Source organism: Schistocerca americana, chromosome 1 (genome assembly GCF_021461395.2).
Source record: "Schistocerca americana isolate TAMUIC-IGC-003095 chromosome 1, iqSchAmer2.1, whole genome shotgun sequence".
In the NCBI taxonomy this organism is placed as follows: domain Eukaryota; kingdom Metazoa; phylum Arthropoda; class Insecta; order Orthoptera; family Acrididae; genus Schistocerca; species Schistocerca americana.
The window spans coordinates 876,315,854-876,384,491 of record NC_060119.1 but is presented as its reverse complement, the minus strand read 5'-3'; the positions used below and the strand labels follow the sequence as shown (position 1 = coordinate 876,384,491).

The following is a 68,638-nucleotide window of genomic DNA, read 5'->3' as shown; positions in this document are numbered from 1 at the left end:
ACTGGGTTTCCATCTGAGCTCTTGATATTCATACAAGTGGTTCTCTTTTCTCCAAAGGTCTCTTTGATTTTCCTGTAGGCAGTATCTATCTTACCCCTAGTGAGATAAGCCTTTACATCCTTACATTTGTCCTCTAGCCATCCCTGCTTAGCCATTTTGCACTTCCTGTCGATCTCATTTTTGAGACAATTGTATTCCTTTTTGCCTGCTTCATTTACTGCATTTTTATATTTTCTCCTTTCATCAATTAAATTCAATATTTCTTCTGTTACCCAAGGATTTCTACTAGCCCTCGACTTTTTCCCTACTTGATCCTCTTCTGCCTTCACTACTTCATCCCTCAAAGCTGCCCATTCTTCTTCTACTGTATATCTTTCCCCCATTCCTGCCATTTGTTCCCTTACGCTCCCCCTGAACCTCTGTACAACCTCTGGTTTAGTCAGTTTATCCAGGTCCCATCTCCTCAAATTCCCACCTTTTTGCAGTTCCTTCAGTTTTAGTCTACAGTTCATAACCAATAGATTGTGGTCAGAGTCCACATCCGCCCCTGGAAATGTCTTACAATTTAAAACCTGGTTCCTAAATCTCTGTCTTACCATTATATAATCTATCTGAAATCTGTCAGTATCTCCAGGCTTCTTCCATGTATACAGCCTTCTTTTATGATTCTTGAACCAAGTGTTAGCTATGATTAAGTTGCGCTCTGTGCAAAATTCTACCACACAGCTTCCTCTTTCATTTCTTAGCCCCAATCCATATTCACCTACTAAGTTTCCTTCTCTCCCTTTCCTACTACTGAATTCCAGTCACCCATGGCTATTAAATTTTCGTCTCCCTTCACTATCTGAATAATTCCTTTTATTTCATCATACATTTCTTCAATTTCTTCGTCATCTGCAGAGCTAGTTGGCATATAAACTTTTACTACTGTAGTAGGTGTGGACTTTGGGTCTATCTTGGCCACAATAATGTGTTCACTATGCTGTTTGTAGTAGCTTACCCGCATTCCTATTTTTTTTTATTCATTATTAAACCTACTCCTGTATTACCCCTAGTTGACTTTGTATTTATAACCTTGTATTCGCCTGACCAAAAGTCTTGTTCCTCCTGCCACCGAACTTCACTAATTCCCACTATATCTAACTTTAACCTATCTATTTCCCTTTTTAAATTTTCTAACCTACCTGCCCGATTAAGGGATCTGACATTTCACGCTCCGATCCATAGAATGCCAGTTTTCTTTCTCCTGATAACGACATCCTCTTGAGTAGTCCCCGCCCGGAGATCCGAATGGGGGACTATTTTACCTCCGGAATATTTTACCCAAGAGGACGCCATCATCATTAACCATACAGTAAAGCTGCATGCCCTCAGGAAAAATTACGGCTGTAGTTTCCCCTTGCTTTCAACTGTTCGCAGTACCAGCACAGCAAGGCCGTTTTGGTTAGTGTTACAAGGCCAGATCAGTCAATCATCCAGACTGTTGCCCCTGCAACTACTGAAAAGGCTGCTGCCCCTCTTCAGGAACCACACGTTTGTCTGGCCTCTCAACAGATATCCCTCCGTTGTGGTTGCACCTACGGTACGGCTATCTGTATCACTGAGGCACGCAAGCCTCTCCACCAACGGCAAGGTCCATGGTTCAGATTAGCTGTATAAATGCTATAATTATCTATAAATACTTTTGATCGCTTTATCTGAAATTTAGCAGTTGGGTATATGTTTACATATGAACAATGATAATGAAGTTTTATATTACTGATATTTTGCAGTTAGCACAATTTGTACATAAACTAATCTTACCAACAGATTCAGTTTCAGATTAACCAGCCTGAGCTGCTAGAGTTGCAGTAATATGTGCTTGCTTGTGTCTCTGAATATGTGTGTTTCTCTTTTATTGATTAAGGCTGCAGCTGAAAGCTTTATGTAGGTGTCTTTGTCACACCTGTCCGTAACTTAATGTGTCTTCTTTATAGTAAGAGGCAATCCATCTTTTCCTACATTGTTAAATGAATGTACTGGATAACAAAGTCATGTTGGCTAAGCCCCAAGTTAATATTTGAGATTTTTGATATTGTGTACATTGTCATAAAAAATGACACTATTGAAAATATTTTGCAAAAAGAAAAAGAAAAATTTTGGGGAAAGAAAACTGTAACAGGGGGAAAATCCACCTGCTTTGTTACAAGCTGGATGATAGTCACATAAGAAAGAAAATTAGGATGGCACGTTTCAATGAGATCTGCAGCTAAATCTTTGGGGAGGTCACAATTAACAATAATTCATAAAAATGTGTAAACTATAAAAATTAAAGAACTGGAATGCAAAGTTGAACTTCAGCCATCACATAGCACAATAGCATAAAATGACACTATTTCATATACTTGTCATCCATTGTTGGCATACAGTGCCACTGATGGTAATATTGCTCACTTGCTTATTAGTGCCGGAAGTACCTCACATGCTAAATAACAGAGTTCATTCTTGTTAATAGCATTTCAGTTATTTAAAGTTCTACAAATACACTAGAGTACAGCATACACATGGCAGAACTGTATGAGCAGCACTCACTGCCCATTACTCATTTCGCATGCACTTTGGAAGCTCGCGGCTGGTGTTTCTGTACCTGGTACCATGCGGTGCACACTTACTAAGTGGCCCTGCCACATGGCTAAGGAAACATACACTCTAATACAGTTTCATCACAAGATGTCAGCACTAATGGGCCCAGCAAGCATTGGAATGCCTTAGAATTAGAATTTCCTTGTAGCTGTCAATTTTCCATGCTTCCTACAGAGGAAGTGTATGCTGTATATCTAAGATCCATCAAATACAACCACAGCGACTGAGTATTATTATATATAACGAAATTAAAGACACAATCAAATACTGAATGTTATTGAAGGTAATTTCTGGCAGCTGTGGAACTGTAAATTTTTGTTGATGGTTAATGAATAGCTGTTAAAATAATGCTTGCAGCTAAAATTACTCTGACACAGACATATTTTGGACAGAAAAATGAGAAATATTTATGCTGAGAAGTGTCACAACTTATTATGATTGTCAACTTTGTTTATAACAATAATAAAAAAAACTTCAATCGAGGTACACTGTAGGTTGCACCTCATGAGTAAATCTTGAAAATGAGGTAACAGGACTCATTACACTTAATAATGTTAACTGCACTGAAGAAAAAGAGGAAGAAAGTACAAAATTTAATGGTAAGCAGGGGTGGATATTACTGGTATTTCTGCTAGATAATTATTCAAATAAGTAGATCATTCAAATACATTTCTTCAGAAATAAATTATTCATAACTTAAATGAAGAATAATGTAGAATGTCACTATAATTTATTTGTTCACTTCAGAAGTCTAGAACTAGTGCTTGTTTCCTTTGCTAGTGAAGTGTCTGTCTGATAAATTACTTATCAATGATTTGATCAGAAAAACGTTGATGGCTCAATGCTTAAGTTCCAGACTACAGTTATGAAGGTTAGTTAGTGATCACTTCTGCCATCTGCAACAATGAGAATACAGCGTAGTGTGCCAGTCAGTCAGGCCCCAATTTTCACCTGGTACAAGCCTGCAGTATGGTAAGTTATGTATTTAGATTTCACTGTTTTCTTAGTAATTTATTTCTTAATTTTTTGCATGTTTTTCTGTTTAAGTGGTATAATTTTGTATTTTGTAATTGTAAGTGTGAATTCAGGCCGTCTTAAATAGAGCACTAGTTATTCATTTGGCTGTTCTGAACAGCCAGGGACCATTCATTTCAACCTAGTAAGCCAATCAGTCAGACACCAACTCTTGCCTGGTACATGCCTGTGGAGCAGCAAATTAAGTATTTAGCTTTTATTGTGTTTTCTAGCTAGCATATTTCTTAAATTCTGTGCATGTTTTCCTATTTAAGATGTGTAATCTTGTGTTTTTGTAAGTGCCAGTCAGTAACACAGTTGCCCAGCTACACAGATCATAAGACGTCACCCTCCATTACTGACATGCCAGGAGGGAAGCAAGCTGCATATCTAGGATTCTGTCTGTGCTTTCATAGTAAATCCTTAAGTTAGTAATACTAGGATGGGCAGGACGTGAGCATGCTGTGTGTGGACTCTGGAGGAGCTGTCTATCTGCCAACACCTGAATGTGCTTTTGGCTATGGTCTGTCACCTTCAGGCTGCTGCCTTGGGGTGTAGCAGTGGCAGAGCATCTTGTGCATCGCATGGGGCACCTTACGTGTTGCTTGTTTCACCCATGGTCTCTGCTGCTGAGGCACTTCCTATTGTATCTACTATCACAACAGGATGAGTGGCAGGTGGTAATGCATTCATGTGGCTCAAGGCACAGGGCTAATTTGAAGACTGTCTGTTCTGGCAATTCTCATCTGCCCTGTGAGTGGACAGGTGGCTGTTTCTACACCAAGGCCCGAGCAGGTACATGGGGGTAGGGGTTTGTTAGGTATTGGGAGCTCCAACATTAGCTGTGTTATGGAGCCCCTTTGGAATAGAGGGTAGAGCCAGAAAGAAAGCCAGTGTGCATTTGGTATGTCTGCCAGGGGGTCTCATCTGAGATGTGGAGGAGGCCTTGCCTGTGGCTGTTGAGCATGCAAGGTGCAGTCATCAGAAAGTTGTGGCTCATGTTGGCAACAATGATGCCTGTTGCTTGGGTTCTGAGGCCTTCCCTAGTCCCTACACGAGCCTGGCAGAAATGGTGAAGGCTGCTGGCTTTGCACGCAGGGTGCGGGCAGAGCTCACAATTTGCAGCATTGTTCCCAGAGTTCATTGGTGTCTGTGGTTTGGAGATACATGGAGGAGCTCAACCAAAGGATTCACCGATGCTGTGACCGTCTTTGCTGCAGATTTGTGGACCTGCGCAATTGAATGGGGAATTGTAGGACTCCCTTGATAGGTCTTGGGTACACTACACAAAGAAAGCAGTTACTCGTGTAGCAGAGCACTTGTGAAGTGCCCATGGGGGTCTTTCAGGCTAGGCAGTAGTTTGAGGTACTCCGATAAACACTTGCCAGATAACACTAAGATAGTGAAACTAGACCATGTTCAGAGTAATGACACTTTCACTGCCAAAATTTTATCAGTAAATTGTTGAAGTATTTGTAATAAAATTCCCAAATTTACTGTCCTCCAGGAAAGATCTTGCACTCAGACTGTGCTTGGAATTGAGAGCTGGCAGAGATCCAAAGTAGAAAGTTCTGAGATATTTAGTGATCTATGGAACGTATATCACAAAGATACCATAAGAGTGGGAGTGTTCATTGCAGTTGACAAAAATATTGTTATTATTGAGGTTGGAGTTGAGCCTGACAGTGACATTATCTGGTCATGTAACAGGTCTAGGTTTTACCAGCCATCCGATTCTGCTGTGACAGTTTTAGAGTCATTCAAAGAAAGTCTGTGATCACTATCATGGAAATACCCAGATAATCCAATATTAGTTGGAGGCGACTTTAACCTAATTAGTATAGACTGGGATAATTATAGATTCAGTACAGGGGGTACAAACAGACAGCCTTGTAAATTACTTTTGAACATGTTTTCTGAAAACTGTCTTGAGGAGCTAGTTAGACAGCCCACACACAATGGAAATATTTTACACAGCCCACGCACAATGGAAATATTTTACATCTTGTAACTATAAACAGGCCTGACCTTATTAGCAGCATCAGAATAGAGACAGGCATTAGTGACCAAGATGTCATCATAGGGACGATGGTTATGAAAGCTAATAAATAAATCAAGAAAGCAAGGAGGGAATTTCTGCTAGAAAGAGCAGATAAGCAGCTGTTAGCATTCTACTTAGACAATGAATTGACATCATTTAATTCCAGTATGATGGAACATAGAAGAATTATAGGCAAAGTTTAAACAGATTGTAAATCATGCTCAGGAGAAGCTGCGCTGAGTAAACAAATTAAGGATGGGAAAGAACAATCATGGTTTAACAATGAAATTTGGAAAATTCTGAGGAACCATAAGAGAATGTACATATGATGACAGGCAAAAGTTACTAGAAATTTGGATGGTTGTAAAAGGATCAATGCGATAAGCATACAACAAATACCACGGTCATAACTTAGCAAAATATCTCGTTGAGAATCCGAAAAAATTCTGATCCCATGTAAAATCACTAAGTGGGTCTAAGGCTTCTATCCAGTCACTTGTTGGCCAGTTTGGTGTTGCTGTAGAAGATAGCAAAAGGAAAGCCAAAGTTTTAAATTTTGCTTTTAAGAAATCACTCACACAGGAATATCAACCAAGTATACTGTCGTTTGATCATTGTAAAGACTCCCTTATGGAGGACAAAGTAATAAGCATCTCTGGTGTAGAGGAACAGCTGAAAGAATTGAAAGCAAATAAGTAGCCAGGCCCAGATGGAATCCCAGTTCAGTTGTACAGAGAGTACACTGTGGCATTAGCCCCTTATTTACCTTGCTTTTATCGCGAATCTCTCAGCCAGTGCTAAGTCACAAGCAACCGGAAAAAAGCACAGGTGACTCCTGTATATAAGAAAGGAAAAAAAGAATTGATTCACAAAAATTACAAGCCAATATCCTTAAAATCAGTTTGCTGCAGACACTTGAACATATCACCAGTTCAGGTATAATAAATTTCCTTTGAGATGGAAAAGTTTCTGCCCACAAATCAGCAATGTTTCAGAAAGCATTGCTCAGGTGAAACTCAGCTTTCCCTTTTCTCAAAGAATATCTTGCAAACTATTAATCAAGGGGGCAACAGCAAATTCCATATCCCTAGATCTCCACTTCAGATCGTTAACAAAGTTATGAGCAAACAAAATAGGTTCTCAGATATGCGAGTGATTTGAGAATGTCTTAATTAACAAAACCCAGTATGTTGTTCTCGGTGGCAAGTGTTCATCAGAGACAAAGGTATCGTCAGGAGTGCCCCAGGGAAGTGTGGTAGGACCGCTGTTATTTTCTATGTATGTAAATGATCTATTGGACAGGGTCAGCAATAATCTGCAGCTGTTTGCTGATCATGGTGTGGTGTAGGGGAAGGTGTAGTCATTGAGTGACTGAAGGAGGATACAAGGTGACTCAGATAAAATTTATTGTTTGTGTGATGAATGACAGCTAGCTCTGAATATATAAAATGTAATTTAACACCGATGCATAGGAAAAACAAACCCATAATGTTTGAAATACAGCATTGGTAGTGTGCTGCTTGATAGTCATGTCAATTAAATATCTAGGCATAACATTGCAAAGTGATATGAAATGAGGAAGGAGCAAGTAAGGACCGTAGTAGTGAAGACGAATCATCAGCTTCAATTTATTGAGAGGATTTTAGGAAAGTGTGTTTCATCTGTGAAGGAGACTGCATATGAGTCCTGCTTGAGTTTTATGGCTCCAAACCAGGTCAGATTGAAGGAAGACATTGCAGAAATTCAGAGGCTGGTTGCTAGATTTGTTACTGGTAGGCAAACACAAGTACTACGGACATGCTTCAGAAACTCAAACAGGAATCCCTGGAGGGAAGGCAACATTCCTTTTGAGGAACTCTACCGAGAACATTTAGAGAACCAGCATTTGAAGTTGACTGCAGAGTGATTTTACTTACATCGGTGCACATTTTTCTGATGGACCACACAAATAAAAAAAAAATTAGTACTCATATGGAGGCATAGAGGCAGTTGTTTTCCTCTTGCTCTATTTGCGGGTGCAACAGGAAAGGCAGTGACTAGTAATGGTAAGGGTACCCTCTGTCAGGCACTGTATGGTGGCTTGTGGAGTATGCAGGTAGATGTAAAAGTCCAGTTGCACCATGTTTTGGACTACATATTGAACTGTAGGTCCCACTCTAACTGGCTGTCCAGGTCGGTTGAGGGGTGGGAAGAAGTCAAGAGCACACCACCATGCCTAGTAATGCAATACAGTGTTCAGACCAATGTGAAGGTTGCTCTACGGCATAACAAATGCAGCATAAAAGTGCTTCAATGGCAGGTGGCCTTAGCAGTTAAGCTCCTGACACAGCCCAATTTAACTGACTCTGCACTTGCCAGTACTCCCCATTGTATGACTAAGTTCCATTGCAACAGAAGAATTGTACTCTTACTGAGACACAAGTTCATAAACTAACAAATAACTAAAAAAATTAGTATTACTGTCCCTGTCCGAAAACACTCTACTGTATGATGTGATGTCCACACTACTCTAGTAACAATACTCTTTGCAGCCAAAGATGTAAGAAAATTGTATTGTCACCACAGTGACTGAAAGATATGCCACTACATCTCAATAGTATACATCACAGATTACAGCTGGACCTGGTGATAAAGTGTGCACTTGGAAAGATTGTGGGATCTAGCCCTGATTGGACCAAAGATTTTTCTGTCTGTCTTTTAACCTAGCATTCATCTCCCAATGATGCGATAAATAAATAAATATTCCAAAAATGACACATGCTTCAGGTTCCAATTTAAACTGTAGACCCCCTTGCTGCAGTGGAATAATGGGGGTAGGTTAACTGAAAGACATGCACCAGCAATTGAGCCACATGAAATTATCATCATCATCATCATCATCATCATCACCACCACGATCATCATGATGTATTACTGGTCTTGGCATATAGAAATCCACATGTCATGTAATACACATTTAGCTGTACAACTTCAATAAACAGTGGCAGATCATGTATTTGTGTCAGAAAAGGATGATCGCTTTAAGCCATACTTTACTTTCTTACAGTTAATGATGATAGATACCATGAAATGCCAAAAAACTAACTAACATAGTTTGACACTGGGACAAAATCAATCACATTGTATGTGTACTGATCAACTAAGAGTAGAGGAGGATCCTCTTTAAACTAATAAATGATCTGTACAAAATCTCGTCCTCCAAAATCAACAAAATTTCATGTGGAGGCAAATACACATAAAATATAGATGAAACAGCAGCACAATCTTAAACATACTGCATAGCTTTGGCATGTTGGTCAACACAACACAGTGCAACAAGGATAATAAATCACACACAAAACGGCTACAAATATGACAGGAACAACCACCGTGTTTCAGCAAAATACCTTTGTGCCTCACATCATTGTGACACAAATTAAAGTAAAAAAGCTTGTTTGGAAAGATTTGCTACACTGGAGTCATGTTTTTATTTTATTATTGCATTGAAGTCCAGATTTTTCAAAGGGTGTAAGGAAATGAAAGTAAGGATAAAGCGTGCATTGACAAAAAATCATACACAGCAATTTTTCTAAGCTCTCTTAACTGTTGAACCTACTTTTCTAGAAGGTGTGTCAAGAGTACACACTCTATTAGTGATGTCCAATGAAAGCAAGTCAATAACTGCAGGTAAGAAAAGCTCTCAAATATCTTAGTTTCATAGTGAATCGAAGTCCCTAAAAAATTTATCATTTACAAAAATATATGCTTTTTGCAAAAGTAAATGTGTGACTACATATAAAAATAAAACAATTAACAACATAGTGATACACAATTCTGAAAACTGAAACAAGTGACCTGATATTTCACAGAACAAAATCATGTATCTATTGCATGTTTGTGTGTTGTTTGTTAAGTATTTACCTGTTATTCTTTAAAAAATTATGTATATGTAAAGTATTTCAACATAACTTTTATTTACACATCATTCATATTTTTGAAACAAACTGACAAAATGTATACTACAGAAATCAATTGGTTGAAGGTACTTAAGTAATAAACCACTACAAAACACCACACTGCGTAACTGAACTACTGCTTTACAGCTGAACAGAATACTTCAAGCTTTTATCCCACTTCATTTGTGCTGTCATGTTCTGATAAATCACAAGCATTAACTACCTTTTATGTGGATAAAACCACTGTGTTGATAGTAACTTATATGCTTCATTCAATGTATAACTCACGATCAATATTTTATTTTCCCCTTAAAAATGAAGGCATTTCCTCCTTACATACTTTTTCTTCATTGTTTTTTATTTTGTACCATAACAAGAATTCATTTGGCGTAAAATATTTCAGATGAAAATTACTATTGAGATAACATTAGAAATTGTATTTTATTTAACTGTTACTTTCATGTGTTAGTATTTGGCCATTTCTATTTATGGGTCATATAGGGTTGCCAAATGTAAAGCTTTAGAATCTGCCTCAATGTGTTTTTTTATTCATATGAATATCAACATAATACATTTGTTTTATTTTTGATAAAGCATGAGTGATTTGATCAACCAACCAAGGGGAAAAGAGGGCGGGGGGGGGGGGGGGGGGGGGGGGGGAGAAAAGGCAATTGATATCTGGCGTGCAGCTTCAGCATAGCTTTAAGGCACTAAACAGCCCTGTTGTTGAAAGCTGATTAAAATAAAAGTGTTGAAAATACATTACAATGTCACATTGTTTATGGACAGAAAGTGATAATGGCCCATGGCTTTTTTTTAGTTAATGTAAAACATTGTTAGGGAATGTTAATGAAAGTACTACAAAATGTTGGAAGGAAAACCAAATGCATGAGGAGAGGGAGGATAGAGGTTGTTTCACTACAACTGAAAAGCACACAGAGGAGGAAAGGCATTACTCTTCAGGAAAGCTGAAAATAAAGCATGAAATGTGCAATGAAATCAGAATGAATCAAAATCCCAACATTTCTGGGGCGAGAGCTATAGACAAAAATATAGAAGACAATGATTACAGAAAAAGTTTTATATAGCCAGAAATATTTGCCATGAAACCATTTTGAAAGCATTCGTTACCATGGCAAAACAGAGCCATCATACTGGAGGAATGCTCCTTGATGCTCCTTGCCCAATTTGAAGAGTGTTTTCACTATCTCTGCAGCACTAAATTCTACAGTAAGATCAGCCTCTTTTCCTCCCATATCAGTCTTGACCCAACCAGGATGTAAGGTCATTACAAGTATGCCATCAGTAGCTAATTCATGGCTAATAGAACGTGTTGATGTGTTCAAAGCAGCCTGAAAACAAAACAAAAGAAAGCAATTTAACTGGACAGTTCTCAGTAACTTTAAAATTGGTGTTGGAAAACATGGGGTTGGACAAAAATATGGAGACACCACAAGAAATGCATGCTTGAACATAAATGCAGAAGTTGACAGGTTGCACTCTTATGTTTGAACATGAACAGTACCTGTCCAATGTCCTAAATACATTGCAAGTGTCAGTCATGATCAGAGCAGTGTTCTGAGTCATTGTAAGTGCACTATGTTAGAGCTAAGTGAATTCGAATTCAGGCAAATTATTGGTGCTTGTAAGGTGGGTGGGTCTGTAGCCACAGTAGATGAAGCTTATATGGCAAAAGTGGAAAAACATCATACATACATACATTAATCCTTGTTCTGTAAGTCATGAATACAGCATTTCGTAATGATGTGGAACGTGTCAATTTAACATAAGTTTCCTTTACACAAAATAATTAATTAATTTATTTATTAGCTACTTCATATCTAAGAATTCACCTATTGAGTAGAAGGAGTTGTCATTCAGAAATTCTTTTAATTTGCTTTTAAATGTTGGTTGGCTATCTGTCAGACTTTTAATACTATTTGGCAAATGACCAAAGATTTTTGTGGCAGCATAACTCACCCCTTTCTGTGCCAAAGTGAGATTTAATCCAGAATAGTGAATATCATTCTTTCTTCTAGTGTTGTAGCTATGCACTTTGCTGTTATTTCTGAATTGGGATGGGTTATAAATGGCAAATTTCATAAGTGAATATTTGTATTGTGAAGGTACTGTGAATATCCCGAGTTCCTTAAATAAATGCCTGCAAGGTGATCTTGGGTGGGCTCCAGCAATTATTCTGATTACATGTTTTTGTGAAATTAATACTTTCTCTCTTAATGACGAATTACCCCAAAATACAATGCCTTATGAAAGCAGTGAATGAAAATAGACATAGTAGGCTAATTTACTGATATGTTTATCACCAAAATTTGCAATAGCCCTAATAGCATAACTAGCTGAACCTAACCATTTCAGCAGATCATTGATGTGTTTCTTCCAATTCAATTTCTCATCAATGCACACACCCAGAAATTTTGAGTATTCTACCTTAGCAACAGACTTCTGTTCATAGTCTATAATTATCAATGGTGTTATGCCATTTACTGTACAGAATTGTATAAACTGTGTTTTCTCAAAATTTAATGACAGTCCATTTGCAGAGAACCACTTAATAATTTTCTGAAAGGCATTATTTGCAATTTCCTCAGCTGATTCTTGCTTCTTTGGTGTGATGACTATACTTGTATCATCAGCAAAAAGAACTAACTTTGCATCTTCATGAATATAGAGTGGCAAGTCGTTAATATACAGGGTGTTACAAAAAGGTATGGCCAAACTTTCAGGAAATATTCCTCACACACAAAGAAAGAAAATATGTTATGTGGACACGTGTCCGGAAATGCTTACTGTCCATCTTAGAGCTCATTTTATTACTTCTCTTTAAATCATAGTAATCATGGAATGGAAACACACAGCAACAGAACGTACCAGCGTGACTTCAAACACTTTGTTAGAGGAAATGTTCAAAATGTCCTCCGTTAGCGAGGATACATGCATCCACCCACCGTCGCATGGAATCCTGATACGCCGATGCAGCCCTGGAGAATGGCGTATTGTATCACAGGCGTCCACAATATGAGCACGAAGAGCCTCTACATTTGGTACCGGGGTTGCGTAGACAAGAGCTTTCAAATGCCCCCATAAATGAAAGTGAAGAGGGTTGAGGTCAGGAGAGCGTGGAGGCCATGGAATTGGTCCGCCTCTACCAATCCATCGGTCCCCGAATCTGTTGTTGAGAAGCGTACGAACACTTCGACTGAAATGTGCAGGAGCTCCATCGTGCATGAACCACATGTTGTGTCGTACTTGTAAAGGCACATGTTCTAGCAGCACAGGTAGAGTATCCCGTATAAAATCATGATAACGTGCTCCATTGAGAGTAGGTGGAGGAACATGGGGCCCAATCAAGACATCACCAACAATGCCTGCCCAAACATTCACAGAAGATCTGTGTTGATGATGTGATTGCACAATTGCGTGTGGATTCTCGTCAGCCCACACATGTTGATTGTGAAAATTGTGGCGGTGAATCGAGGAAGTACAGTACATACTGACGAAACTAAAATGAGCTCTAACATGGAAATTAAGCGTTTCTGGACACATGTCCACATAACATCTTTTCTTTATTCGTGTGTGAGGAATGTTTCCTGAAAGTTTGGCCGTACCTTTTTGTAACACCCTGTATATTAAGAACAGTAAGGGACCCAAGACTGAACCCTGTGGTAACCATTCTTGATACCGCCTCAGTTAGAGGACTCTGCTGGTTTTTGTAGACTATTTGTACTGTTAATTTCAACCTTCTGCATTCTTCCAGTATGAATTAAACCATTTGTGCACTGTCCCACTCATACCACAATATTTAAGCTTATCTAGAAGAATTGCATGATTTACACAATGAAAAGCCTTTGAGAGATCACAAAATATCCCAATGGGTGATGGTTGGTTATTCATTGCATTTAGTATTTGATCAGTGAAAGTACTACATCACAACATAGATGAAATTGTGTGCCGAGTGACTGTGACAGACTGCTTTTGAAGAGGACTGTGATGAAAAATAAAGAGGATGACAAGTGCAAAAGTCACTGCAGAACTAAATGTTGCACTAGCAAACCCTGTTAGCACTAAAGCAACACAATGGGAACTGCATGAGCTTGGAATTGCAGGGCAAGCTGGAATTCCAAAAGCATGTAACAGGGAAGATGTTGTGCCGATGCCATACAACTGGGACTTTGAAGTGAAGGAAGAAAATCAGTTGGTTGGATGAGCCTTGTTTTAGACTGTTTCCAAGTTATAGCCTAGTTTATGTCCCCAGAGTGAAACATGGTGGCGTTTTTGTGATGACATGGACGGCCATAGTGTGGTATTCCATGGATCCCATGGTTACTCTGCAAGGTCGCACTACTGCCAAGGATTATGTGACCATTTTGACTCATCAGGACTATCTCACAGCACGATGTTTGTTCCCCAATGGTGATGCTTTGTTTCAAGATGACAGTGCCTCAGTTCACACAGCTCACATAATCCGGAACTGGTTTTGTGAATACAAGGATGAGTTATTGTATCTCTCCTGGCCACCACAGTCACAAGATCAAAATATTATTGAGGCTTTATTGTCTACTTTGGAAAGACGTGTGCATGCTCGCCATCAACCTCTGTCATTGTTACCGGAACTTGTGACTGCTTTCCAGGAAGAATGGTGTAAGATTCCCTTGAAAACCATACAGGACCTGTATTTATCCATTCCAAGATGACTAGGAGCTGTTTTAAATGCCAACTGGTTTCCTATAACATAATGAGCCTGGCAACATGTTGTGCTTTTGGTGTGTTTCTGTCCATCCCTGCATAGTTATCTTCCAGACTGTAGCAATTTTTTACCTGAAGGAAGTTCATATAAAGATGAAACTGTGTGGCTACAGCTGCTTTAGACTGTGTGAGTTGCAATTGCGTGTGTGTGTGTGTGTGTGTGTGTGTGTGTGTGTGTGTGTGTGTGGGTGTGGGCGTGTGCGTGCGTGCGTGTTCTCTATTTTTGACGAAGGCCTTATGGCCCGAAAGCTTTATTTGGAAAAGTCTTTTAGTTGTGCCTATCTGCGACTCAGCATCTCTGCTATATGGTGAGTAGAAACTTTCCTTTTGTGAGATTTAAAACTTTCCCGGCGTACATATTGTTCCACAAAATTTCGGAATAACTGCCAGACGTTTGTAACTTCCTGCCACAATATTTCAGTGCAGAGTCTTCTGGTCATCTTCAGTATCATATGAAGATGGCCAGAAGACTCTGCAGCAAACTATTGTGGCAGGAAGTTACAAACACCCAGCAGTTCTCTCAAAATTTTGTGGAACAACTTTCCTTTTCATAATATTGTTTCATTCCATTCTGGATTTTCCAAACTTGAAGAAACTCATTCCTGAGAGAGCACGCTCTTATATTTAAATAACATCAAATGTTCTCCAAAACATATTTACATTACATTAATAAGAAAGTTGAAGAGCCTGTTGCAAAAGTGGACACAATTATTAGCATATAGCAGGATGGGAGCCTACTTTTATGATTCTGCAACTCCACGTCTGTAACCACAATACGATGGTGAAAATATACAACTCTCAACAATATTATTATACATTTCTGGATCTCCCGAAGGCATTTACTGCGGCTGTCTCATTAACTGACATTTAATTATAACAAATTGTACCAAGAGTGATGTGTTTGTTGAAATGCAAAACTGCCTTCAAACAGCATACTGTCATAAGCAGAAGATTATAATATTAAACAACGAAACATGACAAAATCTAATGTGGCATCTCCAAAGAGATCAGTTTCTAATTTCATTTGAATGTCATTATAGTGTACTCATTTTAGTCCCTCATGGTGGAGATAGCCAACATCTAAAACTGATTGAGTATTTGCATCCATCACACCTCTGGACGTAATGAATCTGTTGAAAAGAAGGATATTATGATTGTAAACATCTAAAACAGAACAAGTATTACATAACATTACTTTCTAGGCTAAATGCACCAGTTTTTGGAATGTGGATAATTTAATTCACACCAAAGAACAAGTAACAATAAAAACATGTAATTTACCATTGCAAACAAATCCTGAGGAAATGAAAACTATTCGGTCAGCTTGAAAAGTCACAATATCTTTATTAAATGATCACCATAAAAAGAGCTGCACCCAGGACCCAACCAATCCACTGCAAACAGGTAGATACGTTGCACACCGTCAACTGTGCCAATGTTCCCTTTGCACAGTTGGCTGCACATTCGGGGAGCATGGGTGATGCCATGACATTATACCCATTTTTTAATACAAGAAGGCTGCAAATGGCCATTCCAGCCAATATAAAAGTGGATAGTGTCACAAGAGCATCACAAGAATGCGCACGATGCCTAGACTACACGTTTGACAGCAGGATGCCAGCTAGATGAGTTCAAGAGTGGACAAATCATGTGGTGTGGTTAATATAGTGCTGTCTTCTAGCCTTATGTGACATCTAGGAGTTTTTCAAGTAGAGAGCTTGCTGCTGTTATCTTTGTTTTCAAGCAATATATACCCATACCCAAATGCTTTATACATCATTGAGACATTTCCTTTATCATGGGAGCTTAAAATTTTATGAATAAATTAAACACTCTCAACTATAAAGTTCCACAGTATGGCATAGTCAATATATCTCTTTAGACGAATTTTTTAATATGTTCAGGTTTCTACTACCCTTCAGAACATATGTATTTAAAAGTCAGCCTCTTTCAAACATACCTAGTACTTTGTGTGCTCATTCATTTAAATGAAGAGCTACTCTTCAACTAAGTTATTTTGATTTCATTACATGATTACATGTGTTGATGATGGAAGAATTTAAATGAATCTATAGCAATGTTTCTGTATGTTCTTGTTTGCCTGAGCAGTGGTGGGTCCATTACAGTTTCTCTGCCAGAGAGCTTCTGTATTGTCTCAGCATGCAGGATGGTTATAATTATGTGAATACCAAAAATATGGTTTTTGGGCTTCTGAGAAATGATGTGGCTTGCTTTAGGCTAGTGCTCATCTAAGCAGAAGACAATGAATCAACAGTGAAATAATAGTTCTTAACTGGGATCAACATATCTTATGCTATTTACCAATAGTAGTGTTTCAAAACTCTTATTTCCCTAAGCTACAAAACTTGTTCTTCAAAGATCATTCCCTGGAACAGTATTTCATTGCCCAGCTTTCACTGCAGCACAAGGCATTTCTGTAGAGCTACATACACACTGAAGTAGCTTATTGTAAAATGACAGGTGAGACTTCCTGGCAACAAAAAAATAAGGTATTTGATTTTGCATTTCACTCAGGACTCAACAACCATTCATTGATCTGTGGCAATCTCTTTCACTTTACAAACTGACATAAATATTGACATCTTGCTTTTCCTGTTGTCAACATATCCATTAGCTGACCACACACTCAATTCAATTGTTGGTTGTTTTGACACCCACCACTTTCTCTGCTCTGTGGCTGCTGACAGTGTCATGATAAAGACCAATATGGGGTTTTCGACTGTTTTCCTGATTGGATCAAAGATCTGCAGAAAATAAATTGTTGTATACTATTTAGCATTAACTGTCCTTTGGTCCTCTAAAGAAATGGTCACAACGTGTTCAGTGTGTAACTGAGCACTGAGTGATCATTTCCTTGGAAGTGTTTTGCGAATGAACTGCTTTGGTTGGTTTTGGTTAATTTTGGTACACCCAAGCAGTTGACTGCTACTTACTTTCTGGATCATAGCAAGACATCCAGTTTTGTCTCCTGTTTCAATAATGCACAAGATTTTGAATTTCCTTGGAAGAATTTTTTGAACATTTCCTTACCCCAATTGTGAAGATACTGTTTTTGAGCTTCGCAAAAAACTGTGAAGGATACACTGGGAACAGGTATTTTTTTACCATTATACCAAATGTACTACAGCCTTCAATATGCTTAAGAAAGCCTTTATTTCATGGTAGGTAATATTCCAAACCTATTTTCTGGAACGACAATGGATTTTCGTCAACCTTAACGAAATCCATCACTGACAGAAACATGACCATAAAAACGCTCTGCACACCAATTATAAACACTTTTTTACTCAAAGTGATCAATTACAAAAAATGTGCTATTAAGTGAGGTCTTGGCTAAAGTACACTTATGGTGTCTGTGGCTCTCACATCGCATGCCAATGTTAGCATTTTGTTGATGTCAGTCATAGACAACTGAGTGATAGGACATGGTAGCTAATGAGACTGCTGAATCTAATGATAATCTTCCAGTGGAAGATATGAAATGAGCGCATTTATTTTCACTATGGAGAATGGAAGAAAGCTAAATGGTCTGACAGACTGCCCTATAGTGTAGCCTGAGACCTGTGTTAGAATGAAATACGACAATTTGGTTGTGTGAGTAGGTGTAAAAACCTAGATGTGCTGGTAGGCTGACTTATAGGAAACCCAAGGCCTAGGTTAGGCTGGAATGTGGCAATTCGATTGTGAGCTGGTGAAGCGAACAAATTTCAACACAGATGTTTGAGTACCGTAATACATTGACGTGTAGTGTAGCCCAAGATATACGTTCATTATTGCAATAAACCATTTGGGATAAATTCTAGAGTATGATTCCATATGTCAGCTTTGACCACTGGCATCACACCGGACATAAAGGTGCAACACACACAAAATTTCAAAATGGTGAATGTGGCACAAAAAGTAATCACAAATTACAGAATTGCTGAAATTCTTAATACTAAATACACAAATTAATGGGACACCCACAGAAAAGTGGAGTTCTGAATGGGGAGGAACTAAGGGTTAATTCTAGTGTGTGATTCCAATTCTCAGCTTTGAGCCATGACATCCTAAGTTTATGATGTGAAAGCTGTAAGCAGTTTGATATTAAATGTTACCTGTGGTTGTCTTAATAACTAGCATAAATTATGCTGTTTATTCAAAATATGTCACGATTTCCAAGGTGTGGTTAGCAGGAATCTAAGAGCACAGCTTAAATTGTTGTGCGTGAAACAAATAGCAATCACATTTATAATTTGGGTTCTTGTAAATATTTGACTGTTTTTCCCAAATGTGGTATAACTCCTTTTAGGATTTATTTTTTGTCAGCTCTGTCTACTCAGTTCAAGTGGTCCATTCCACATTTTATTACTTTTCATAAGTTCTTATTAGATGTGTAGTGTGATTTATTTTAGGTTTTAATTTTTTTGGTATCACTCTGTGTACTTGAGCTATATAGCTCAATTATAGTTGTCAATTCCATGTTTCATACTTTTTTGTGATTTTTAGCTACATCTTGTTACTGTCTGTTGTATTTCCTACATTTTACCATTACTGTCACTCCGAGGTTCTTACAGTATGTGTTACTTTTCGATAAGTTCTAGCATACAATTGCACCCATAAGTTTATCGCACACTAGAATTGACCCCTATTAGTTTACCTTACTTCCATTTTGCTGAAAATTTTGACAATGTGGTTAAATTCTAATCTAATAGAACAAAATACCAGCCAACTTTATTGATGAACCACAGGAAATTATGAATGAGCTTTCTCCTTGGCTATTGATAATCAATTCAAGATTCAATGTATTTAGTTCCCATCATTCATCACATTAATTGCTACCCACATAAGCATACAATGTGGCAGCCGAGGACAGTGTAAATGCTCTTTTACCCTAAATTTTATTAAAAAAGAATACTTAAAACTATGTGAATACAAAAACTGAAAGAGTTTATGTGAAATCTTTGATAACTAATTAACACAGAGTTAAGAGAATTTAGGGTCCTATGTAGACAAATAATAAAATGTTATGACTTTCAAAGAATTTAATAGGAGAAAACTTCTTGATTCTTCTGTGGGTTATTATGTACCTGTAACAAAAATTACGAGGGTGGTTGGAAAGGTTCTTAGAATCATCACAAGAGGTCAGTGCTAGTGCAATGAGTTGTTCATGTGATACTCATTGGACTGTTGCCTGTAAAAACGTGCCACATCATTGCTCTTGGAAGAGAGCTGTGGCAGTGATGTGGCTCTGTTGTTGTTCCCACGTAGTGATTTGCAAAGATGGAAAAAAAAAAAATCGAGGTCCAAGCAGCGATTGAGTACTTTGTAAAGAAAGGTATGAAAGCAGAGGACATCCATGCTGATTTCCAGAATATACTGCTCCTTCATATTCAACTGTTGCCAAGGGGACAAATGAATTTAAATTTTGTTGGGAGAGCTTAGATGATGATCTGTGCAGTGGTTGGCCAAGATGTGTCACTACCCCAGATATCATTGCAAAAGTGCACAAAATGGTCATGGAGGATGGCCGATTGAAAGTGTGTGAAATTGCTCATGCTTGCCAGATGTCATCTGAGAGGGTATACCATATTTTAACTGAAGAATTAGAAATGAAAAAATTATCTGCAAGATGGGTGCCACAACTCTTGACACTGGATCAAAAACGCATGTGAATGGATGCATCGGAACAATGTTTGACATGTTTTAGGAGAAACAAACAAGATTTTTTGCACCGGTTTGTGAACATAGATGAAACTTGGGTACACTACTATACCCCAGAGACAAAACAACAGTCAAAGCAGTGGAAACATGCTGATTCTCCACCACCGAAGAAAGCAAAGACAATTCCTTCCGGGAAATGTCATGGCATCAGTGTTCTGGGATGCAAAGGGGATTCTGTTGGTAGATTATCTCCCCACTGGGCAAACAATTACTGGAGAATACTATGCTAACCTCCTGGACAAATTGCAACAAAAGATGCTTGAAAAAAGACCAATTTTAGGAAGGAAGAAAGTCATCTTCCAATCAAGACAATATGCACCCACATGCACGTGCTGTCGCCATGGCAAAATTACACGAACTAAGGTATTAATTGTTGCCGCACCCACCTTATTCACCTGATATGGCTCCGTCAGACTTCCATCTCTTGTCAAAACTGAAAAGTTTTCTTGGTGGATGAAGATTCACTTCAAACAAAGAACTGATAGCCAGAGCTGACAACTATTTTGCAGGCCTGGAGGAAAGTCAATTTCGAGATGGGGTCAAGGCACTGGAATATTGTTGGACCAAGTGCATTAAACCACATGGAGACTAAAGAAAAGTTTCAGTGATGTAGGTACTTTTTTACTATCCATTCCGAGGACTTTTCAAACAACCCTCATATCTTTGAAGTCATTAAAGATACACAGTCTTACATTAGTGGTGTGTTAATGGATTTTTTTGATTTTTGGAGAGAAATTGATTTATTTGTCTACATCAATGTTATCCCCTTCAAAATAGTCTGCAATAGATACTATACATTCATCCCAGTACTTGTTCTAATCTCCCAAAACGCTTCTGGAAGTCGACCTTAGATAAAACTTTCCGCTCTTTTTGTGATGGTTTTTTTAACCTCATTCATGTTTATAGGAAGATGGTTCTTTACAGTTTTCTTTATTTTCTGGAAAAGAAAAAAGGTGCATGGGACACCGTCTGGTGAATATTGAGTTTTCAAATGCCATGGATAATGTCCCCACAAACCTGTGCATTTTTTTCAGACTCATGCATGCAAATGGTGTTGAATTTGAAAGTAGTACTCCTTACTAGCCATTCAACCTTGTGGTAAGAACTCATAATGCACTATTCCTTTAAAACTGAAGAACACAGTGAGCATACCTTCGCATTCATCTGCAAAACATTGGAATCAGTTTCATGACATCAGTAAGCTGACAAGCCAAAATCATCAGCAATTTCTCTGATTGTGGTTCAGTGAGTGTTCATAACCTTTTCTTTCACTTTTCCCACAATTTCGATGTTTGACGATGTTTCCTGGGTGTTTGTCATCTTCAATGTCCTCACAGCCTTTTTTGAAACACTTATACCACTTGTAAATCCTTGTTTAGTCGTAACAAACTCACCAAAAACAATACTTGACACTTCTAAAATTTTGCAGCGTTTTTTCAGTTCTTACAGCAAAAATTAATATAAATTTTCTGATTAATTTTCATGTAAAGTAAATAATCGCTGTTTAAGATGCTTCCAGTGGATTAAATATCTGTATGGCTAAGTCTGCAGAGATCAATAGAAGGCCTTACAAATCAGATATATGATGAAATTGCTATGAATAATTATGTCATCCAAAAAGAGATATCTGATCAAACTGAATTAGTAAATAAGGAATTTCCGAAATCAATTAAGGAAAGTATAGCAGGATATGTACGTAACACCTGTTTTGATAGTGGAAATTTGCAAACCATGGGTGAGAGATCAACACTGCACTTTCCTTATGGAGTAATGCCACTGGTGTTCCATGAAACTCATAGCTGAAGAGCTGTAATCAATACAAATGTCATCAAACATAGAGGAATAGTTATCATAGGTCCCAAAGGCTTCATATGACCACTGATTACAATTGGAAAAGAGGTCAAATTCAGCACAGATCCCTGTGAGACCCCATTCTTCTGTGTACGACATGAGGAGTACTGTGGGATGCAGCAACATGAACACAATATGACAAGTGGGAGTGAAAGCTCCAGTTAAAGATTGGAAGCGGGCCTCTGATGCCTCACCCTTACAATAGGATGATGATATGGTAGCAGTATGTTAAGACAACACCTTTTCTCATATGAAAGAGGACAGTGATGTGGTGTTGCGATGCTCAGAAGCCACCTATGTAGTTCACTATATGTGAATTCAGTAGTCAGTAGTAGACTGGCCTTCCTAAAATACTTTCATTCAAGAAAACTAATTACTCTCAGTGCATTCCTCTCATATGGGTTTTTAGCCAGTTTCAAGACTGCATCAATTGTGGCTTCCCTTCACTGGGTTGTGGAATCATGCTAATGCTAAATGCAATTATAGATTGTAAGGATTTAGCATTAGCTATCCACAGTTAAATTTTACTGCATTTGATTCTGGAAATGAGTGTTGTGGCACACAGCCAAAGTGCAGAGGAGTTTCTAGCTGCACAAAGGGACATTATATCATTAAAAATATTGTGAAGTAAGTAGACATTGTTATTCTCCACTCCCTTTTGTGTATTTGCAAACTGGGGGAAATATTCTAAGATGCAGCTGCTTCAGTGGAAGTACACTGCAATATGTTTTGAGAAGTGTAGGTTCAGTAAGAACAATACCAATAGAGAAGTTGTCACTTGGCAACCAAAGGTGAAATAGAACATGGTCCTTATGGTGGCTACATATCTTTCCCAGCATTCACTTTTTGCCATTTTATAAAGTAGCATGCTCAAACACAGAGAGCCTTTTAAAAGTGGTAAGGTTGACCACTGATTTGTGATGCTTGCATTGTTGGAGCACCTGCTATGATCATCAACAGCTATAACAGTATCCTGTATCTCAACAGGACTGGTTAGAGGGAGGTAGTAGTTGGACCCTCAACAAGGAAAAGGGTATCATTAATTCTGTTATGAAAAACACAAATTGCTACTCACTATACAGGGTGAGTCACTAACTATTGCCACCTAGAATAACTCCGAAAGTATGATAGTAGCTGAAATGTTTGTGGGACAAATGTTGCATGGGACAACAGGGCCCATAATATGACAATGGCTTTTTGTTACTAGGTGGGGTCACATCAGAGATATGAAGGTCAACTTTGCTTTTTTAAATGGGATGCTATAGTTTGGTACTTATTTTCTGATAGCAGCTATCGAGACAAATCCAATGATGTGTAAGAGTAAGGTCTTTGAAGGTCAACGAAGGTCAAAAAGGTGGCATGAACATCCGTTTACAGAAGGTGTTCAAAGTGACGACCACTAGTATCAATGCAGTGCTGCAATCTTCTTATCATGGATTGAGTGGTATTCCTTATCACATCAGCATTTATCAAAGCACATGCTCTGATGATTCTCTCTTGTATATCGTGCACATAGTAAATATTCGCTGAATACGGCGTATCCATCTAACATGCCACTGACATTTAAACACCATTCGACGTTTTTGCAATACAACACTAATCGGAACGGTAAGACTAGTATCATCGAATCAAGTGAATGTGAATGATGTATTCCTTTGAAGAACAAGTCGATATGTTTCTCATTTATAGAGAATGCCAACGAAATTCAGTGAAAGCTAGAGACTTATACAATGAAAGATATCCTCAACGCACTCACCCTACACGTCATACATTTAAATATGTGTACGATAAATTGAGAACAACTGAATCTTTAATGCATCAGAAACATATCCATCAAAGGAAAGCTACTAACAATGAAACGGAAACTGGTAGTCTTGCCCCTGTGGTTCGAGTTCCTTGTGTTAGTTCACGTCAAATCGCAAAGGAATCTGGCATGAGCCAGAGTAGTGTTGTTCGTGTTATGCATTGCTATAAATATCATCCTTACCATATCAGTCTCCACCAAGAATTAACTGGTACAGATTGTTGCATAGCATTGAATTTGGTGGATGGGCTCAACTTCAGATTCAGAGGGATGACACATTTATTAATTTGATTTTATTTACTGACAAGGCTACATTCAAGTACCATGGAAATGTTAATTTCCATAACATACATTATTGGGCAACTGAAAATCCATGTTGGCTGTGGCAAGTTGCACACCAAAAACCGTGATCGGTGCATGTATGATGTGGGATTCTGGAGGACAGAATTATAGGCCCCTATTTCATCGAAGGAAATCTTAATGGTAGGAAGTACACCACATTCCTGCAAGAAACATTAGGTCTGTTATTGGAAGAAATACCTTTAGGAACAAGGAACAGAATGTGGTATCAACATGATGGATGTCCGACACATTATTTGCTCATGGCTAGAAATGAGTTGCAGAGACAATTCCCAAATCATTAGATTGGATGTGGAGGAGATGTGTCATGGCCGGCTCATTTGCCAGACTTGACACCTCTAGATTTTTTCTTGTGGGGATTGATAAAAGACATTGTTAATAAAGATGTACCAACTACACCTGAAGATATGTGAGAGAGAATTGTCGGAGCATGTGCTTCGATAAGTGCTGAAGTGTTACGATACCACTCAATCCATGATAAGAAGATTGCAGCACTGCATTGATACCAATGGTCATCTCTTCAAACGCCTTCTGTAAATGGACGTTCATGCCACCTTTGTGACCTTCGTTGACCTTCCAAGACCTTAGTGCTATGCATCATTGGATTCATCTCAATAGCTGCTATCAGAAAATAAGTACCAAACTATAGTATCCCATAAAAAAGTTGACCTTCATATCTATGAAGTTGACCTCACTTAGCAAAAAAAAAAAAAAAAAGAAGAAGAAGAAGAAGAAGAAGAAGAAGTCATATTATGGCCCCTATTCTCTCATGCAACATTTGTCCCATAAACTTTTCAGATCCTATCACACTTTCGGAGTTATTCTTGGTGGCAATAGTTAGTGACTCACCCTGTATAGAGCAGACACTGAGTTGCAGACAGGCATTACAAAAGGACTGTTAATCATTTAAGCTTCCTGACAACAGCCTTCTCCCAAAATAGAAAACACACACACATTCACAGCTCACATGACTACTGCCTCTGGCCAGCTTAGAGACACTGGTCACCATGCTACTCATCAAATAGGTATCTATCCTTTCATAACACTGTTGTTATTCCATTCTGGACTTTATTGTCTGTATCATTAATTTTTTTTACTTCTGTTGTTGTGGCAGTTGTGCCCTGTAGCACATCAAGCATTTTCCCTTGTAGTGTAGCATCAAATATTAGGGTGACAATCAGCTTTCCAAAGAGCCTATTTGGGTGGTCACTCATTCTCATGTTAATGTGGAAGGAACAGTACCATCAGAAAATGAACGGTGTTGTAGATGATGTTTAGGTAACATTAATTTGGATTTTAAAAGAGTTATTCTGCTGAGGCAGTTATTCATAAATTGACTGGTACACAGCATTTTTCAGTGATGAAACAACACCAATTGAGATCTTCTGTGAGTTATCCAAGGCATTTGGTTTTGTCAATTCTAATATTCTGTTAGACAAATTAGAATCTTATTGAATACAAATACAGTACACATCTGGATCAATTCTTATATCAGAAAAAGCTTGCCAGTGCCAACTATACAAGGTTATTTGTGTAATTCACAGAATGATGCCACACATGGGTACAAATTAGAGGATGTAAAATATATTTCGTTTTTCTTCAGGTAGGGCGAGTATTAATGTCATGCCATAGAAGCATTGGCAAAAGAAATTGTAAATGACATATTAATAAAAGTTAATAACTGGTTTTGCATGCATGTGGTTACTTTATACTTTCAAAAATTCTGGACAAGGAAAAAAGGAAAAATGACCGCTACTACAGTCTAATGACAGAAAAAGTGTTAACTGCACAACTCTAATATTATACCTGTGGAAGCAAAATGTCTTACTGAGTGGTAAGGCTTTTAAAGGCAGATTAAAGTTATTTCTCCCTGACCATTTCTTCTATACTGTAGAGTTAGTTTTTCCCTCTTTGTATGCATATCCATTTGTTATCACATGATTCATCTTATCTTTGTTCACTGTCAAGTATAGAAGGAGTTTAGTAGTTGACAATTTTTTATATTCTCCAATCAGGATATCATATTCTGGCCCTATTTCTTTGGCCTTTTATTTTACCATCTAAGAGCAACTTAGTACCAGGATTTTGGATTTTACATAAGGTCACCCAAAGAAATAGGTTTTCTTCTCTTTGCAGCATGTAACAATTTAAGGCCTTTAGTTACGTTTCAGAGAACTCTTTTACATGCTACTTATTCTGTCATGAGATTCTGAGAAGTCAACAATAGTGGGGCTACCTTATAACCACATAATAATGGTGAACAGGTTGCAAATTTTACAAATCAAATTCTGAGAGCAAGTTTAAAATATGCACTGCTGAGGACATTCTTATATTTCGTAACAGTATTACAAGTGATTTCTGTTTGACATTTCATCTCCTATCTACTGTGTAGTCTTCAGAGAGCAGTGTATGTTGATATTTAAACTTGCAATCTCTATCTGCAGGACACTACTCCGACTCACGTAGAGTTTCAGCAGGTCACTTTCGAAGTAGGTCACTTTTGCCCATGGGCACAACTTCATTATCATGTATGAACAAAGCAACATTTCTTAAACACGGCAGAAGCTTGCTAATAAACTGTTACTTGGATGATTCAAAAGCAGCTGTAGGCCTGATAGCAGGCAGTGCAATCTGTTGCAAACAAACATTACTGGTACAAAGTAGTTCTTCTGGTCTACAAAGAAATGCTTGCTGTACAAGGATCAGGAAAGCTTACAAGAGAATGTAATAAGGTAGGCTTATTGTAAAACTAATAGAAGTGTACAGCACCTTGCTCTCCCTGTAACCATAATATCCTCCAAAAGTGTTTCGTGACACTGAACCAAGGCTAGAGCTAATATTGACAATGGCAGCTTTCCCAATACCCAGCTGAGCAGATGCATTGTGGCTTGCAGCTTTCCTCAAGAGTGGAACCAGAGCCTGCAACAGTGTCACCAAAAATTTAGAACTAAATGTCATTTAAATTATAATCTATTGTTTGGTAGTTGTTATGCACTCAACGGCCATTTAAAAGGAAAAATACAAAACAAATGAAAGAAATTCCACCTGTAGACTTCTGTAACACACAAATGGCTATAAACACAATCCATCTCTTGTATTATTACAGAAGAGTTTAGGCTTTTCAGTGGTACACTTGTATCGTCAAAGAACAATGCAGTATTTAAAAGCCTTTCATGAAGTACAGGTTGAAAAATGGAGCAAACAAATCACTGAATTTTACATCTACATCATACTTAAGTGCCTAGCAGATGGTTAATTGAACCACCTTCAGAATAATTCTCTATTATACCAATGCCGAACACTGCACAGAGAAAATGAACACCTATATCTTTCTGTGCAAGCCCTGATTACCCTTATTTTATTATGATGATCACTTCTCCCTATGTAGGTTGGTGTCAACAAAACATTTTGCATTTGGAGGAGAAAGTTGATGATTGAAGTTTCATGAGAAGATTCTGCCGCAACGAAAAATGCCTTTGTTTTAATTATTCCACCACAAATGGTGTATCATGTCAGTGACACACTCTCTCCTATTTCTCTATAATACAAAATGTGCAGCTCTTCTTTGAATTTTCTCAGTGTACTCCATTAATCCTATCTGGTAAGGATCCCACATCCCACAGAAGTACTTCAAAAGAGGACAGACAAACTTAGCATACGCAGTCTCTTTAAAAGATCTGTTGCATGTTCTAAGTGTTCTGTCAATAAGACACAGTGTTTGGTTCGCCTTCCCAACACTTTCTATCCGTTCTTTCCAATTTAAATCATTCGCTATTGTAATTCCTAGGTATTTAGTTGAATTTATGGCCTTTAGATTTGACTGATTTATCACACAACTAAAATTTAAAAGGTTCTTTTTAGCACTCATGTGGATGAACTCACACTTTTCATTATTTAGAGGCAATTGCCAATTTTTGCACCATACAGATATCTTTTCTAAATTGTTTTGCAATTTATTTTGATCATCTGATGACTTTACTAGACAATATACAAGACAGCTGCTTAGATTGTCTCCTAAATCATTACACAGATAAGTAGTAGTAGTAACAGTAGTAGTAGTAATTTATACATCCAGAGACAATTTACATTGCATGGATTTCGCAAAAAATACATAGTATATATATACACACATATAGGGTGAACAATACTATACAAAATACAGATGTGCATAGTAGACTACATAACATCAGACCACATTGAAATAGCATGTACAACTTTGATTATTTACATTGATGTATGAGAAAGTCTTTTTACATGGAATACACAGTTGATATTTGGATATAACACATACAATTCTAGCACTTTTGTACATATTATTTATTTAGATCATAGCAACAGTCAGATAAAAATTACTATTGGCACAGAGTACATAAATATAATTGTTTAGTATGAAGCTATTCCAGGTATTCTTTTACACTATAATAGCAGTTGGTCATTAAAAATTTGAATACTGCTTCTTTAAATGAAGACAATTTTTTTAATTCTTTTATCTTTACCGGTAGTTTGTTATACAATCTGCTTCCTTGTATGTTTGTTTGTTTCTGCACCAAAGCCTTGTTAACTCTTTTTATATGAATGTCATTGCACTTTCTTGTGTTGTAAGTATGTAGATCCGAGTTGGATTGGAAATTGTTAATATTTCGTTTTACATTAATTACGCTTTTCTGTATATAGAGACATGGTAGGGGTAGAATATTCCGCTGTTTAAATAACTCCTTTGAAGGAGTTAGCCTTGAACTTTTGGTAATTATTCTAACAGCTCGTTTTTGTAGAGTGAAGATGGTTTTGAGATTTTTCTTACTATGACCCCAGAAGATGAGGCCATAGGTAATAGCAGAATGTATATAAGCAAAGTAAACAGCTCTGCTACATTCCCTACTACATACAAAGCTAATAACGCGTAAAGCAAAGCAGGCAGAGCTTAACTTATGCGAGAGATACAGGATATGGGATTTCCAGTCTAAATTTTCGTCTATATGTACACCTAAGAATTTTGTGGTAGCAACTCTCACAATTTCTTTATTTTGTATTCTGAGATCTAGATCAGAGTGTGACTTTGCTTTCCTGTAATGGATATAACTAGTTTTAGAGATATTTATGGTTAATTTGTTCACTTCAAACCAATTTTGCAAATATTCTATAACTCTGGTTGCAGATATTGGCAATACCCGGTTTATGTCAGTTACTACAATGTTTGTGTCATCCGCAAACAGGGTTATATGAGTACCATTTACTGGAATCTTCATATCATTTATGTAAAGAAGAAATAGGAGAGGTCCTAGAACACTCCCCTTCGGTACCCCAATTGGCACAGTCTGAATATCTGATCTGTAAACAATACTTTGGTTTTTACTGTTTGTTGTTGCAATTTCTACTACCTGTTTCCTATTATGGAGATATGACTGAAACCACTTTTTAGCTACTCCTCGTACACCGACATATTCTAATTTGTCTAGCAGGATATCATGTTGGACAGTATCAAATGCCTTTGAGAGGTCTAAATTTATTCCTATTGTACTGTTGTTCTTATGTAGCCCAGCTACAATATTTTCAATGAATTGGGTGATGGCTGACTCTGTACTCATTCCTTTGCGACAGCCGTGTTGGTTTACAGACAATAGATTGAATTTCTCGAGGTAATTTGTAATTCTGTTTTTCATGACTGTCTCTATTACTTTTGAAAATACCGATAATAAAGCTATTGGTCTATAGTTTCCCACTTCATGTATATTGCCCTTTTAATACAATGGTTTTACTTTTGCAATTTTTAATCGTTGTGGAAAGACACCTTCTGAAAATGATATGTTTATGATGTGTGAGAGTGGGTCTGATATGACACTAGCACATCTCATCATGACTGAGCAAGGTATCTCGTCAATCCCTGAGGACATTTTATTCTTCATTATTTTTATTATTCGATTAACTTCCAATTTGTTCGTGGGAGGTAGCAATAATGAATTAACACTTTGTTCTTCTGGGATTGATGTTCTACTAATCTTAGAACAATTTTTACTCAGATTGATTGGACTATTTATGAAGTAGTCATTAATGTAATTTGCGAAAGTAGGATTTCTGACTAGCACACCTTGATCATCTTTTAAAACAAGGTCATCTGGATTTCTAACATTTTTGCTTGGGCCTATTTCTTTTTTTACTACATTCCATATAGCTTTCGATTTGTTTGCTGACCCAGCAATTACACTGTCGTTGTGCATTGTCTTGGCTTTTTTGATCACCTTCCTGTAAATTTTCTTGTATGTCTTAACGTAATCTGTGAAGTGTTCATCTTTGTTATCTTTTTTGAGTTGACTGATATGTTTTAGTGTTTGACTAGATACTCTAATAGCAGGTGTTATCCACTTGCTTGTGTTCCTAGGCATGACATTGATCTTTGTGAGCTTTTTTGGGAAACACATCTCAAATAGGGACATGAATGTACTAGAAAAAGCATTGAAAGATTCCTCGGTTGTTGTTTGTGCAAAGACATCTTCCCAGGCTTCATTAGCTAACAACTGGATGAAAGTATTTACTTTTTCTGTATAGAAGTGCCTTTTGTATCCCCACTTATATTTTACTGCCTTGGGGATAGAGTAATTTATGCATGTTAATAGTGTATTGTGATCTGAAAGACCTAAGTTTACGTTTAGTGGCTCAGTGATACCATTCTCCATATTTGAGAAAATTTGTCTAAAAGAGAAGATGACAGTTCTGTTATTCTGGTGGCATCTGTAAAGAGTGGGCCTGTATCACTACCTTGGGGAATGCAAGAAATCACTTCTGTTTTACCTGAAGACTTTCTGTCAGTTACTACAAACTGTGACCTCTCTGACAGGAAATCACGAATCCATTCACATAACTGAGGCACACAATTTGACTACAAGCCACTTGTGAGGTACAGTGTGAGAAGCTTCTGGAAATCTAGAAGTATGGAATCAATTTGAAATCCCTTCAGCACTCAACACTTCATGTGAGTTAAGAGGTAGTTGTGTTTCACAAAAACAATGTTTTGTAAATCTGTGGGTAGGACATATTGTCAACCCATGACACTCATGTACTGACGAAGCGACTGCTTTCAGGCTGGTAGTGAGACACAGAAGCACGGAATGGTTATAAACATAGCCACTCCTGTAGCTCTCATTCAATTAAGGTAATCTTAATTGTGAAGGATGCAGGCATGCAGCTCAGGGGCATTGGATAGTTTAAAATGTTTCTCCTAGAGACATGTACAGATTTATCCTCCCTGCGTTAATAGTAGTAGTTCCTCCACATGTGACTTGAACCAATGGATAGAGCTAGGGAAATAAGAGTCCACCAAGACAAAGACACCACTTCCTGTGTGAGTCTTCAACAACTGAGGTATGGCAGCTTCCTCTGAGGTTGTCCACTAATGACTCTTCTGTTTCCACAGCCATCCACCCCACTGGCATACACCATACCTTGAGGTTTAGGCTTTTTTTAATAGAGTTTTCTACCCTCTTTTGGATATGGTTAGTTAAACCAAGATTCCAGTTCTCTGTGTCACACAATGTTCCACCACCACATCACATGGTGTTCACTGAAGGTTCAGCCAATGAATGCTGAAGCCCCAGAGGTGCTCACTATTTGGCATGACCCACGAGGCAAGTGTGGTTTGTTGAATGCCACAGACACAGTAAGCATTACCACCCTGTAGCACTTCCCCAGCCTCCCACCACACAAGCTGTAACCTGGTACCGGTGGACAGCATTTGTTTTACACCACATCACTAAGATCTTTGTTATGTAACAAACTTTAGTTTGTTACGTTTAGATTTATGTAAAAGTACGGTGTCCTGAGTATGCCACCAACTCATGTAGTAGGTTCCAAGAAAACTGATGTTTACATAATGCTGAAGTGTGTTAAAAACAATAACTGTAAACTTGAAAATTGAATAATATGTGTAATCTATACTACTACATAATGACAAGACTTTTTGTTACCAAACATTTGAAGAAGTTCTTCACCGAGTTACTTCAAGTTTTTAAATGGTATTCTACTAAACATTTAGACAGAAATAAGCTAAACTCTTTTTAAACAACAATGTATGGGTATTCTGTTAAAACTGACTATGAAAAGAAAATTTTTTGCTGTGTCATGAAAATATGTAGTTTTGTTTTCTTTCTTGCAGTCAGCTTTAACTATGATAATGGGGCATTTAAATCATTAGACAAATTGTTTCTTCCACATATATTATTTTTTCTTATATATAATTTTAAACAAAAATTGTTTGCACAACAAAATGCTGTTTTGTTTTCTTCCTTGCAGTCAGTCTCAACAGAAAACAGGAAGTTGTATGTATTGCTTATTGGCTTAAGACTGGAATATTACTATGCAATCTAATTGTATGAATCTTTGTAATCCTACTTGTTCACAGATTAAAACCATGCAAAATACTGTCAATGAAGCTACAATCCTCACATATCCAACAGCCAGAGAGGTCTTTCTCACACACCATATACCAATGATCCCATCTGATTTACTCATTCATTTCAAGCAACTTCAATTCCAATCAAGGTCTCATTTGCTAAACAAGGCTCAAGGCTAGAGAAAGGGGAGATGAGGCGATGGACAGAGAAGAGGAGGGGGGGGGGGGGGGGGGAGGGGAGGAGTAATGGACATAGACAGGGTGAAGGAGCAGGAAGAGAAAGGGAGGAGGTGGTGAACAGAGACAGGGGGAGAAGGAGATTGGGAAGAGATTAGCATCTATATCTAATTCCCAAACATGTTTAGCAATTGCATAGCATTACCAGGTTTGATAGTTGATTATAAAAACCTTGTCTTGGAGTCAATTTTAAAGCATTTTTATTATTTTTCAAAATCATAAAATAAATAGAAATTCTGGTAGAAAATCACTGAACAAGGTAGACTGACAATCTCTTTTGATTAACTTAGAGATTAGGCATGTCAACATAATATTTGGCATGTACCAGGTGCTATCCAAAATTTTTGGGACTGGTGCTGCCATCTGTTGAAAACCTTACCTTTGGACTAATGGTCACCATTGCTCTCAAAGTAGTTCCTATCTGCACATACATACTGATCCCAACACTTCTGCCACTGGTCAAACATTTTCTGGAAGCCCTGTTCTTTGAGGGTGTTTATCACCGCCAGCAATGCTTCTTGAATCCTCTCTCGAGTGTTGAACCAATGGCCTTGCAACTTGAGTTTCAGTTTTGGGAGTAGCGTGAAGTCGCAAGGTGTCAAATCTGGCAAGTATGGTGGGTGGGGTACAACGGCCAAGTTGCTTTTTGCCAAAAAGATCCTGGTGAGCAAGGATGTGTGACAGGGCGCATTGTTGTGATGCAGCAGCCAGTTTCCTTGAAGCTAAAGTTTGGGCCGTCATTGCCGCATGTTTCCACGGAGCTGTCGCAAAATGTCACAGTAGTACGCGGAATTCACTGTTTGGTTGGGTGGGATGAATTCTTTGTGCACAATTCCCTTGGTATCAAAGAAAACAATGATCATGCTCTTCACTTTGCTCTTCACCTGTCTCGCTTTTTTGGGTCTTGGACAGCCTCTACTCTTCCACTGGGATGATTGCTGCTTTGTCTCTGGGTCATAACCATAAATCCAGCTCTTGTTGCCAGTGATAACCCGTGACAAGAAGGTCAGATGCGGTCTGACGAATGTCCGTGCACACTTCAACACACTGTGCCTTCTGATCAGCAGTTAAGATCCTTGGCACAAATTTTGCAGCGACATGATGCGTGCCCAATTCACCAATCAACAGTCGTTGACATGTTCCATAACCAATACCCATTTCATACACATGTCTTGAATGGTTCGATGTCAATCCGCACGAACGAATTGTTGAAGTTTGGCAACAATGTCTGGTGTTGTGCGGCTAATGGGCCTTCCAGCGTGAGCATCATCTCCGACATCTGTAATGCCTGCCCTGAACTGAGCATGCCACTCAAAAACACATGTACAGCTCATGCTCTGCCCCCAAACACTTGTTTAATCATTGCAAGGGTTTCTGTAGCACTTTTCCTGAGATTCACACAGAATTTGATACACATGCACTGTTCTGTTCATGGATCCATTGTAAAATTGCCACACACCAAACACAGAGTATTACAGAAATCACAGTGGACATGCAACACGTCCTCCCAGCTAAACGCCACTCCACACACTGACTCATCAGATATGCAGCTCTCACCACCTAGCGGTGCAAAGATCTACTACTCCTACATTCCAGATGGCAGCACCAGACCGAAAAATTTTGGATTCCACCTCATAAAATCATGAAGCTGTGCCAATTTTTAACTCTGAAAATGTAATACTTTAAGGTATGGTATGTTATAATTACGCAAATTTGGAGTCTATAACCAGCTCTATTTAAATAGTTGCAGTGTTTATGTTTATTTAAGTAGTAGCTTCACATTAATCCATCTTCTCTGAAAACCTCCGTAACCATGGAAAATTTGACAACTGTTTAAGATTACAATTATGAAAGTTATGACTGATTTTTTTTATTATGAGAGGGAGCTTTCTTAGCACTTGTGAGCATTGCTCAGAACACTCTGGAGCAGCCAGTCAATAGTAGTTGACTGAGATAACATGCGTTAACTATTAGTCTTTGTGAGGAGCATGTGTAAGTCATTCATTCATGATAAGAATCTACATCGTGAGCCTCATACGGTTGCATTACAGATACAATGTTTCGGATGATAAAATTTTAGTTTTTTTAAGTTTGAAATAATTGACTGTTTGAATTATGTTTAAAAGAAACTCAGAGTAACTTCTATGTAAGTGCATCTTGAATTTTGTATTTCAATTAAGCTTTTGTGGGCCAACTGTATGATATAACATGTAGCAAGCAGAATATTACCAGAGCTTTCCATATTGAAAGTAGGTCCTTTGCACGTAATTCCACTCACCACATGGAACATTTCAAATTAGAAAATCTATTTCAGTTGCATATTCCATCTCTAACAACTCCATAGGGCAAGTTATAAGTATTACTAGTAAGTTGCAACAAAAAATCCCATATGGGGACAATGTGAACAGACTTCGCATTGAAATCTCTTCCTCACTATTCTGTCACACTTTCTGATGGACCAAAGTGGAGAGTCACAGTCATTAAAAAGAGTTGTTGCAGTCTCAAGAACAGACCAGTGATGAATGATTAATTTTATGGTAATATGTTATTGCGTTTATGTTTGTATGTTTTTGGCTAGCAGGTACATAAAGAGACAGGATAAGTGGCATAAATGTAGATGCGAGATAGCAACAGGAGGATGGAAAATCCTTGACTGACAGTCATCACCTACAGTTGAGAAGCTGGCCACTTGAATGGCCAATGACAGCCATCCACAAAAAAGAGAATTATTGTTAAAAAGGGTTAAAAATATCATTCTTCTGTTGACTGAAAATAGTTCCATAGCATATTTTCTGTAAGGTCTTAGTAGCAATGAATTGGGTCATTGGTCCTGAAAGGACAATATTTTTTTTGCATTGACATACTAAGTCTGCTCAGATGGAAGCCACTAACATCTGAAGGGTGACTCAACTGAAGAGAGTTCTTTTAAGTTGGACTAAATCAGTGATGGAATCTAGTCTGTTGAAGAATTTAAGTTCCTGTTTAATGGAGTTCTGATCAGGGGCAGGTCACAGTTAAGATTTTGTAAGAGTAAAGTAACCAAATTTGAATATAATTCTAGTTTCAAAATCCATGACTACGAAAGGAACAGGCTGAAACAATCTTTCATGATTTGGAATGCTTACTGTTTTGTGCACAACTCAATTCTGAATCTTGGAGTAGACGAAGAGAGATTTATGGGCATTCTGTGCAGGTTAGTTTGCCATTCCAGAATATTGTTTACAAAAAGGGCTGTTTGCTTGTCATATGATGCAGGTTGGTGTGAGTACCCTTGAGATTAATAGTATCAAATGCTCTACAGAAAAATGGCTATTTTTAGCGACTGAACATATTAAGCAGCTGGCTGAATGATCAGATTCCTTCCATATATGCCAATGTTTTGACTAGGTCAATTTCTATAAAGAAAAGGAACTACTGAAAACCACAGAAGGTGGTTTTAGTCACTTGGTATTGATGCTGGATTGAGTTTCCACAATATCTATATACAAATGAGTGGGATAAATCTGATAGACAGAAGCCAGTGCCCGAAGGAGGTGAGATTTGAAAAATAAATTAAGGGACAGGGCAAAGGTGGTGGTGGTAATTACAGACATTTTGTTTGTTTGTTAGAACAGATCAAGCGGTAGAATTAAGGGTAGAAGGGGGACTCGCTTTCTGCAAATGTATGGTGCAACTGAGAATAAAGGTCTTTACTTCATAATTACAACAACAAAAGCTTTGTCTAACTGTTTCTTACTTCCATAGCTGTTTCCCCCTGCAGAAATGTAGCAGGCACTTCACCACTCTTAATTAAAAAGGATACACAAATATATGTGTATTCTACAGACAGACCCATTTGTAACTGGCTGGTTTTACTTGAAAGAGAGTGAGAACAACAGAGCTGAGAAATACTCATTGCAGTCAAATGATAACTGGAAGAATGTATTGGGAAGAAGGAAAGATGAAGTAATAAAAAGTAAAACAAACAGAAAGAAAGGAACAGACGAAGGGAAGCATTTTTTAAAGGAAGAAGAAAAAGTTTATATGTAATTCTAACTACAAAGGGAGTTATTGTAGGATGTAACATCTCTGATTATTGAGCGGGTTTGATCTTTGCCTTACAGCTATGTGGAGAAACAAAAGCACAAGCTTGATGTAAAAGTATTGAGAGATGTATACACAAAGTTAAAATAATATTTCAAGGAGACATATTGGGGGTAAATCAAGTGCAATAAATGCATAAGTATTGCATCTAAAAAAAAAGGCTGGTAGCTAGCACGATCACATACATATTGCTTTTGTTGTAGAAATAGTCAGGAAATACTAATGTAGTGTATAATTTTGTCTTTCGAGTACTCACTGAAGTCTTGCACTCATAGTAGAGCTTTCATAATTAAATATCATTCAGTATTATCCAATAGACTTATTATACCTATGATAACCACAGAAACAAAGCAGTATCTTTAATTGAGGGCATTCCAGTAGGGGATTTGTAACTAACATTTCTAGATCATTAGGGATGAGGCACACAAGGAACTAGGAAGGTGTTACAACGTTCTGGATTTACACATTCTGGCAACAACATGTAAAGACAGTGAAGTTGGTGGGAGGAAGGGGGGAATGACAATGTAATTTTTGGCTATAATGTACAGTGCAAAATATGTCCATTCATTCATTGCACAAGTAAACTAACAACCAACATTAAATTTCACAGTTTAATTTTGTACAAACAACCTTTTTGCCATCACTTAGCTGAAACAAGTATAAAGTTGTATGTCCCTGGTACTACTAAGCTTTTGTAGAAACTAATGATGAGCAAAGTCATGTAGAGATAATTATGGTGACAAACTGGTTCTGTAGTTACAGGATACATATCACTACAATACTGTGTCATAAATACTAACTAGACCATTTATGCTAAGATTGTCCACCAGATATAAAAAAAAGTTTCTTACCTGGGTCAACAGAATGGGAGCAATTGTGTTGGTTTTATATATTTCAGCAAGTTCTTCTGCTTTAAGATCTGCTAGTTTAGCAGTCTTGTTTCCACTTATTCCAGCATTATTTATTAACAGATTTAGGCCTTCATCACCAACAATTCCTTCAACATCTTTTGCAAACCCCCCTAGGCTGGAAAAATCTGTAACATCTGAAATTACAAGAACATATTAACTATTTGACAGCAACGTGTTTGCAGTACATATTTTAATAAGAGGTTTTTGAATTCCAATTATTGTCAGAAAAACAGAATTTGAAAGCTTTTTTTTACATTTACATTTATTACTTTGATATTAATGTACTTTAATTAGGAGACAAATCAGATTCAAAGCTGAAAATTTCAGCATTAGCTTCTTTAGCTCACAATTGAGCAAAGGTAAACTATTTACAAGTTGGGCATTAGGGGAGCATCCAATTCCAGCTGACTGCTTTGACCTGTGAAATCATAATTATAGCAGAAACACCTACTTCCAACGTATATAAAATGTTGACGATGTCATCACTACATGCACATGATAACAAATGCGAACAAAAATAAAACTGGCACAAGAACTTCTCACTTCAAAAATAAAATGAAACTAATGGGGCAACTGTGGGAAAAAGAGGATTAAGGGCAGAGACAAGCTAAATATATAACATGCAAAAGACTGCACCATTCCAAAACAAATATTATCAATAATAAAAAAAAACTCAAGTTACCACATAACGCTACAGTCACAAAACCAACAGGAATCATACACTTCACTCGACCTATATAGCTCAAACAAAGCCCACAATACGAAAAAATGACACCCTCAACTATGAAAAACAGAATCAGACATTTCCCTTGACCTATATAGCTCTTGATACCTCTTGGCAAACCACAAATAAAGAAACAACAAATTTTGCACACTTACATAACTCACAAAACAACACTGAAACCTAAGCCCCAACAACACAGAAACCCAAAAATCCCCATATTCACGAGATCAATTAAAACACAACCAACATATCATAAACGAAAAACAGACAAAACATCACAATTACTATAGAACAAAACCAAAACAAACAAACAAACACACACACACACACACACACACACACACACACACAATGACACACACCAAACTAATCAGACCTAACAAAAAAAAAACCTCACTGAAAACAAAGCAAATGATTCCAAATCCATGTTGCAGCAATGACTATCCAGACTCAAATAAACTCAGGTTACCACAGTGATAACCAAAATTTAAATGAACCCAATACCACAGGCTAAACTCAGCACAACATCCGACACCAGAGAGTGCCATCAAATACAACAACACAACATCTACAAACACAAACCAACTCAAAAATACCATGCCACGTGACGTCACACACTACGCTGTCATTACACAATGGTTCAAAACAGACAGGTGGAATCAGATGCTTACAATGACACACAAGCTTCTGCCCACGATCATCATGATAAATTGCAGTAGCCACCAGAAAGATTGCGGGAGACACACATCGGCACGGGGCGTCACGGACAGTAGTTGCCGCAAGTAAAGTCCCGTCCACCAGAGGGCACATGAGAATTCGGCTGCACCCTCTGCCAGTGGAACAAGAACAACTCAGGCAGCACGGGCCGTGCCCAGTCAGTTTTACATCGGGCATGCCTACCAGACAGTTCCCGGTCTACACTATGTGAAGTGCGATGAACAACGTGAATCGTGTTAATACATAAATCAATACACACTAGCAACAGCTACAACATCAAGACTATACAGCTCAATTTACTACTGATGTCAGGTGTGTTAATGGTGTACAGAGTATACCAGCATATGTCCTTTCTAACAATGGAGTGTGTTAATGGTGCACGGAGTATACCAGCACATGTCCTTTCTAACAATGAGGTCACGGCAAAATAATCAAATTCTGAATCACTTTCAAATGCATAGGAGGATGATGAAGAATTAAAGTTACTCTTTTCTTCTTTATCCTGCATGCAACTTCTGCACATAAGCATACCAGACTCAAACTCAAGACTATATTTCAATGTCTCAGTATCCACTGGACATCTGTTTATTACCACAGAGCTGTGACATCAGGCCATTTCTTCACTTCACAATCTCTCATATCCAGGACAATATATTGCTTGGCCGAATACAGAAAAGGACAGCTTGAATTATATCTGGCAGTGAGATGCTTGCCAGCTGAAATAGCATATAACCTCCCCCCCCCCCCCCCTCCCTATTAGGAAACTTTTGTTCTGCCAAACAAATAATTTGAGCATGTCTACATATATACTGTTGGACCACTTCCACCATCAAAGACCTGTGCACACATGATGTGACATTTAAGTTGATCGAGTCCCCATATGATGAGCCCTTTCAAGTTCTCTGTGAAAAAATAATTGATAACAAGACATAAGTTTTGACTACCATGATCTCAATTAATGGGTTAAAACCAGATTTCACTGCAGTGGAAATGTATGCCCAGGAAACTAAGAAGGTCAGACATTACACATGAGTAGCACCCAGGCAGTCTGACTGTGCTCCACTAGCGATTCATTTTAACCCCAAATACTACTGATATGTGCAGTTGTGTTTAGGATTGAGGCAAGGTCAACACTTCTTGGTTGATATAAAGACTCTCTCTCATTATCAAATTTCAATGGTGACAAATAAAATTTCATTCCTATGGCTTTTCCTCTATTGATTATGAATGTTAATTATAATTTCTGATATAAAGTAATGTTGTAAACACAGCAAATGGTAACCTTTCTTTGTCTCTTGAGGTTATGACACTTTAGGTGATTATGCAGTCAAAGTCTCGAATTGAAAACTTGTCTACTGTAGTGACTTGTGTTGGGTGCATCTGGTAGTAGTTGAAGGAGGTTGTTCAGGGGACACTGCCTCTGTTTCTAGTTAGCAGTCTACTTGTCTGATTCACATTTTTGCACTTGTTCTCCAAAATGCTGTCAGTCATTCTGTGTGAGCTGATGCCAACCCAGACAAACAGGAGTAATATTCTACCAGTTATCAGTGTTGATGTGGCACTTCTCACTAGACTTCAGAGTATTCTTGTGCCATTTCTGCTGGCCCCCATTTCCTTCTGCCATTCCCGAGGGCATGTAGCTTTACTGTGTGGTTAAATGATGATGGCCTCCTCTTGGGTAAAATATTTTGGAGGTAATATAGTCCCCCATTCGGATCTCCGGGCAGGGACAACTCAGGAGGCTGTCGTTATCAGGAGAAAGAAAACTGGCGTTCTACAGATCGCAGCGTGGAATGTCAGATCCCTTAATCGGGCAGGTAGCTTAGAAAATTTAAAAAGGGAAATGGATAGGTTAAAGTTAGATGTAGTGGGAATTAGTGAAGTTCGGCAGCAGGAGGAACAGGGTTATAAATACGAAACCAAATAGGGGTAATGCAGGAGTTGGTTTAATAATGAATAAAAGAATAGGAGTGCGGGTAAGCTACTACAAACAGCATAGTGAACACATTATTGTGGCCAAGATAGACACGAAGCCCACGCCTACTACAATAGTACAAGTTTATATGCCAACTAGCTGTGCAGCTGATGAAGAAATTGATGAAATGTATGATGAGATAAAAGAAGTTATTCAGGTAGTGAAGGGAGATGAAAATTTAATAGTCTTGGGTGACTGGAATTCAACAGTAGGAAAAGGAAGAGAATGAAACATAGTAGGTGAATATGGATTGGGGCTACGAAATGCAAGAGGAAGCCGCCTGGTAGAATTTTGCACAGAGCATAACTTAATCATAGGTAACACTTGGTTCAAGAATCACGAAAGAAGGTTTTATACATGGAAGAACCCGGGAGATACTAGAAGGTTTCAGATAGATTATATAATGGTATCAAGGAGATTTAGGAACCAGATTTTAAATTGTAAGACATTTCCAGGGGCAGATGTGGACTCTGACCACAATATATTGGTTATGAATTGTAGATTAAAACTGAAGAAACTGCAAAAAGGTGGGAATTTAAGGAGATGGGACCTGGATAAACTGAAAGAACCAGAGGTTGTACAGAGTTTCAGGGAGAGCATAAGGGAACAATTGACAGGAATGGGGGAAAGAAAAACAGTAGAAGAAGAATGGGTAGCTTTGAGGAATGAAATAGTGAAGGCAGCAGAGGATCAAGCAGGTAAAAAGACGAGGGCTAGCAGAAATCCTTGGGTAACAGAAGAAATACTGAATTTAATTGATCAAAGGAGAAAATACAAAAATGCAGTAAGTGAAGCAGGCAAAAAGGAATACAATTGTCTCAAAAATGAGATCGACAGGAAGTACAAAATGGCTAAGCAGGGATGGCTAGAGGACAAATGTAACAGATAGCAGTTATAAGAGTTGAGGGACATGAAAGGGAAGCAGTGGTTGGGAAGGGAGTGAGACAGGGCTTTATCCTCTCCCCGATGCTATTCAATCTGTATATCAAGCAAGCAGTAAAGGAAACAAAAGAAAAGTTCGGAGTAGGTATTAAAATCCATGGAGAAAAAATAAAAACTTTGAGGTTCGCCGATGACGACAGCAAAGGACTTGGAAGAGCAGTTGAACAGAATGGACAGTATCTTGAAAGGAGGGTATAAGATGAACATAAACAAAAGAAAAACAAGGATAATGGAATGTAGTCAAATTAAGTCGGGTGATTCTGAAGGAATTAGATTAGGAATTGAGACACTTAAAGTAGTAAAGGAGTTTTGCTATTTGGGGAGCAAAATGACTAATGATGGTCGAAGTAGAGAGGATATAAAATGTAGACTGGCAATGGCAAGGAAAGCGTTTCTTAAGAAGAGAAATTTGTTAACATTGAGTATAGAATTAAGTGTCAGGAAGTCGTTTCTGAAAGTATTTGTATGGAGTGTAGCCACATATGGAAGTGAAACATGGACGATAAACAGTTTGGACAAGAAGAGAATAGAAGCTTTCGAAATGTGGTGCTACAGAAGAATGCTGAAGATTAGATGAGTAGATCACATAACTAATGAGGAGGTATTGAATAGAATTGGGGAGAAGAGGAGTTTGTGGCACAACTTGACAAGAAGAAGCGACCGGTTGGTAGGACATGTTCTGAGGCATCAAGGGATCACAAATTTAGCATTGGAGGGCAGCGTGGAGGGTAAAAATCGTAGAGGGAGACCAAGAGATGAATACACTAAACAGATTCAGAAGGATGTAGGCTGCAGTAGGTACTGCATCAAACCAGTCTCAGGACTGAAGACCATAACAACAACAACAGTGTCCTTCAGACTCCAAATCTACTACCTCATTCCTTATACACCTTACCAACTCTATCCAGACACAACTATTTTTCCTTTGAGGGGAAGACAAAAAAGTAAGTAAGTACACAGCACACCCACTGCCATCTGCACAGCACTCTCCTACGATAACTTGTTTAGCACCATTTAGAGGAAAACTACCTAAATTCCCAGAACTTCCCAACCCTTGGTCTGTTTCAGGTTCATTGATTATATCTTCATGATCTCGATGATGCAGGCCAAGACGGCTTATCCTCGAGCTTCCTCAACCCCAGCAGCTTCTCTCCCATCTACTTCACCGTGTCTTCCTCAACCAAATGTGCTACCTTCCTGGATGTTGACCTTCAGCTCTCTGATGGTTTCATCCACACCTCTGACCACTTTAAACCCACTAATCACTAATACCACCTGCATTTTGGCGACAGCCTTCCCTTACACACCAGAAATTCCCTCCCATATAGCCTGGCCACACGTGGACTAGATATATGCAGTGACAAGAACTCCGTTGCCCAATATGCTGAAGATCTAACAAAGGACTTCACAGAGAGGCACAACCCCTCAAACCCATTCTGCAAACAGATTTCCTGTGCCATATCCTACTGCACCCTAATCTTCCCACTAACCCAAAGATCAGCTGCAAGGTAGCACCCTCTCTCATCACCATCTCCCTAGACCAGGAGAACTGAACCATATCCATTGTCAGGGCTTCGATTTTCTATCATCATGTCCTGATATGAGGGACACCTTACCCAGAATCCTTCCCACTCCTCCTAATGTGGTGTTCTGTCACTGCCCAATCTCCACAACATCCCTATGCCACTCTCATTCCCAGCCCCTTTCCATAGGGACCATATCCCTGTGGAAGACCCAGGTGCAAGACCTGCCCAATCGACCCACCCAGAATTCCTACTCCAGTCCTGTCACAAGCACATCATACCCCATCAGAGGCTGGGTCACCTGTGAAAGCAGCCATGTCATAAACCAACTCTCTTGTAAACACTTCACAGGTATTTACATTGGTATGATTACCTATCAGCTGTCCATCAGTGGCCACTGTCAAAAATGTTACCACGAACAATCTTGATCACCCAGTAGCACAACATGTATGTGAGCATAACCAGGTCAATTTCAGTGGCTGCTTCACAATGCAGGCCATTTGGATCATTCCCTCCACCGTCACTTTCCCCGTACTATGCAGATGGGAATTATCTTTGGAGCATATCCTTTGCTTCCGCAATTGTCCTGGCCTCAGTCTCTAGTCACCCATTGCCCCCCCAGCCTCCACCCAACAGTTTCCCTATCTTCCATCCTATCACCCCCTCCCAATTCACATCACCGTGTCACCTTGTGCACTGCTCCCTACCAGCTCAAACACTCATGTATCAGACACATAGCCCCTACACCTGCCACCCATTCCTCTGGCATTCCTTGCTGGCAAACTAGCTGCCCCTGTATAAGCTACTAGCCACTCACCCCCAACAATGTCTCCCTCTACCCATCCCACCTGATACTTCCTCAACTTCAATCTAGCCTGCCAGCCAAAATGCACCAATGGTGTTGTGCATCCAGTCGGCTCCTTGTAGGGGGATAGAGAGGTGTGTGTGTGTGTGTGTGTGTGTGTGTGTGTGTGTGTGTGTGTGTGTGTGTGTATGTGTGTGGGCGCGTGCGCGTGTACCTGTCGATGCCTCAATGCTTATGCTTCTCAGCGAATGATCTCCTTTCCTTCTAAAATATTTTAAGCTACTTATTCCTGACAAATTACATTACACTCATTCACAGGGTGGAAATAATCACACAACCACTAAACCCAGTTTGTAAAATAGCAGCCCCTTTTATGTGGTTACTAGTATATGAACAGTCTTGAATCCTCCAGCCAAATACGTTCCCCAGGTAATGTTGCTTCCAATAGGAGAACTTCCACAGATTAGTTCGGAAAGATAGCAGGAAAATGACCAATGTTTGTGTCATTCCTGAAAGGAAACATGGATGGCCAGTGTAAAGGTGAAAGCTTGTGATAAGTAGAATCCAAGTTTGAAAAATTGTGTGAAGCAAATTCTCATTTATCAGGACATATTCATTACAATGCAGATTAGGCATTTCTGCATAGATAACACCTTATGCTATTGTATTTCTTCAATTTCAGCCCAACTGATTATTTCTGTTTTATTTGAATGAATTTAACTCAACTTCTAAAGATAACTTGTCTGTTTCTATTATGAACCCCTTCCTCCTGCTGAGTATAGTTTAGCTTGCTATAAAGTCTTCAATTATCATCCATTTCAGTAAGTCTCTCCTGACCCATAGTTCTGGTTGACTTTTCTGTAACTCTTTCCATTTCTTAAACCTCACCAGTCTTCTTCTTTCATTCCTTTTCCTTTCCCTTCCACACTTCTTCCAGAACGAGAAGCCACTGACACTGAAAGCTTGTGTATTTCCACATATTTTATGCCTTTCTCCTGCTGCTGTTAGGTAAGATGATTTTCTATCTGTCAATATTAAATCTATAAAATGAGTCCTACTTGAGATTTCAGTCAGTTTCCTCTGTTCGCCCAGTGACAGAAGCTACTTTTGTATTTAAATGACACCATTTTTCCAAATTTATTTCTTGTCCCATTAATTACAAAGCAAAAAGTCTTATTTCTTTTGTAAAGTCAGAATTATTCTTCAACATATCAATAAATGGGTATTTGTAATCAGTAGAATGAACACTGTTAAATCGTCAATTTTTTGTAAAGGTAATAGGCCCTACATCATCAAGTTTTTAGTACCATCTGCTGAGAATAAAACCAACTAATAGGAACAATATTACGAGAAAAAAGTTGCTACTCACCATATAACGGAGATGGTGAGTCGGAGATACGCACAACAAAAAGGCTTTCACAATTAAAGCTTTCAGCCATTGGCCTTCGTCAATAATAGACACACATAAGCGCACACACACACATTCATGCAAACACAACTCACACACACGGCTGCAGTGTGGTTCTCCACTATATGGTGAATAGCAACTTTCCTTCTCATAATACTGTTGTTACTGTTACCAACTAATAGTATTTAGACAGATAAGGTACGCAGCTGATGACATCAAGCAGGTGCTGGTTGTGTTGTGCACCAATATTGGTAACAACTGGCATCGTGAACCATGGGAACTGATTACATCAAGCAATGAGTCAGTGGTCAGCTGACAATCAGAACTTCTCACTCGCAATCTCTTATAGTTCGTAAGTAAAGTTAACTGGTAATTAATCCTAACCATACTGTTGAAATTATTGTTAAAATCAGAAATAAGACATACAAGTAAGTTATTGGAATGATGAATATATATCTTGGGCCTACACTACACATCAGTTTATTGTGATAATCTTTTTTCCCGGCTGAGATTCGTTATCTTTGCCAATTAACAAGCCAATGGTCACATTTCATCCCAACCAAGACATTGGACTTTGTGCAGGTCAAGCTGTCAGCACATCTAGTTTCCTTTCATTCGTATTGAAAACAAATTTAATCAATTCATATCTTCCACTGACAGAAATCATTAGAGTCAGTGATTCTCAATGGCTACCATATACTGTCACCTGACTGTCTGTAACCAATGTAAACAGATTGCCAACATCTGCATGTGATGCAAGAGCCACAGGCACTGTAAGTGCACCTTATCCAGTATTTATTATCTAATAGTCTTTCTAAAAATTTAAAGGATTAAAAAGATTATTTCAATAAGTGCGGAAACATAACAACAATTTCAAAGTTTTAGAAGATGCTTCATGTACTGTAAACTTTCAGTAATGGGGTTACTGTTAGTTATAGAAAGCTAAGTAATTTTAAATGTTCATGTGATTTTCTTTGATAGTCTATTTCATCCAATTACACAAAAATTTTCTAACTTATAGATTCTACTATGAGTTCTTCATGTATCAAATAAAAGACACACATCAGTGGCTTCAAGCAGCTAACCTCTACCTGCAGTCTGAATTAACAATATTAGTCAATTACTTCCTGTCATCTGTATTTATATTCAAACATCATGATTACAAACGTCTTTTGGCTATAGTACATGAGCCTCCATATACAACAGTGAAGATTCACTTAATACTGTGTTGGTCCACCAATGATATCCAAAATAGCTATATGTAGTTAAATTTTGCATACATTTCACTAATCCTTCTCTCTCTCTCTCTCCCCCCTCCCGTCTCTCTCTGCTCACCCACAACATTACAACACCAGGATATGACAGGGTCTTGTTGCAACCCTTGTTCACTCAAGTACGAGCAGCCCTTAGCGGCTCGCCATCTTATTTACAACTATTAATGACTTCGCCTTTCCGGCTTAGATTTTTTAAAATGTGACTTGTAAGTACTGCAACTCTTTCCAGTCAGTAAAAACTTTAATTTTATTAATGTATTATATACCTAATATGTTTTAGAACAGTTAGTTTAATTCTGAAGACGACACTCACAGTAGCGTCGAAACCTGGTCAATTTTGACTTTATATTTGTGACCGAGGGCTTATTTGTTCTAACACAATTTTTATAGTGGTCTCTGTGACAAACATAGTCAACCATAGTTATCAATCAAGAGTCTCCTGTATCTTAACACTGAATGTAACACTACCAACATCACAATATTAATATCTTCTACATCCCACAGTGAACTCGTGTGTGTGTGTGTGTGTGTGTGTGTGTGTGTGTGTGTGTGTCAGATACATCACAGATATAATACCTACATATAAAATATATACAAACTTGGACTGGATTAAGAAAGGACAGGGCAGGGGTACTCAGGTATCTACCAAATGTGTCCTATATTATATCACCAACATCAGAATGTACATTTACCATAATGGCCGTGTGAAATATGTGTGCTCATGACTAAGGGAAATCACACAACCCAGAAGCTAGACAGTGGTTTGGATACCTATCCTCCCACGTGTGAATGTAGTGCATACTAATGTGCCACCTTACTTTATTGGGTAGGTTCATGTCCACAGTCATGGATGAGTTAGTTAGTTTCATGTTCTGTGGATCATTTGCATATGGAAGGAGTCACTGTACATTGCAAGTTAATTTATAAATAAGGCTACTTACTAAACATTCATTATTTACAGATGTGAGTTAGTAATTGTTACACACCATCCTTTACAAATTACAATAATACAAATTCTTCTACAGAGTAGCAGTTGTCAAGCTGAAACTTTTTCAATATGTTTCCAAATTTTTCTTCGGTGGCTGTCTGACAGTTCATATCACAGGATAATTTATCAAAAATTTTAGTTGTAGCATTGTGCATCCCTTTCTGTGCATAAGACAACATTAATGTGGAGTAATTAATGTCATTTTTCCTTCTCGTATTTTAACTATGTATATCATTGTTCCTTCTGAACTACAGTGGACTGTTTGCAAAAAAATTCACGAGAGATTAAATACACTGTGAAGCAATAGTCAGAATGCCCAACTCCTTAAACAGATGTCTGCAAGTTGTCGTGGGTGAGCACCATATATTAATCTTATAGCACATATTTTAGCAATGAGTTAGCCCTGAATATTATTCCATATGACAATACTGAATGAAAATATGCAATAAAAAGTCACTAAATGATTTTTCTCTCCCCAAGATTTGCAATGAACTAAGTTGTTTTAGGAGATACAAAAATGTGCTTTTCCTGTTTAAATTCTCATCAGTATGGGCAGCTAAGAATTTCTATTTATTATTTCCTCACATGGTATTACACTTACTGTTGGTGTAGTACCCTTAGATGTGCAGAACTGAATATGTTGTGTCTTTTGAAACTAACAGTCGGACTCTTCAAAGAAAACCAGTCAATGATACTTTTGAAAACTGTTTCAATTTCTTCATTTATGTATGGATGCTTGGATTGATTACAATACTAGTGTCATCTGAAAAAAGAACTAATTTTGTTTGTTTTATGTTGCTTGGGAGATGGTTTACATACATGTGGAACAATGGCAGACTTAGAGATTGAACCTTGGGGAACCCCATACATGATTTTTTCCCCAGTCAGAATGTCCCTAGACAACATTGGTTGCATTAGTAAGTACAACTTTCACCATTCTTTTGGTTAAATATGACATTATCCATTGGTTGACTATATCATCAATACCATAAAACTTTGATTTATCTAGAAGAATACTGATTCATCCAGTCAATGCCTTAGATACTTCAAAGAAAATACCAACTATGCTCTTTTTGCCACTTAATGATTGTAAAATTTGGCGAGTAAACATGTAAATGGCATTCCAGTAGAGCAACTCTTCTGAAAGCCAAACTGTGATTTGCTGAGGATATTATTGTTGCTTAAGTGAGATACTATTCTGGAATATATTTCTCAAAAATTTTGGAAAAGGATGACAGAAGTGAAACAGGTTTGTAGTTATTAATGTCTCTCTTATCACAGTTCTTAAAGAGATGTTTAACAAGGACATATTGCAGCCTCTCTGGAAAAATGCTTTACATTAGTGATGCATTACATATTTCACATTAGGCGGGGCTTATTGTAAGGGAACAAATCTGCGAGCTTTTATTTTTGAGAAAATATATAATATACTTAATTCCCGAAGGAGAAGTAGGTGATGCTTGAATTTTATGAGAGCTGCTTTTTCAACATACTGCCACAATTTTTCTCTTGAACTGTTAGTCCCTACACTATATATTTGCTACCTGTGACTCTTCATTTATAGCCCTACCATTCAGTACAATAGTGATGTTGTCCTGTTCTGTGGCTGGTTGTCCTGTCTCTCATTTCACTACATTCCATACAGCCTTAGGTCTGTTGTCAGAATTACTGGTTTCTGACATCATGTATTTATTTATTTGTGCATGTTCCTAGGTTTTTAATGACTTTTCTTAATCATTTTGAATAGTTTTTGTAGTGTGTAACGACTGGTTATTGCCAGTCATTTCACTCTTTCTTTCACAAGATACTTAAATACCTCTTGTGATAATTTTTTTACATGGTTGTTTAATTTCCTTTCTGATTAGATTATGTGGAAAGCTATTTTCAAATAATGATACGAATTTATCATGGAGTAGATTAAATTTTTTGATAGCATTTGGTTCATTATAAATTTCACCCCAAGTCATCTCTTGTAAACTATTCTTAAGAGTCATTAATTATTCTAACTGATTTCTACTGAAAAGTATCCACATTACGAAGCACTATCTTACTTATTCTAACTAACTGTGCACTGTGGTCAGAGAGAGCATTTGTTACTGAATAAACAATTAATTTCTTGCGTTTAGAATTAAGGCTCTGCTGTCTTTATCCATAAGTGTTGTAAAGTTACTTACAGAGATCAAATTATAAGATCAAAATATGGTTTCCAGATCATGGATGTGGATATCAAATTCCTTCTCATTACCACGTTGTTGTTGTGCTCTTCAGTCCTGAGACTGGTTTGATGCAGCTCTCCATGCTACTCTATCTTGTGCAAGCTTCTTCATCTCCCAGTACTTACTGCAACCTACATCCTTCTGAATCTGCTTAGTGTATTCATCTCTTGGTCTCCCTCTACGATTTTTACCCTCCACGCTGCCCTCGAATGCTAAATTGGTGATCCCTTGATGCCTCAGAATATGTCCTACCAACCGGTCCCTTCTTCTTGTCAAGTTGTGCCACAAACTCCTCTTCTCCCCAATTCTATTCAGTACCTCCTCATTAGTTATGTGATCTACCCATCTAATCTTCAGCATTCTTCTGTAGCACCACATTTCGAAAGCTTCTATTCTCTTCTTGTCTATACTATTTATTGTCCATGTTTCACTTCCATACATGGCTACACTCCGTACCAATACTTTCAGAAATGACTTCCTGACACTTAAATCTATACTCGATGTTAACAAATTTCTCTACTTCTGAAACGCTTTCCTTGCCAGTCTACATTTTATATCCTCTCTACTTCGACCATCATCAACTATTTTGCTCCCAAATAGCAAAACTCCTTTACAACTTTAAGTGTCTCATTTCCTAATCTAATTCCCTCAGCATCACCCGACTTAATTTGACTACATTCCATTATCCTCGTTTTGCTTTTGTTGATATTCATCTTACATCCTCCTTTCAAGACACTGGTCCATTCCGTTCAACTGCTCTTCCAAGTCCTTTGCTGTCTCTGACAGAATTACAATGTCATCGGCGAACCTCAAAGTTTTTATTTCTTCTCCATGGATTTTAATACCTACCCCGAATTTTTCTTTTGTTGCCTTTACTGCTTGCTCAATATACAGATTGAATAGCATCGGGGAGAGGCTACACCCCTGTCTCACTCTCTTCCCAACAGCTGCTTCCCTTTCATACACCTTGACTCTTATAACTGCCACCTGGTTTCTGTACAAATTGTAAATAGCCTTTTGCTCCCTGTATTTTACGCCTGCCACCTTTACAATTTGAAAGAGAATATGCCAGTCAACACTGTCAAAAGCTTTCTCTAAGTCTACAAATGCTAGAAACGTAGGGTCAGTATTGCCTCATGTGTTCCAACATTCCTACGGAATCCAAACTGATCTTCCCTGAGGTCAGCTTCTACCAGTTTTGCCATTCGTCTGTAAAGAATTCGCGTTAGTATTTTGCAGCTGTGACTTATTAAACTGATAGTTCGATAATTTTCACATCTGTCAACACCTGCTTTCTTTGGGATTGGAATTATTATATTCTTCTTGAAGTCCGAGGGAATTTCGCCTGTCTCATACATCTTGCTCACCAGATGGTACAGTTTTGTCAGGACTGGCTCTCCCAGTGCCGTCAGTAGTTCTAATGGAGTATTGTCTACTCCCGGGGCCTTGTTTGGACTCAGGTCTTTCAGTGCTCTGTTCAACTCTTCACGCAGTATCTTATCTCCCATTTCATCTTCATCTACATCCTCTTCCATTTCCATAATATTGTTCTCAAGTACATTGCCCTTGTATAGACCCTCTATATACTCCTTCCGCCTTTCTGCTTTCCCTTCTTTGCTTAGAACTGGGTTTCCATCTGAGCTCTTGATATTCATACAAGTGGTTCTCTTTTCTCCAAAGGTCTTTTTAATTTTCCTGTAGGCAGTATCTATCTTACCCCTAGAGAGATAAGCCTCTACAGCCTTACATTTGTCCTCTAGCCATCCCTGCTTAGCCATTTTGCACTTCCTGTCGATCTCATTTTTGAGACAACTGTATTCCCTTTTGCCTGCTTCATTTACTGCATTTTTATAGTTTCTCCTTTCATCAATTAAATCCAATATTTCTTCTGTTACCCAAGAATTTCTACTAGCCCTCGTCTTTTTACCTACTTGATCCTCTGCTGCCTTCACTTCTTCATCCCTCAGAGCTACCCATTCTTCTTCTGCTGTATTTCTTTCCCCCATTCATGACAATTGTTCCCTTATGCTCTCCCTGAAACTCTGTACAACCTCTGGTTCTTTCAGTTTATCCAGGTCCCATCTCCTTAAATTCCCACCTTTTTGCAGTTTCTTCAGATTTAATCTACAGTTCATAACCAATAGATTGTGGTCAGAGTCCACATCTGCCCCTGGAAATGTCTTACAATTTAAAATCTGGTTCCTAAATCTCTGTCTTACCATTATATAATCTATCTGATACCTTCTAGTATCTCCAGGATTCTTCCATGTGTACAACCTTCTTTTATGATTCTTGAACCAAGTGTTAGCTATGATTAAGTTATGCTCTGTGCAAAATTCTACCAGACAGCTTCCTCTTTCATTTCTTACCCCCAATCTATATTCACCTACTATGTTTCCTTCTCTCCCTTTTCTTACTCTCGAATTCCAGTCACCCATGACTATTAAATTTTCATCTCCATTCACTACCTGAATAATTTATTTTATCTCATCCTACATTTCATCAATTTCTTCATCATCTGCAGAGCTAGTTGGCATATAAACTTGTACTACTGTAGTAGGTGTGGGCTTCGTGTCTATCTTGGCCACAATAATGTGTTCACTATGCTGTTTGTATACTAATAATTATAACGTAAAATGATTTGTGCCCTACTCTTTGCTGATAGTTGTGGTTGGTAGCAGGAATAGCATAAGCCTTTTATACAGGCTCATTACTGTAAATCAACATTTTTTCCCAAGGGATAACTGTTCTAAACACAGGATCTTCGCTACTTTTACTGTAACTAATTCTGTTAACATTCTGCTTCCTTTCATACTACAATCAATCAAACAATCCGTCTCTTTATTCATCCGTTAACAATATACATTGTATGGATGTAGTCAATTACTATATAGTTTCTTATCTTAAATTTGTTTCAAAATGTGAATAATAAATACAAATATTTTATATCAGTATATATAAATAATATTACTTTTCCATATTCAGATATTCTTCAACGCTATAAAAACTGTGTGTTAGTAAAAACTGTTTAAGATCTACCTTGAATTTATGACATTCTTTAGTTTTCTTTATTGTAGAAAGCAATGCACTAAAAAGTATTTTGGGTTGGTAGTTTACACTTTTTTGGTAGAGTGCTCCTTTGTGGGTGTCTCTGTGAAAATCATCCCTGTTCCTTGTTTCATGGTTACGAACCTGATTATTTAATGTTGAAAATTCCTGGTGAGTTTTCAGAAAGCATACACATTCATAAATGTATAAGCTAGGAAGAGTCATTATTTTGAATTCTTTAAATATTTCCCTGCATGACACTCTGCAAGGTACCCCTTTCATTATTCTAATAGTCTTTTTTGAAGTTTGAAAGCTTGTTTTGCCGTGCCTGCATTTCCCCAGAAGATCACACCATATCTTAGCAAACTGTTCATGTAAGCATAATAGGCACACAGCAGTGTTGCAACATTCCCGAAGCTTCTTAGCACATATCAGCATTTACTTAATTTTTTACTCAAAAATTCTACATGCTTTTCCCATCTCAAGTGCTCATCCACCCATATACCGAAGAATTTTGTGTAAGGAGCTTGTGCAATAACACAGTTCCCTAACTCAGCTTTTACTCTTCTTCTAGTTTTACTTTTAATATTACTGAAACTCATCAATACTGTTTTATCCTTATTTATGATCAAAGCGTTATCACTAAACCATTTTCCTGTCACATTTATTGTCCTAGAGACACTCTACTGTACATCATCCTCAGTGTATCCTTTTATAAAAATCCTAGGGTCATCAGCGAACATCACCGTTTCTGCAACTGTCAGATGGTTTGGCAAATCGTTTATGTACACCAAGAACAACAGAGGGCCTAACACGGAACCCTGGGGCACTCCATAGCTAGTTTTTTTGAAATCTGAAAGATACTCTTTGTCTTTGTGACATATTTGTACTTTCTGTTGTCTGTCAGAGAGATAAGACTTGAACCTTTTGAAGGCAAGTCCCCGGACCCCATAACATTCTAATTTCATAAGCAATAAGTCACGGCTGATTAAATCAAATGCTTTAGATAAAGCTAAGAACATTCCACAGCTTAATTCGTTCTTGTCCAAGGCATTTAGAACCATTTTCATGAATTGGAAGTCTGCTGTTTCTTTTGATCTATTCTTTCTAAACCCATGTTGAGCATTAGTCAGTATTTTATTTTTATTCAGTGAGTCAGCCAGCCTTTCATACATTACTCTTTCAATTACTTTAGAGAAACCTGACAGTAATGACACTGGCCTATAATTATTTATGTCAGCTGTACTATCTTTTTTGTGAAGTGGCTTTATTATGGAGAGTTTTAGTTTTGATGGGAACACCCCTGTCCTGAAAGAAGTATTAATAATGTCAGTTAGGTGAGTATCTATACTGGTAGAACTATGTTTGATTACCTTGTCTGGAATTCCATCAATCCCACAAGACATTTTGTTTTGTACTTTATTAATAGCATTTGTAACTTCATATTCTGTTACTGGGTACAGAAACATTGTCTTTTCACAAGTTGGTACTTTTATGTTTTTGTTGTTTGAATTGCACAGACTTTTAATTAGGTTTGGTGCTATGTTCACATAATGTTCATTGAATATATTGGCTACCTGTTGACCATCTTCTATCACTTTACCCTAACTTTTAATTTTGAAATTATGGGTCTTGGTTTTACATTTTCCTAAGCTATTGTTTATAAGCTTCCAAATCGATTTTGATTTATTGCTTCCCTTATTAGTGTATGAATCACTGGTTACCCTTTTTGCTGGCTGTAAAACTTTCCTATAGACCCTTCTATATTTCCTATGGTATGGTTTTATTGTTGTATTTATTTTAGCTTAGGTTTCTAAGGGTGGTTGCTGATTTTTTAATCCCTTGTGTCGCCCATGTGTTTGTCTTCTCACTGCCTTTAATTCTTTTTAACAGGAATGCTACACCGTAGCAATATTTATAATCAGTGAGAAAACTGTCATACTTTCTGCCTGCATAATCAGTTTGTTCTATGCCCCACTGCACCCTTTTTAGCATACTATTAAATACCCTTATGTTGTTTGCATATTTTTCAGTGACTGTGTATTTCTTATTGTTCTCATTCCTTATCATCATTTTTAAAGCCATATGGTCAGAAAAGCCTGTATCTATTACTTCAACACTGTGCTCACAGCTCTGTTTGTTGGTAAGTATCTGATCAAGTGTTGTTTCAGACCCATCCCCAAATCTGGTAATTTCCTGCACTGTAGGTTGCATGTTGTATGTGTTAAACAGATTTAATAATTGTACCTTGTTCTTAATACTTTTGTTAAAATTAATGTTAAAGTCACCAAGAACTATTGTGCATTTTGACCTGTCTCGCAATTCATTTCAAAGATCATCTATATAATATGAGAATTGGGTAAAGTCACCTGATGGGGACCTATAGATGCAAGCAATGATAGTTTGACAGTGTGTAAGTTCGCAAATACAACATTCAAAATCTTTTTCGGCGCACCTTGCTAAGTTTTACCTCCTTAGATTTAACATTAATTCTAACATAGATGCATACACCTCCACATTTATATAAGTTTCCCTGCAAAAGCTACTTATTAAATCAAAGTCTGGTATATTTACTGCACAAATCTGGGTGTCCTGAATCCAGTGCTCACTAATGAACAGCACAGAAACCTCCTTAAGGTTACAGTTAAAAATTACTTCCAGCTCACACATTTTGTTGCCTAGTCCTTGTACATTAATATGTTTCTATTATTTTATTGGTACGTTAACCAGCATTTTGTGTAAAGTTGATTGACCGCAGATTACTAACTCTTGCAATTGTTACCAATTTTGTGTGTCGATATAAGTAGCTAAACAGTTTATTTTGCATGTGACATACCACAGGAGACCTTATAACAGCAAATAATTAATGCATAAACTACAAATTATGATTCCTTTTAATAATATGTGGAGTAAAATTTGCGGTACGATGGTTTGGTAATAATGCGACTGTCCCCCCCCCCCCCCCCCCCCTCCCCCCCAGGAATTGGTGTTCCGCGGTTAGCTGGGAAGGTACAAGAAGCGAAAATTATAGACGTGCAGGTAAGTTTTTAGATCACCTACCTAACTTTAACACGTGGATAGATTTATGTTTCTTAGACAGTTCTTGAAGAGCCTGAAAGAGAAAAAGTGATACACCCCATGATTATACACAGAAGGGGGAAAAAATTACAATTTTTATAGTTCACGTAGAGACATGTTTCTGTAGCTACGCCTATTGCGATTTCTGTGCTACAGCTTTTAAAATTACTATAATAAAACATTGTGGAACATTACCCTTGCTTCCTCCGGTTTGCGACATGTTGCAATTATGAATTCTGGGGCTGATTTGTGGCCAGTCAGTTGCTTTACCCGCTCGAGACCAATGCCTCTGCTACAACCAGTAATCAGTACCGACCTCATTTGACTGTTTTTATTGTTAGAATTTATAAGAAAGATAAGACTGATTTCGTACAGGATAATGCTGCTCACAGTTGAATGGCAGGCGCCCACTAATTTCACTTTTTTTGTCGTACTAGAATCCTACCAAACTCGTTCAATTACGCAAGAGCGAGGCCTTCAGGCTACTTAGATTACTGTCAGTCTAGTTAATATCTACCTCCGTAGCGCGCAAATTCATTGTATGACCTTGAGGTGGAAAGTGTGCAGCATTTGTCGTTTACTGACGATCAACTAAAATGATGCCCATTCGTGGTTCTAGGTTGTAACGTATCCCAGTCTTAATGATACTGCAATCATTTCTCTGTTTGTTATTCGTTAAAACAATTTCCACAAAACCGCGGTTTCTGTCAAAACCTTAATAACGTCTTTAATGTTTGATGTGGTGTTACTACCCACTCGTATATTACATTGATTGTCTTTTAATTTTATTAGTAGCATACAAACCTTGTTAGCTGTCGTGTATACTATTAGCATATTTAATATGGGAAATTTTCTCAGGAATTAAAAAAAAACATTTCTTGGCAGACTTCAAGTCCCATTTACGTGAACCTGTAGAAACAGACACGCATCTGTCCCAAGTGGTGGCAGAAAAAGGTAGTCAATTCACTGAGCATTTGAGCAACTTTGCAGAAGAAACGAGGCACGCCTCCTTGAAGCAGAATAGCCACCAAACTCATGATTCATTTCGTCTCACACCAAGCAACATTGACAGTGGGTGATGGTAACCTTTCTTCTTCGAGAAAGAGTTGTGTGTTACGCTCAGACAAATCAGGAACTGGCTTCAGCACTCATTGTTTCACAATAAATCTGAACACATCGAGAAATAATGAGGGACGCCAATCGCAAGGTTGGTACTTGGTAGCCAGTGTACAGAAAAGAAAACACTACAAAAATTAACAAAGAATCGCGATATCGATAAGAAGTTATCATTGTTATTAAGAAGTCTACATCGATATGTAATCGTCGATAGCCAATAACACTCGATCCTAATCTTATCATTGTTTTGGGATCTACTCATACATTATATACGTTTGCATACGTTTTTCGTATTTTATCGCTGTTCATGATTGCCAACGAAATTTTCATTGCAGTGAGCAGATGATACTAATACATTTATTCTCGCTAAAATGTAGAGTTTGCAGTATCTGTTATTAACGTGTGAACAAATTTGTGTAACTACTGTTGCACGTACAAAATTTGTAGCGAAGAATTCTCTAGTCATTAAGACTACGAAGACTCTGGGAAAGAAGCAACACCATACAAAGCAGAATTACATACTCATTCCGTGAAGAAGTAATAAAACCGAATGCCAATCCTGTCAGAAGCCTCTTTGCCAATTCTGTCCACACAGGCTGCTGCAAATTTTACATAGTTGCACACCTTCCGCTTTGACGTCATCTGATATCACGTGGGCGGGTATAAATGTTATAGTGATGGTTATGGTCTTAGAGCTGTGACAAGATATAAATACAGGGAAGAGTAAACCCAAATGTTGGATTCGAAAATAGATTACGCACAGGGATAAATCAAGGGAAACAAATACATTTCTAGAAGAAATAACACTCATAGGCGAAAATGCTATCTGCAATGGCAAACTAACCAACTGCTGGCATGTAAATACGAGGGTTGTAACTTTAATAGTAGCAACTACTTATTTACAGCTCGTACAAAATAGATACGTGTTTCAAAGTTTTACTGACCTTCAAAGTAGTCACCAGCATTGTGTGTAGCCCGTTGCCAGCGATGTGGAAATCGTAGGATACTCTTAGCATTGCCAGTTGTGTTGACAGTTCGAGCAGCGCTGTCTATTGCCCTACAGATTTGTAGCAGTTCTGAAGCGAATGCTGTGAAGTGTGTCATTCAGTTTAGAAATCGAGTTGAAATGACGAGGGCTTAAGTCTGGGGAGTGCAGTAAGTGGTATAGCACTTACAAGTTAGCTGCCCCATCAGTCAAACAAATCAGCAACAGCATTCATTGTACGTGCTTGAGCATTGCTCTGCAAAATGATGGACAGGTCTTGCTGAAAGTGTCATCACTTCTGTCTCCATGCTGTCCATTTTTGGAACACAACCTACGACCAGGGCTCACAAATTACGAAGTTAGTACGACTCACTTTTTTGGTCACATATATTAAATTTATTTATTTGTTCATTCAAAAACCTTTGAAGACTGTGGGATATCCTCGCACACACACACACACACACACACACACACACACACACACACACAGGTTGGTGTTATTGAAGTTCTAGAAGTTGTCGAAGTGTACCTGTACCTGCTGACCATTGTTTTAACTTTTTCCAGAAATAAAATAAAAACACATTGAAATCGAATGGCGTAGAACAGCAATTACTGCAATATATCTGCGACAGAATGCTCGTGTTTCGAAATACTGCCACCAAGGAGAATGGTGGTGGGAGAGTGGCGCAACAAAATGTTAATACAAGTAGCTCAATTTTTTGTGGCGTAACAAAAGTTGCGTCTCTTAAGTTGCACCACTGAAATCTACATTTGAGAGAACCCTGTTTAAGTGTGAGAGGGTTTGGGAAAGTGGATGCGAACAAAAATAAAGCAGACTAGAACAAAATATTTAAATCGAGCAGTTGACACACGGATACGCCATCAGGGATAAATTATACTTGAGTCCACAAGACATCATGTGACGAAATCAAATTCTGTTACATATGAAACAAAAACAAATGTGGAATGCTTTACTTCGCCCAGTGTTACGGATGTGAGAAAAATGTGGCAGAATACGAGCAACAATGCAGTTCAAAGAGTACAATACACACAAGAAGTCGTAGTCATAAAAACAGTGGAACGAAATCTCTTTCTCTTTACTACAAGATGAAAACAAATACGGACAACTTTAAATCAATATGAGAACTAAATAAGGAAGGGCTGATAAGCTTGCAGTGCTCCAAATGGCCTAGCAGCAAAATAAGTCGTATTACAGGAAATCGCTATATGATTTTCATCCCCCTGCATGCAACAAAAGTGAGGTGTCATAGCCTGTAGTGAAATGGCGTAATCGAAGTTACGTGGGAGACGCCCAAATTCCTGTGGAGCCACTCGAGTGACGCCCTTAAAAGGGCCCCACACACGAGCGGAGGATCACAGCGATCCGTTGCCTGCGATGTCACCTGCAATCGGTCGCTCGCCTCGACACCCCCACACGAGAGACTTGCCAAGCAATTGTAATTAATATAATGTGCGTCACAATATCAAGTAGTTCTGCTGTGGAAAATGTACTATGGTTAGCAGCAATTGCAGTTGATTTCCGTATCACCATGAATACTTGCAAAACATAAATTAAATACATGTTATTAAACTTGTTTTGAAACGTTTTTCTTGGGAACCGTAGATTACTTTATGGCATATATTACATTTTGCACCGATGCCAAATCGATTGTGTGAACTTTCCAGCATGCCAGTGAAATTCTTTTCATGTTTATTAGTCCCCAATTCCTTTTCTATTCATTAGTCTTGATGTTTAACTGCAAGTGTTTAGGCATACACAATTTATTCGATGTATCTATAGAGATGTTGTTAATAGCAGCGCTACTGATATCGTAACACTTGTTATAAATTGAAAAGAAATTGAATCACATTATGTGAAATGACAAGGACCGTATGAAAGATTAGCACTGAAGATTTAAATTAAAATGTTCCCTTGACTTCGCACTAGGTACGTATGTCGTTCTGTTTACAAGTTCAAAAACTTGAAACATACAATTATTTAATAAATAACACAAATTCATAAAGGCCAATTCACACTGTCCGTCACAACACCATCAACTTGCATTGCTGTCCTCAACTGTTCTTTTCGCGAGAATCGCGATCTTCGCAAGGCCATTTTCAACTGTTTTTATGCGTGAACTCCACAATGCACTTGCACAATTTGGTAGCTTGTATGTATGGATGCTGGAGCGCACTTTTTGTACGAAAATGACATTTATTGGACTAAAATGGTCGCAACTTGGAGGGAAGGAAGACAGAAGTGCAAAACATCTTGCTGGGAAGGAACACGGAAGTGCAAAACAACACAAAGAAAGTGCGTGGGTCCGAAAAAAAGGCATTAAGTGGAACAGAAGGGGAATTTCCCACATTATACAAAGAGCTTGAGGAAGAGTAATCTGCATTTTAAGTTTTGGAAAGTGTAAGCATCAGATTTTCGATTTGTTACGTCAAGTTACATCCAGAATTACTGAAAGGAACACAGTGTTACGAGCTGCCATCACATCCCCTGAAAAGTTGGTTTAAAGTAAACGTTAGCTGCTAATGCAGTGCAAATTTCTATGCATTAGTCATATCTCCCCTTCAAGATGTATAGGTTTTCTTTACATGTTGTATTTGGCTTTTGGTAGTTCGAGTGCCTTGTTTGTACTGTGTTTAGCTAGTGAAACTACATACAGCGTGACAGTTATTGAACTACATGAAATAAAATCGTCAAAACTTCTGAATGGTTTGCGTTTGGACATTCAAACTAAGTGAAATGATAATTAAATCAAAACTCGAAGCTACTGACTGGCATTGATATACATCAACAGGAACAGTTGAAAACGTGTGCCCAAACCGGGACTCGAACCTGGGATCTCCTGCTTATATGGCAGATGCTCTATCCATCTGAGCCACTGAGGGCACAGAGGATAGTGTGACTGCAGGGACTTATCCCTTGCACGCTCTCTGTGAGACCCACATTCCCAACTTAATGTCCACACAATACATTCGTAGTGCCTCTGCCCATTACACTCATTACTCGCAGCAGACAACCTTACCGAATCTCGTAAGAGGTTGGGCAATGTGTGTGCATTTGCACAGAAGAAGGTCAATGGCCGGTTAGCCTTAACTATATGAAGATGGTATCTGTTCTTTCAGACATGTCCAAAAGAACAGATACCTTCTTCATATATTCAAACTGCATGATCGGCTGTGGGGTATGATGGGAATTTGTATGTGCATGCGTGGTTTGGTTTAGTGGCAAAGCCCACTTTCATTTGGATAAGTTCATCAATAAGCAAAATTGGCCCATTTGGGGGACTGCAGATTCCTTGACTTGCGCCATAGGGTGGTGGGGTTTTGGGATTCCGCTGAATGGGTCAGGAGTTCACTACACTCAGCTGGCGGCTACATGGGTAGCGGAGGCTGTGTGGCGTGGACTGGGCCTTTTTTTTTAGGTTAGAAGGCCTCAGGGAAGTACGGGGTGGGCTGCAATCTCAAAGGGTGCATGGCAAATACAGGACGTGCTTGGATCAAGGAACAGTCGGAATTGTAGTTGTAAATTGTTGTAGTTGTGCTGGGAAAGTCCCTGAGCTTCAAGCGCTAATAGAAAGCACAGAAGCTGAAATCGTTATAGGTACAGAAAGCTGGCTAAAGCCTGAAATAAGTTCTGTGGAAATTTTTACAAAGTCTCAGATGGTGTTCAGGAAAGATAGATTAGGCAGATTTGGTGGTGGAGTGTTTGTGTCTGTCACTAGTGGTTTATCCTGTAGTGAAGTCGAAGTAGATACTCCGTGCAAATTGGTATGGGTGGAGGTTATACTTAACAGCCGAACTAATTGGCTCCTTCTACCGACCCCCAGACTCCGATGATATAGTTACTGAACAGTTCAGAGAAAATATGAGTCTCGTAACAAATAAATACCCCACTCATACGGTTATAGTTGGTGGGGACTTCAACCTTCCCTATATATGTTGGCAAAAATACTTGTTCAAAACTGATGGTAGGCAGAAAACATCTTCCGAGATTGTCCTAAATGCTTTCTCCGAAAATTATTTCGAGCAGTTAGTCCACAAACCCACGCGAATTGTAAATGGTTGCGAAACACACTTGACCTCTTAGCCACAAACAATCCAGAGCTAATAGAGAGCATCATGACTGATACCAGGATTAGTGATCACAAGGTCGTTATAGCTAGGCTCAATACCGTTTCTTCCAAATCCACCAGAAACAAACGCAAAATAATTTTATTTAAAAAAGCGGATAAAGTGTCACTAAAAGCCTTCCTAAGAGACGATCGCCATTCCTTCTGAACTGACTATGCAAATGTAGACGAGATGTGGCTCAAATTCAAAGATATAGTAGTAACAGCAATTGAGAGATTCATACCTCATAAACTGGTAAGAGGTGGAACTGATCCCCTATGGTACACAAAACAGGTCCGAACGCTGTTGCAGAGGCAACGGAAAAAGCATGCAAAGTTCAGGAGAACGCGAAATCCCGAAGATTGGCTAAAATTTACAGACGCGCGAAATTTGGCGCGGACTTCAATGCGAGATGCCTTTAATAGTTTCCACAACGAAACATTGTCTCGAAATTTGGTAGAAAATCCGAAGAAATTCTGGTTGTATGTAAAGTACACAAGCGGCAAGATGCAGTCAATACCTTCGCTGCGCACTGCTGATGGTAGTGTTACCGACGACTGTGCCGCTAAAGCGGAGTTATTGAACGCAGTTTTCCGAAATTCCTTCACCAGGGAAGACGAATGGAATATTCCAGAATTTGAAACACGAACAGCTGCTAGCATGAGTTTCTTAGAAGTAGATACCTTAGGGGTTGCAAAGCAACTCAAATCGCTTGATACGGGCAAGTCTTCAGGTCCAGATTGTATACCGATTAGGTTCCTTTCAGATTACGCTGATACAATAGCTCCCTACTTAGCAATCATATACAACCGCTCGCTCACCGATAGATCTGTACCTGCAGATTGGAAAATTGCGCAGGTCGCGCCAGTGTTTAAGAAGGGTAGTAGGAGCAATTCATCGAACTACAGACCTATATCATTGACGTCGGTTCGCAGTAGAGTTTTGGAGCATATACTGTATTCAAACATTATGAATCACCTCGAAGAGAACGATCTATTGATACGTAATCAGCATGGTTTCAGAAAACATCGTTCTTGTGCAACGCAGCTAGCTCTTTATTCGCTATCGACAGGGGATCTCAAGTTGATTCCCTATTTCTAGATTTCCGGAAAGCTTTTGACACCGTTCCTCACAAGCGACTTCTAATCAAGCTGCGGGCCTATGGGGTATCGTCTCAGTTGTGTGACTGGATTCATGATTTCCTATCAGGAAGGTCGCAGTTCATAGTAATAGACGGAATATCATCGAGTAAAACTGAAGTGATATCAGGTGTTCCCCAGGGAAGCGTCCTGGGACCTCTACTGTTCCTCATCTAAATAAATGACCTGGGTGACAATCTGAGCAGTTCTCTTAGGTTGTTCGCAGATGATGCTGTAATTTACCGTCTAGTAAGGTCATCCGAAGACCAGTATCAGTTGCAAAGAGATTTAGAAAAGATTGCTGTGTGGTGTGGCAGGTGGCAGTTAACGCTAAATAACGAAAAGTGTGACGTGATCCACATGAGTTCCAAAAGAAATCCGTTGGAATTCGATTACTCGATAAATAGTACAATTCTCAAGGCTGTCAATTCAACTAAGTACCTGGGTGTTAAAATTACGAACAACTTCAGTTGGAAAGACCACATAGATAATATTGCGGGGAAGGCGAGCCAAAGGTTGCGTTTCATCGGCAGGACACTTAGAAGATGCAACAAGTCCACTAAAGAGACAACTTACACTACACTCGTTCGTCCTCTGTTAAAATATTGCTGCGCGGTGTGGGATCCTTACCAGGTGGGATTGACGGAGGACATCGAAAGGGTGCAAAAAAGGGCAGCTCGTTTTGTATTATCACGTAATAGGGGAGAGAGTGTGGCAGATATGATACACGAGTTGAGATGGTAGTCATTAAAGCAAAGACGTTTTTCGTCGCGGCAAGATCTATTTACGAAATTTCAGTCACCATCTTTCTCTTCCGAATGCGAAAATGTTTTGTTGAGCCCAACCTACATAGGTAGGAATGATCATCAAAATAAAATAAGAGAAATCAGAGCACGAACAGAAAGGTTTAGGTGTCCGTTTTTCTCACGCGCTGTTCGGGAGTGGAATGGTGGGGAGATAGTATGATTGTGGTTTGATGAACCCTCTGCCAAGCACTTAAAAGTGAATTGCAGAGTAATCATGTAGATGTAGATGTAAATGTAGAATCCGCATTTGGCAATTGAGAAGTCTCTTCACCCTGAACGGGTCACTGCATGGTGTGCAATGTCCAGCCATGGAATAATCTGCTTGATACTCCTTGATGGCACGGTAACTACTGAATGGTAAGTGACAGTTGTGGAAGATGATTTCATCCCAATTATCCAAAAATCCCTGATTTTGACAAGATGTGGTTCATGCAAGATGGAGCTCAGCCCCGTCGTCGTAGGAGAATGTTTGATGTTCTGGAGGAGCACTTTGGGGACCGCATTCTGGTACTGGGGTACCCAGAGGCTACTGGCATGGGCCTCGATTGGCCGCCAAATTCTTCAGATTAGAACACATGTGGCTCCTTTTTGTAGGGCTATATTAAAGAAAGCAATAACCCCAAAACTATTGCTGAGCTGAAAACAGCCATTCAGGAAATCATCGATAGCATCGATACTCCGACGCTTCAGCAGGTCATACAGAATTTCACTATTTGTCTGCCTTACAGCATCGCCAATGATGGCAGCCGTATCAAACATGTCATAAACTAAATCCAGATATCTGTAGTGATGTTTACATGTTGAGTAAAGTTTGTGGATGCCGTAGTTTGTAACTAATTTATGTGTTTTTTCATATAATTCAATAATTGTCACTCTGTAAATATTACCACTGATGGTCACAAAACTGTTTCACAAACAATTCAGGGAGCTGTTTAACAATAAATACGCCTGCCAGAAATTAATGTTTAAACAAACAGCTTGCCGTGTCTGAAGGTATCAGTGCATTTCTTTATGTAACACTAAAAATGCCTGACAACTTCCAAATAAATTCCACACACTAATCGATCTGATTGTACCCATACTACTTTTTTCACTTCAAGTTGCAGCCATGTTGCAATCCGCTTCATTGTAGAATATTATATGGTAGCAGTATCTATAAACATCCACTTTATATGTTGTATAGGGCAAGTAATTTAGTACATTCATGTCGTACAATATAGACTGCTGTCTCAATGTTTCAATTAATCTGTCATCATTTATTATAAATGTTAACAAAAGAAATAAGGAAATGAGACAATTTACAGCAAATAATGAACAACCAACACCTGATGTCAATCATGAAAACCATGACAAAATGAAACATGGAGATTTGCCCATGGCCACGTTTTGGGAGGATATACATACCTGTAGGAGCTTGTGGGTCGCATGATCAGCAATGGGCGGATGGTGTCAGGTGTCAGAATTTTCCTCCAGAGAAATCTTGATGGTGGTGTGATGTGGTGTGATGTGATGGGACGGCCAACATGGATGCTGCCATTTGAAATGCACTGCAGAATGTTTTAACGGGATGGGACATGGCATGACGTGATGTGATGGCTAGTGTGAATTGGCTTTAAGAAGGAACCCTTTCTATCACAACTATTACTATAAACTTCCCATATCTTCTACTTCTGCAGTACAAGTTTCAAAAAGCTAATCATTGCAAAATCGGAGGGTGTACTTTCTATTTCTTAATATAAATGGCAACTCCAGCTTCCACCTCACTTCTCAGAGTAGGTCCCTGGGTAGCTATAAATCCCAATGTCAGTTTGTTGCTAAAAGCAGAAAGAAAGAAAACTACACAACCACGCTTGATAAACAGAGAAACAAATCGCTGTCATCTTCCACATACCACCGCTAATGAGGCAGGCAATCATATTGTATGCATGAATTACATACGATCCATCAGATTGTCTGGGATTTCCATGTGACCAGTAATCAACTACCGATTGCTGTGATTTGCCCACACAAGTGCAATGCATGAAATGATCGGTCGCCCATGTGATGGATCGCTGCCATCTGTTGCTCAAGTGTGAGACCCTTTACACAACCCAGAAACCTCAAAGTCGCTCTAATTTCGTGCCGCCATTTTTATTACCCCATATTTTGGTTTTATGTATTAGTAATTTTGCCCTGTGTGTGTTTCACAGTACCAAAAAAAGGCCATAAAGTGATTGTTACCGATAATAGTACAGGGTGTTACAAAAAGGTATGGCCAAACTTTCAGGAAACATTCCTCACACACAAAGAAAGAAAATATGTTATGTGGACATGTGTCCAGAAACGCTTACTTTCCATGTTAGAGCTCATTTTATTACTTCTCTTCAAATCACATTAATCATGGAATGAAAACACACAGCAACAGAACATACCAGCGTGACTTAAAACACTTTGTTACAGGAAATGTTCAAAATGTCCCCTGTTAGCGAGGATACATGCATCCACCCTCCGTCGCATGGAATCCCTGATACGCTGATGCAGCCCTGGAGAATGGCGTATTGTATCACAGCCGTCCACAATACGAGCACGAAGATTCTCTACATTTGGTACCGGGGTTGCGTAGACAAGAGCTTTCAAATGCCCTCATAAATGAAAGTCAAGAGGGTTGAGGTCAGGAGAGCGTGGAGGCCATGGAATTGGTCCGCCTCTACCAATCCATCGTTCACCGAATTTGTTGTTGAGAAGTGTACGAACACTTCGACTGAAATGTGCTGGAGCTCCATCGTGCATGAACCACATGTTGTGTCGTACTTGTAAAGGCACATGTTCTAGCATCACAGGTAGAGTAACCCGTATGAAATCATAATAACGTGCTCCATTGAGCGTAGGTGGAAGAAACTAAAATGAGCTCTAACATGGAAATTAAGCGTTTCCGGACACATGTCCACATAACATCTTTTCTTTATTTGTGTGTGAGGAATGTTTCCTGAAAGTTTGGCTGTACCTTTTTGTAACACCCTGTATAGTGTATTGAATTATACAAACTGAAAAATCTTTGGCGGATACACACAAACGAGTCCTATAAAGTTTAAGACAACAAGAATTGCTTGAAATTGAGGATGATGTGTGGGAAAAATTGATTTGAGTAATTGCAGAGCTAAACAAGAAGCATTCGCAATGCATACATCAACAACACAACCAAATGTTGAAATCTTGTTAGAATGATCCATCTGCAGCTCCGCCTGGAGCATAAAAAGTGATTTTTGAAAATTATGTAGCAACTATACAATTTTATGTAAAATAAATTTCAGCTTAATTAAAAACTTATTACTTTCTTTTGTGTGTCTGTCATCATCGCAACAAAATCGTGCAACTTGTCCGATCTCCCACGTGCCGGCCAGCCGCACACAGCTGTGACTCCCACAATGTTAGAATGTGCGGACACTCTTCATTCCATACGATATGGCAGTGCCTGTGTTATTCTGAATTATGGTTCAAAGTTCCTTTCAGACACTGTGGGAACTACAGCCGTTATAAACTACATTAAACGTATTTGGAATTACGAATATGGACAGCCGTCAGCTGTAGAATGGAATGGCGATAATGAAAATTCATGCCAGGCTGGGACTCAGACCCACAGTCCGAATCTCACACGTTGTGACTTCCACCTGTTTGGCCCAATGAAGGATGCACTCCGCAGAAAATCAGTATGTCGATGATGGGGATGTTTTTGATGCAGCAAGATGTAAGATCCGAAGTCGACCAGTAGAATGGTACCATGTGGGCATACAGGCCTTCCCAGTAAGGTGGTGTAAGGCCGTTGCATTCAGTCTACATCTACATCTACATGGATACTCTGTAAATCACATTTAAGTGCCTGCCAGAGGGTTCATCGAACCACCTTCACAATTCTCTATTATTCCAATCTCGCATAGCACACGGAAAAAACGAACCCCCTTATCTTTTCGTACCGGCTCTGTTTTCCCTTATTTTCTCGTCATGATCATTTCTCCCTATGTAGGTCGGCATTAACATATTTTCACATTCAGAGGAGAAAGTTG

General features: G+C 38.4%; 1 protein-coding gene across 2 annotated transcripts; it reads right to left on the bottom strand.

Annotated features, from left to right (window-relative positions):
• Nucleotides 1-9,606: 9,606 nt before the first annotated feature.
• On the bottom strand, nt 9,607-57,642 carry LOC124614057 (C-factor-like). 2 transcript variants are annotated; one of them, XM_047142902.1, is made up of 5 exons: nt 57,232-57,642; nt 56,410-56,461; nt 37,670-37,863; nt 26,885-27,034; nt 9,607-10,964 (listed from the first exon to the last, which is right to left on the bottom strand). In XM_047142902.1, the coding sequence occupies exons 1-5, from the start codon at nt 57,259-57,261 to the stop codon at nt 10,740-10,742; spliced, it is 651 nt and encodes a 216-aa protein (XP_046998858.1). In that variant the 5' UTR covers nt 57,262-57,642; the 3' UTR covers nt 9,607-10,739. The 2 variants fall into 2 exon arrangements, with proteins under 2 accessions (XP_046998858.1, XP_046998851.1); XM_047142895.1 differs by lacking the exon at nt 57,232-57,642 and adding an exon at nt 56,623-57,172.
• Between the last annotated feature and the right edge of the window lie 10,996 nt (nt 57,643-68,638).

Excerpts from the sequence above, each read along its gene's own strand:
- LOC124614057 (XM_047142895.1), bottom strand. The coding sequence starts at position 56,748 with ATGAGGTCGGTACTGATTACTGGTTGTAGCAGAGGCATTGGTCTCGAG. Across the intron at positions 37,864-56,409 it reads TATCCACGTGTTAAAGTTAG|ATGTTACAGATTTTTCCAGC; the intron begins GTAGGTGATCTA and ends TTGTAATTTCAG. Across the intron at positions 10,965-26,884 it reads ATGGTTACAGGGAGAGCAAG|GCTGCTTTGAACACATCAAC; the intron begins GTGCTGTACACT and ends TTTTGTTTTCAG.